General features: G+C 44.3%; 3 protein-coding genes across 4 annotated transcripts in view; 1 reads left to right on the forward strand and 2 right to left on the reverse strand.

The window, feature by feature from the left end:
• Window positions 1–10048: 10048 nt before the first annotated feature.
• Window positions 10049–55130, forward strand: col2a1b (collagen, type II, alpha 1b). Of its 2 annotated transcripts, XM_069677417.1 has the most exons (54): window positions 10049–10333; window positions 14134–14340; window positions 15574–15590; window positions 16269–16301; window positions 17089–17121; window positions 17375–17428; window positions 18868–18969; window positions 20245–20322; window positions 22043–22087; window positions 23182–23235; window positions 24743–24796; window positions 25645–25698; window positions 26867–26920; window positions 27016–27069; window positions 27190–27234; window positions 27326–27379; window positions 27844–27888; window positions 28005–28058; window positions 31175–31273; window positions 31433–31477; window positions 31569–31667; window positions 31797–31850; window positions 31981–32088; window positions 32236–32289; window positions 33305–33403; window positions 35119–35172; window positions 35905–36003; window positions 36208–36261; window positions 36799–36852; window positions 37207–37260; window positions 37817–37870; window positions 38106–38150; window positions 38237–38335; window positions 39399–39506; window positions 39625–39678; window positions 39825–39878; window positions 40019–40072; window positions 40359–40412; window positions 42577–42684; window positions 42954–43007; window positions 43140–43193; window positions 43976–44137; window positions 46496–46603; window positions 48651–48758; window positions 49029–49082; window positions 50268–50375; window positions 51801–51854; window positions 51995–52102; window positions 52227–52280; window positions 52370–52477; window positions 52960–53248; window positions 53451–53638; window positions 53800–54042; window positions 54267–55130. In XM_069677417.1, exons 1-54 carry the CDS (start codon window positions 10240–10242, stop codon window positions 54411–54413), a joined length of 4473 nt encoding a protein of 1490 aa, XP_069533518.1. In that variant the 5' UTR covers window positions 10049–10239; the 3' UTR covers window positions 54414–55130. The 2 variants fall into 2 exon arrangements, with proteins under 2 accessions (XP_069533518.1, XP_069533520.1); XM_069677419.1 differs by lacking the exon at window positions 14134–14340.
• A 4106-nt stretch (window positions 55131–59236) lies between these two features.
• Window positions 59237–60197, reverse strand: LOC138606469 (leucine-rich repeat-containing protein 3-like). The gene has a single exon (XM_069678937.1). The coding sequence runs from the start codon at window positions 60195–60197 to the stop codon at window positions 59340–59342; it is 858 nt and encodes a 285-aa protein (XP_069535038.1). The 3' UTR covers window positions 59237–59339.
• Window positions 60198–65845: 5648 nt separating this feature from the next.
• Window positions 65846–71252, reverse strand: part of myg1 (myg1 exonuclease) — a 23769-nt gene continuing 18362 nt past the window's right edge. The window contains exon 7 of the mRNA XM_069678581.1: window positions 65846–66331. Coding sequence (XP_069534682.1) covers window positions 66142–66331 — 190 coding nt within the window. The 3' untranslated portion in view covers window positions 65846–66141. The remainder of the gene's footprint in view (window positions 66332–71252) is intronic.

Here is a 71252-nt window from a genome sequence, read left to right on the forward strand (position 1 = left end):
CTTTATCAGAGCTCTGAAAGTGTAACGAGTCCTCCACCATCGACTCCCCGACCGTCACTGAGTTTGAAGCCCCGGTGAGTCGGCACGCAGGTCTTTCACCGAGCACCAAACTGCAAGGAGGCAGCTTGTCTCTTCGGCCGACCACTGCTCCACCTTTGTGGCGGCTGTGGCTCAGTGGTAGAGTCGGTCGTCTTTCAATCGGAAGGTCGGAGGTTCGATCCCCAGCTCCCTCAGGCTACATGTCGAAGTGTCCTTGGGCAAGACACCGAACCCCAAATTGCTCTTGGTGGCATAGCCAATGGGTATGAATGTGATATCTGATTGACAGTTGGGCACTTTACGTAGCAGCCTCTGCCATCAGTGTGTGAATGTGACATGTAGTGTCAAAGCAGCTTTGAGTGGTCGCAAAGACTAGAAAAGCGCTTTATAAGTACAGTCCATTTACTTTGTATCCATAACATTCCTTGTTTTGTGTAACTGAATGTAGAAAAACGGACACTCTCGTTTGGTTTGTCTCTTTGGTCACAGCGACCCCGCCCCTCGCCCCAGACGTAAGCGGTTCACAGTTCTAGACCAGCAAAGAGTTGGGGCCGCTCTAGAACCTGTTTTCCCGGCCGGGAGCCGGTTCATTTTCAGTCGAAACAAAAAAAATGGTTTTGCAATTGAGCACCGGCCCTGAAGCTGCCGTGGTGGAAAAGAGGTATATGAGAGCTATATCTCCACCACTCTTTTATCGATGGAGGTTCAGCAGAGAACCATGAGTGTAGTATAGTCTTCTTGGCAGCAGTATGATTTTCCTGAACGCCAATCTGGTTTCGTCCCTGAGAGCAGAGTCATCGTTGAATAAAGAAAACAAAGATTGTTTAGGAATTGGGAGTTTCTGGATTTTTTCCACCTTAGTCCAAAGGTTTGATACCGAAGTGCAGTCCCAGAAAACATGAAAGTAGTTACCAATAATATCGTGATTACATTTAGTGCTGGATTTGTTGATGAGATAAATATATTTGAGCAGATAATGTCCCAGTGGAGTTTCAGGTTTTGTGCTTCAAAGTCACGGTCCCAAGAGTTAGTCACCCCAAAGTTTAAACACATTTGGAGATTAAATTATACATTTTGGACACCGGTCCAGTAGAGGATTTTGGGGGGTTAATCCAAGCGTTCAATGGATAAGTGGATAAAAGTAATTCCCATGGAACTCCCTGGGCATGGACCTTAATTGCAGATAGAAAAACCAAGAAGACCCAGGAAGAGAATCACATTCCTTAAGCTGTTGAAATGAAAGTAATCCATCATACAGACTCCTCCAGAGGCCCAGCGTTCATCGCAGTATGGACCAGAGTTCCGTCATAGATTGTAAATATACCATATTGGAGAGCGGTCACAAAGCTTGACATTATAAACCATATATTTCTGGACATCTGACCAGATTTGCAGCAAAGTCCCTATAATTGGTCCAAACAATCTATGTGCTGATTTCAGTTTCATCCCACAGAACATTGCATCTGCTAATCTATAAGGTTTCACTAGAGCCTGCTCTATCTGACACCAAGGTGTAGCGGCTTCTTCTGCGCACCAAGTTGTCAACGCCTTCATCTGAAAGGACCAGAAGTATAATTTGAAATCAGGGAGCACCAGACCCCCGGCATTCTTACAGCGCTGAAGTGTGCGCAGACGAATGCGAGGTCTTTTTGTGTGCCACAACTTTCTGATTAGAAATCGCAAAAACCGCCACATCTGAAACCTTGTGCATTATGACGGGTAAAAAAAGTGACCAAGTAAGACCTCTTTGCACTCAGTAGGAGACCGAATATTTCATCAAGTCCTTCAGGGATTGAGGCAGAATAAGACATGTTCAGCCTCACACTTTGATAGCAAGGTGGAAAACTGATTTTACTATCCTTTGATAACCACTAAGAAAAGCAGCTCCATCACCTCTGACATACACGATTTACGCATTTGCTTTGGAGCTCATAACTTACATGCCGATGTTCGAACTCAATAAACCACAGTTTGTTTAATGGATGCAGTTTATTTAGCCAAGCTGGAAAACCAAAAGACAGCTAGTTCCCAGCCTTTTTTTTCATGCTCCATCAACAAACATCGCAGCTCAAGACTTAGATGACAAGACTGCACATTTCATTCCCTCTAATTAAGAGATGTTTGCTGATTCAGACATCATGTCATTTGTGTTAGGGTTTAGGGTTAGGTTAAGTTCACCAGACGGCACTCGAAGTCTGAAGCGTGTTCAAGTGTTTTGAAACGGATCCTTTGTGTGAGGTGTCTGCAGCGTAAGATCTGTTACTCCTCAGAGCTCCCTTCAAACAGATCAGACCACACTGTTGATGACCTGTTCATTCATTAATAAACAGAGCAACTGAAGTTTGATTTGCCTTAATCCACATATTCCTTGCTGCTGCTTTAAATACACACTTCTGCACTAAATCAGCTGAAAACAGTCCCAACAAATGCATCAGAAAAGTACAGTGGCCAGCGGTTCTAAAAACACTGCTCCAAACAACGATTTGATCTTTTTACTTTTTACAATTGTTGATAAAAAGGTTTAAACTACAAAGGTCAGAAAATTGTGAGTCCACACATTTCACTAGTGGACAAACAAGACACTTTAAGAGTCACCTTTGACCTTTGGACATCAAACTGTCCAAAAGATCAAAAAGATGTGAAGTTAAAGTGGTAATCTCAAAGATCTCAGTTTCGTTCTCTTTGGCGCCACCTGTGGAGATAAACGGTAACTGCAGGAGCACACTTCCCAGATATCCACACAGTGCTGCATGTGTGACGTCCACGGTCGGCTCCGGTTGTAACTCTTGATTTTCCTGGCTGACGGTCGCTTTCCTTTTCAGACTGTTTGCTTCATCTGAGCGTCGAGTTTGTTTCTTCTTCTTTGGATTTTCACTTCTTGTTGAAGTTGTATCTGTAGTCATCCATCTTTTCTTTGTTTGTTCAGCCATAGCAGATTACTGTTTACTGCAACACTTGCAGAGAGCGGAAAAGCAGCCGCTTAGCTCCGCCTACCCTCTCTGGCAGACCAACCACTGCTGGCTGATGGAAAACGCGTCACTAACTGGGCGCCGCCACAGGCACGCAGCCCATAATAATACTATATACTGCAAATGCAAAGGCTTTCATCAGTGGGCCACAGGCTCAGTCACCATGTGTTACCTCATTCAGAGAGAGAGAGAGACTTACAGACATTTATTTACATGAACATCTTCCAGATTATGACTTTATGTTTAAATAAATCAGTTTCTGATCACATGAGTGACTCAAAGCATTTAATTTGAGTTGCAGCTCTGAATGAAATGATATACTTGTAACCTGCTTTTAAAGATTTAGGACCTCAATAGGGCAGAGTGAGTCTGTGACTGAGTACCACAGACTGATTAGGAAAGTATTGAGAGACGTATTCCCAACATTAACATTTCAGAGGAGTACTATTCTGGAATTTTCCAAGACTGGATTTTTTAAAACTTTGTGGGAGGACGATGGGAGTAGTGTCGGTAGTAAATTCTGGCTATCCCCATTTGGCCCCGTTGTAGAAACCAGGCTATTGGAAGTAATGTTATTGTGGCTATAGGTTTTCTGCCCAGCTGGTGATGTCATAGCTTTTGTTATTTCAGTGGTGATCCCACAAGGCCTCCGTTAAAGCTGTCCCTGCCGTGTGCACCTTTCTCTCTCTCTCCTTCCCACTCTCTGCGTCCCACCCTCTCCTCCTCTTTCAGCTGACCCCTCCCTCACTCCTGCATTCCATCTTCTCCACCTACCTTACCTCTCACCCCGCCCCTCCTCTCTCTCTTTCTACTTTTCTTCCCATACTCTCTGATTATCTTCCCAGGCAGACTTCATTCCTAAACTACAGACCTATATTCAAACTCTTCGCATCATTTTCTGCCTCTTCAGGTCTTCAGTCTGAACTGTCAGAAGCACAGCAGTCTGCAGCTCCTGCAGCTGTCATTTGTCACCACATCCTAAATTCACAGATAAAAGTATATGAAATAAATGAGTGATTGTTGCAAGAAAAGTCCCTGATATAAAACTATTAAAAGATCTTATGTGGAATTTTCAGGAGGCTTGTTGTCATTAATGAGCGTCCTGGGCATCAGCCAAAACAGCACTGGGACACAGGCTCCAAGAGACTGAACGTGATGCTGGGCAATCACGTTCATTAAACACCTGAGCTTTATATTGTTGCAATATTTATTGTTGACTAAAATCACAACTGTTTAATTGCATACGTTCGTACAATAAATCACGTAAGCTAGTTAAGTATCATATAGTATTTACATCAGCAAGCAACCAAGCTAGGATTATCCAGCTAGCTTTAACGTAGCTATGCTGCGTGGGTCTGGTGTTGATGCTTCATAACAATAACAATAACAATAACAATAACTTTATTGATCCCCAAAGGGAAATTTATTAATGTTAGCTGAATAAAAATAATTAAAATTCAAGCTAGCTAAGTTACCAACCAGTTCAGCCCTGTGAGTGTGGATGAATTAGCTGGAGCTATACGCCCAAGACAGTACTCTACTACCTTAGCAATTTGTTAGCAAGCTAACATGAGCTAAAAAACCTGAATGTATGTCCCCTTATGTATTAAATGTTGACCCATTTTCCTGTTTTTGTACTTTGTGTCTGACTCAGTGGACAGCGTAGGTTGTGTGGTGGCGTTAGCTAGTGTCGCACACTGTTGGCAGGCTAAAGAGAGGCAAGGAATTCTTAGCATAAATGTCTCATAATGTCACAACACAAACAAATGTGTGTAATGTACTTTAAAGAGTACCCGTTAAACATATGGGGCAGTTTTTAAAAAGTGAAACAAAGCTTTTCCCTGTCCTCCTGATGACAGGAATAATCTCTGGGGCTCTGCTGCTAGCAGGACACACATTCAATACCTCAAGTGCCAGAGTATATTTTCTCATCCCTCCTGAAGCATCGGGGGAGTCTGTCACCCTTAACCCCTCACCCTGTTGGAAGGGGACGCGTCTGTCAGTTCAGCACAGAGACGCTTTGAACGAGTAATCACACTCCAGCCGCAGGACGCTGCAGCTCGTCTCTTGTTCAGGCAGAATTGAGGTTTGCAGGTCTGAAACAAAGAATAGTCTTGTCTTGACTCATTGACAGCAAACATTAATACTTTAACCATGCATGCAGTCTGGCAGACATGGAGAAGAAGAGCGCTAAATATCCAACCTCTTCTAGGGTCTTATTTTAAAGGGAATCATGTTCAAAGTCTTCAGTGGGCTGCTTTCCATAGAGATGACATACACTTCACAATGTCTCCATGTACCTTAAAGCAGCATGCAGTCATGTCGAGCAACTGTGTTTTATTGGTTTCACAACTGTTGACACATTTTCAGTCCACAACGCTCAGAGAGAAGTTACAACCAGCAATGAGCCAATAAGAAACTGCAGCTGATTTCAGGTCTGCAGCCTATAAATAGATAATTGATGGCTGAGTGATCCAAAGTCTTTGATCCCTGGGTTGTGTGAGGTTTATAGGCGCGCCACGGGGTCACAAAAAGAAAACAATTATAATTTTCTTGGAGCTTTGCTATACATAGTTAGACATGCACTTTTTGTGAAGGAAAAAGGCTGAAACTTTACAAAATGACATGTTGTTCATGTTTCATGTTCGCTTGTGGAGTAGGAAAACATGAAAACAGAACTTTGAAGGCTAATTATGCAAAAACACCACATTTACATGGTTTTTATGAGTGACTCAAAACTAAAGACCAAAATTAGCCGTGACTCAGCTTCACTTTTTACCACATTTGACTCACACGGTTCAACTACCAAGTCAAGTTGTTTTGGGCTGAAAAACTGATGTTCCAACACTGATGCTGCTGCATTGATGTCTACTAGCAAGTTTAAGTGATTAGCATGTTAGCAGGCGTTTACAACTGGGTATCCACTGATCAGCAATCACTCATTACTCCATCAGGACTCAATAAATGACCCTTAAAAACAAACATGCAGTATGATTCCCTGACCCGCTGCACGACCAGTCAGAGCAGCACAGAATAGTGCTGCACACTCAGGACCCACCAGCTGCTCCCGCGTCCAATAAAGTGTGGGGGGTCGAAGGTCAAAGCTCACAGGTCACAACCTGCAGATGGGCGAGGACTCTGCACTGATGATGCCACCAAACTGTCCCCCTGCTATTTCTATTTAGCTGGAGTTGTAGCTACAGAGTACAAGTGGGCCTTCATGGCATATCCATGAGCACTCAGTTAGCTGCTGTGATTTATAAGTCCGCATCACGTGACCGGGTTACAGCGAGGACACAAATATGGGCTTCATCCAGAGGTCTGATGGGAAGATCAAGGCTTTCTTGTGTGGCTGTGTGTTTTCTCTGTGAACAGGAATGATCCTCTCATATTAAAGAGAATATAGTAGAGGCTTAAATCTCGAGTAGAAACATTTACTCAAGTGGCCAAATCAGTTTTTTATGCCACTTTTACCTCTTTCCCACCCAGCAGCTTCAGGGCCGGTTCCGGGCCGGTGCTCAATTGCAAAACCATTTTTTTGTGTTTCGGCTGAAAATGAACCGGCTCCCAGCCGGGAAAACAGGTTCCAGAGCGGCCCCAACTCTTTGCTGGTCTCGAACCGTGAACCGCTTACGTCAGGGGCGAGGGGCGGGGTCACTCTGACCAAAGAGACAAACCAAAAGAGAGTGTCCGTTTTTCTACATTCAGCTACACAAAACAAGGAATGTTATGGATACAAAGGCGAAGCAGTGGTCGGCCGAGGAGACAAGCTGCCTCTTTGCAGTTTGATGCTCGGTCAAAGGAATCAATCAATCCAATTTTATTTGTATAGCGCCAAATCATAACCAGAGTTATCTCGAGACAGAGCAGGTCTAGACCGACTCTTTGTTCTGTTATTTATACAGAGGCCCAACATGAATCACCATGAGTAGCACTTAGCAACATTCGGCTCATTGGCAGAAAAACTTCCTTTAACAGGCAGAAACCTCGAGCAGAACCAGACTCATGTTGAACAGCCATCTAAAGAGACTGGATGGGCCGAACATGGGATAGAAGGAGATAAATAATGACAATAACAATATTGATCGCTTTGACACAAAGAGAACAGGTTTGTTAGACTGTGTAGTTTTGTCACTCGTCCCTTCTTACGTGAAGTTATCACCATGTTCGCCACATATGTAGAAGTACACAGCAGGTTTCAGTCTGCCAGTATCTGAAGAAGGTTTCATGAGCAGATGTTGCATTGGGTACGCCGGCGGGCAGGTAATGTCCAACATCACAGCCGGAGATGGTCACTTTGTTTTGCCCCAGCAACTCCCCGTCACTGACGGCATCCAGAAGAGAACTCTGGCGTCGTGTACACTCCCTGGAAAACGTAGTAAGAGATTACTGATTTGCTTAATAGACACCAGTTTAATCGATGCTAAATAACAAGCTAAATCCAGCTAGCGGGCTAGCAGAGAGGCTAACAACATCTTAGGTTCAGTCTTATTAAGATTAGAAATGGGTGGATCATTACCTTTCTTCTCACAAGAAGTCATCGTCCATCGTCCAGCACGAGCACCGGCCCTGAACTAGAACCGGGTTCACGTCGGTGGAAAACGGGTTTTTGGTGCAGTGGACACAAGCAATAAACACAACCCTGACGTACAACCATTTTGGAGCAGCAAGATTGTTTACACACCCACATGCAACAATACCATTTGCAGTCATGGTTTTATTGATGAATGTCCAATACTGACTCTCTTTGACTCTGCTTTTGGTCTCTACCAACTCCAGAGACAAATATCTGGCCACTAAGGAGCTAAACTTTAGCAGTTCCCCGATGTTGTCCAGCTAGCATAAACATCTAGTGAGCTTATGAGATAATGCAACAGTGACACTGAAACTAAAGCACATCATGCTCGTGTTCAGCTGATGTCCTTCAAAAGGTGCACAGTATCTGCAATGAACAAAGTGCTCCTTTTTTATTACTGAGAGTACAACCCTGGAGAGGCTCAGCGAAGCAGCCCTCCACTGTATGTAAACCTGATGCACATTTACCAAACAGACTGCACATGATGAAATGGTAAATGGACCGGACTTCTGATGTCACATTCACACACACACTCACACACCGATGGCAGACGCCAATCAGAGCTATGCTCATTCATACCTGATGGCTCTGCCCGGGAGCAATCCGGGGGCCAGTGTATTACCCAAGGACACTTCGACATGTGACTGTAGCAGTCAGGGATCGAACCCCCGAACCTTCCTACCGAGAGATGACTGACTCTACCACTGAGCCACAGCCGCCCCTAAACCTTTAACTGGCCTTCCTGCCAGTACATCCACTGATATTGAGTCTTCCACTATAGCTGCAACAGAATTGTATTTTAGTCATCAATTAGGGATTCTTGTTTAATTATCAAATATCTCCATACATTTTATTTACTCAGCGTGACATCAGATGATCGTATCCCCAGAGCTGCAAAGCACAAAACCAACACAGAAACAGGCTTAACTTAGCTCATTAGTGTGGTGACGGTAACATGTTGTGGTGTGTACTATCACTGTGTTTATTCTGTCCCTGTTATCACGAGAAAACCAGCGTTGTTATCTCGTGATAACTACATAAATAAGTTGACATCACGAGAAAACGATCGGAAATTACTCACTACTATCACGGGACAATGGAGTAAACAAAATTGTCCGCTTAGGGCTTCCGTACAGATGACAAAAACGCAGCACATCCAAACATAAAGTTGGAACCAACAAATTGTTTCAAGAAAAAGTTATTTTAATTGTTTCTGAAGCGTGACACGGCCTAGACGTCTTTTTCTGTTCCTGTCAGATCACTGAGCTCCTCGACTGCTTCCCTTTAAATGTTCCCCGTGTGTCACACACAAGCCCCGGAGAGAGAGCTTCTGTGGAGATCACCTGAGCTGTGGAACTCGCTGCCCCCGACACCAACCTGCAGGCTCTCTGGGTGTCTTTAAAGAAGGCTCAATATTAGTCTGTCCTACTCAGCTGTTACTGATTTTATTGACTCCTAATATCTTATATATAAAAGTATATATATGTTTGTGTGTGTAGTATATATGTATTCATTTTATCTTTTCATTGCATTTGAATAATCTTTTATTATTATATATTCATGTCCTGTTTTTTGGCCTCCTGCTGTCACTTCTCTGTCTGCTCTTTGGTGAAGCTTCGGCCTGCATGCTTCATGTGTGAAAGGTGCTGTTTCAATAAAGCTGAGTTGAGTTGTTAATTGATCATCAAAATAGTTCTCGATCAAGTTCCATCAATTAAAGAACTTTATCACTGCAGCTCTGAACTCCACTGTGCAGGCTGTCATTAAATATCATGACTCAGTATTAATGAATAAACAAACTGAGCATTGATGCTCCTAATGTCTGTTATTGGGTTTAGGTTCATCAAGTAATGAGTCATGAGTAATGCATGACTTTCATATAAAAGTATTTAAAGGTGATTTTGACACATTCATCATGAAGTTCATCTCCTGCACTCTTTAAGGTCAGCGGGACTTTTTGCATTCTTTTGGGTCCCTGTGTCTAAAGCTTCTCTGTGGCACTTAGTGTCATTAATAATGTTTGTATTTTCACATCTCAAATCAGCATTTGTGTAGTGGAATATTCGTCTTATTTTCTGACCAAGCCACTAACCTATAGTTTCCTTTCCATCAGGGTTTCATAGCAGTCCTGCACAGACCTCCACGACAAAATGAAGCAGCCTCTTCAATTAGCGTAACGAAGCACTTCTGACATCGCTATGCTTTCGATGAACAAGGCGGGGTGAGAAGGGGAAGAAAGGGGGAGGGCACCGAACTTTGGCTGAAGAAAGTTTGCGTTTTTTTGGGTTCAGTAGCAGCACGTGTTGAGAGGAGTGGTCTGGGATGGAATAATGTAACCTGGGAGACAGAAAGGGAGGGAAGCGGGTCTCAGATTTCAGCCTGACAGGGGGTAAGGGGCCGGGCTCATATTTGGGAATATACGAAGATTCATTGAAGGAAGCAGGGACATAAAACTACAGCGTCAGGCCCGAAGCGGTCGGTGCTGAGTTTGTGCTGCAGGTCCGGGTCCTGCCGCTGGATTCCCTCATCGGTTTCTTTTTCTGGGAAGGGTGATTTTCGAATGGTTCGGCTTTTGTAACTGGGGATTCACACACTGAGACAAGCCAACGTTACCTTGTTTATCCCTATAGGGCCCTGCATGTCTAATATTTAGACATGTTCAGCTTTATGGATTCCAGGACTCTACTGCTACTTGTAGCAGCCCAAGTGTGTCTATTAGCCGTGGTGAGATGCCAGGAGGAGGACGACCGTAAGTGACACTTTTTTTTGCACTTTACTAATGAATTAAAGTTGCCACAAGGTGCATAAAAAAGGATCTTATTCCAATCAGACGACTGAAGTAGGTTTACTTTAAGCGCAGCACCTGGACTTTGAACAGTTAAGCGCTTGTTTTGGTGCTTGGAGTGATTTGGATTTTCCCTCGCACCTTTACGCGCAGAAAGTTCAGAAAGTTTGGATTCTCTGCTGCATTAAAAGTTATTTCACTGATGACTGATGCGGACTTTTGTCTACCAAGAGTTGTAATGTAACTGTATCTTCAAAGTGCGGTAAAAGTCTCTTCATGTTGTGGGCGTGCGTAAAAGTGGTGCACTGCATGGAGAGATGTGGCAGGTTTACGCAAAAAGGGAGAGCAGAGAGAGCACAGAGAGAGCGCAGGAGTTGTGTGCTTGCTTATGATGAGTTAGTTTTTATAAACGTTACTGTTTTTTTAAGATTGTTTCCTGATGAACTTTTTACTGAGGGAGAAAGTTCGGAAAGCGAAAACCATCAAGATTCAGATTCTGACCCCTTTCAGTGGAGCCCAGCGCCTTGTCCCCTTCCTCCCCCTTCTTTCTCAGGTCAAGCTGCTGGACACCTGTGGGTGCTTTAGGGGCCTTGACAGGCTCTTCTTTTAGCTGCAGATTCACTTAATATAGGGGGGGGGGGCAATAAGTGAAAGGTGGCCAGGCTCAAGGGCCTGTGGTGAGAAGTGTTCACATTCCTTTGCTGTCAGAGGGCATCCAGACAAATCCTGGCTTGCTGAGGCGGAAAGGTGGACGAATAACCAAAAGTGTTTTAAAGTGATTCTTGTAATACTCGCTCTGTGACGAATCACACGGCCCTGGTGTCATTGTTCATACCTGCAGACTTTCTGCTCTCTCTCTCTGCTGCTTTTTTCATGAAATTGGAGCATTCATCATGGTTATTGATTTTAGTATCCACACGAGACATTTGAGATTGAAGGCTCGCCAGCAGATCGGGGCCAGAAATAATGTTCCATATGATTTCAGCATTTCCATCTGCTTAAAAGATTAGCCATAAGCTGTGACAGTCAGCCCAGAGAGAGACAGAGCCAAGGTGCAAGAGAGAGGTGATTGGAAAAATATAAAACTGGGGGACTTTGTTATTGTTATCCGGAGAGGTGCAGTATGTTACTGAGCCTTTAAAGGCAAAGAAAAGGTGTATTTTCTAGAAGAATGAGAAAAAAGAGGGAAACGTACGCCAAAGCAATTGAAAGTCTCAGGTTACCCTTTCAGACGAATAGGCCCCTGGATATAATGCGAGCCCTTCTTTCCTCAGCATTTTTTCTGGGAGACGCTGAAGTGGCAGAGAGGTCTGATTGTGACCTCAGCACAGCCCCCAGTCACTCAGAAGGGACAGGGGTCGAGTATAAGGCCACTGACTGACCCTTCATGTGGGCCTAAAAGCTAATCAAACGGGGTTAAAAGAAGGATAGAGACCTGAGGTCTGCTGTCCTCAGAGTACACCTGGGTTCACTTTACAATATTCATTCTTCATTTTACTCCCCTGAAAAGCAGCGTGGCTGCCAACGCACAAGAGAGGAGACTAACAAATCACCCTCAGTGAAGGAAAGCCAGCTTTCTATCAGCCCTGCAGCACACACAGAACCCCTTGTCCCAGAGTATCATGAGAATCTTTCATATCTGAGGCAGTGACAGGACAGGTGCAGTCCTCTGACAAGCCTGTAAGACTAAATGTCAAACCTGCAGAGGTCTGTGCGTGAAAGCTGACCGTTTTCTTTTCTCCCGTGTGTTTGAATTGGCATCTGATGCAGCCGTGGCTTCCAGATGGGGGGTTTAAAATGCGCCCCGTGTTTATACAAGGCAGTAGTTTGTGAATTGCCCGCTCTGTCCCCTCTCCAGAAAGAGCTCATTCATTGCTGCTGAGGTCCGTTAACTTCCTCGACTTAAGCAGCGCTCAAAGGTAAATATAGCTACTGTACTTACTCCCACTCTGCACTCCGGACCCTGAGGCCTTCTCTTGCTGTGTTAACCACTTTCACCCCTCAGGTGCAGTTCAGCAGCTTCAATCAGAGCTTTTCTTTCAGCTGCTGTTGACTTTTCACTGAGCTGCCTGGAAAATGAAGGAATATGGCTAATTACTGAGTTGATTGTTAAAAGCAGGTACAGTACCTGTATTGAAACACGGCCCACCTCCATCACGTTCAGCTCTGCTCTGTTTGCAGAGCTGTGGTCTGAAAAAGCCAAACATTCTTCATGTTCTGAATGCAAAGTCTGTCCTGTGCCGTAAATGAGGGTGTCTCCCGCAGTGTAAACTCGCCCTATATTTAACTTGTCGAGGAATTTCGCCACATGGGCTCCAGCCCCTGTGAAGTTATCGGAGGTTTCCTGCAGGTGTTGCTCATCTTCACTCTGATTCTGTGATGTGACACTGCCACCCGGTGGCTATGTGAGAGGTTGCATGCTGGAGTAGCTCCTCAGAAACTGCTCTCATCGATGGTTAACATAAATAGCAAGTTTACTGTGGTGTGTTTTTGTTGTTTGCTTCTTAAGATTACTTTCTGACATTTTGGTTGTTATTCGAGTCGTGTGGCAAAAAGAAAAAGGGTGGAGAGGAGAGCAGTGTGACCTTCAACGCGCAAAGGCCAGATTCAGACTGGCCTACATAGACTGGGTTTATGTAGGCCAGACTATGGAGCTGCAACAATTAGTTGATTTTTACACTAGCTAAATTGCAAAAGGATATTTTGGGCACTGGTTTAACTGAAAGACTGAGAAGACACCCCATATAAAGAGGCTCCAGTCCTCGATGCAGCGACCGCAGGTTCAACTCCCGCTCTCGGCCTTTTGCTGCATGTCACCGCCCACTGTCCTCGCCCCACATCTCCTGTCTGCAGCGGTCCTGTCTAGTAAATGGCAAAAAATCATCTTAAAAAAGTAATTTGGTCGCTATTTTTATAAACTCTTGAAAACATTTGATGGTTCTGTCCTCTAAAATGTGAGAATTTTAAGTCATTTTGTCATGTTTTATAGTAAACTGAGTCTTTGGGATTTAAGATGAGATAAGATAAGATGATCCTTCATTGATCCCCAGGTGGGAAGTTCAGGTGTTGCAGCAGTACAGTATAAAAATCAGAATGTATCGATAAATAAGAATAAAGAAAGCTATTTGAATACATTGGGCGTGTGGGATATATTGTTTTAGATGGTTGTTTTGGCTTTTTGCCCTTATTGATCGGACAGCTGAAGAGAGGCAGGAAACTGGGGGGTGTGGAGGGGGGGGGGGTTACATGCACCAAATGATGGACAGGCCGGGAGTCGAACCTGCGATCAGCGCGTCGAGGACTGCAGCCTCTGTACTTGAGGCGCCTGCTTTTTTTATTATTATTTATTTATTTATATTTATTATATTTTTATTTTTTAAGATATTCACTTGCAGAAAGATCAGATGTTTTTCTCTGTCGCTCTCGCTGAAGAAGAGAAATCAGTCAGAGTTTGAGCTCGCTCTGCCATCTACCCAACAACATCAATGAAATGCTTTGCTTCAGGTTTCTTATGCAGGTTGAAGTTTTACATGTGTATGGTATTAACAGCTTAGCGTACCTGTTCATGCACTGCATGTGTGCTTCCATGTGAAATGTCGTCTCTCTCTCACATGTCAGGTGAAAAGTAAATACAGCAGTTCAAATTGTTTATAGTAACACATTGTACTGACTGTTATGTACCTGATGTATAATCTCCTTTTTCCTCCCACCATCCACCTGCCCGGCCTCGGTGTGTGTGTCCCTAACTATGGCCGCACACACAGAGGACACCTTTAGCTGTGTACAGGACGGACAGCGCTATAGCGACAAGGACGTGTGGAAACCAGAGCCCTGTCGCATCTGTGTGTGCGACACTGGGACCGTCCTGTGTGATGAAATTGTCTGCGAGGAGCTTAAAGACTGCCCCAAACCTGAAATCCCATTCGGAGAGTGTTGCCCCATCTGCGCTGCTGACCAGTCTCCACCCATTGGTCGTAATTTATTTATCTCACACCTCTCATAAATAAATTACTCTACGAGATCAGGTCGTTTACTTTGGGGAGAAAATCAACAGTTTGGTATAAATCAAAGGTTGCAGGTGCAGCTTAACCTCTTTAATGCATTCAATCAGTAAATACATGAAAACCTTTGATTTGATGCTATTTTCAGCCCCCAAAGCAAACACATGATCAGAAATCAAAGACAAACAGTGACACATCTGAGCACATTTCAGTGAAATGCTTCCTCACCGTTATTTTTCCATGGCTGGCTCACCTTGGCCCCATATTGTTTGAATCGTCTCTCTTTCTCTGAGCATAATGAAAACATGTGGGAGTCATTAAGGAAATACCTCAGTCAGGCAGACACGGCCTCGCGTTTCTGCTCCATATCCTCTCTGTGGATTTCTGCAGATCTGATGGAGAGAAAAAGTGCAACACTCTGCTGAGACTGTGCAGCACGACGCTTCCTGATAAAGACGGAGCTTTGAGAGCAGCTGAGGAGCATCGATGAAATCAGAAGTGTCACTGTTTGTTGCAATGCATGCCTGTGGGTTAAAATGCTTCATAAAAATACTGATCTTCTGTTCAAGGCTAAATTAAGTGCAATATGTAACATGTAGAGCATCATCTGCAGTTATCTAGTTACCAGGGCTGGCTATCAAACCGCTATACCATCTTATATTGATCGAAACCTGACCAGAACATTAAGTATAGAAAACAATGCAGATGCCAAGGCTTTCATCAGTGGGCCATAGGCTCAGTCACCATTGTGTCGTGTAGCAGTCAGGGTTCGAACCCCCAACCTTATGATTCAGAGCCTCTACCACTGAGCCACAGACGCCATTGGAGAAGCTCCTTCTCTATCAAAGCTATAAAAACACAACAGTTCACTTGTCATTGATACCCAGCCCTATACCTTAAAGTCTACAGATAACTAACAGTTGTTATTACAAAGCTTTACAACACAAAGCCGCTTCGCTTCTGCTCTGAGCTTCAAGATGGTCAATCAACAACTCTGTGTCATGATGGGCTCTTTGGGTACCACAGACGTTAGGATGGTGGTGGTCTTCAGAGGACTCTAATTTAGGGAAGAACCGTTGGCAACCAGCACATAGAGACTCTGTGGTTTCTGGGGAATATAATGTAAACGTGATGTGTCTGTGTGTAATGCATTCACTAACTGTGATCTGTTTGTCCCCTTTAACCCACCTGACCACATCACAGGAGCACCTGGAGCCAAGGTGAGACACCTCAGGATACACTCTGTCTGTGTGTGTGTGTGTGTGTGTGTGTGTGTGTGCGTGCGTGTGTGTGAAGATATGTCTGTGTGTGTGTTATCATTCAGTGTGTGTGTGTGTGTGTGTGTGTGAAGATATGTCTGTGTGTGTTATCATTCAGTGTGTGTGTGTTATCATTCAGTGTGTGTGTGTGTGTGTGTGTGTGTGAAGATACGTCTGTGTGTGTGTTATCATTCAGTGTGTGTGTGTTATCATTACGTGTGTGTGTGTGTGTGTGTGAAGATATGTCTGTGTGTGTGTTATCATTCAGTGTGTGTGCGGCTCTCGAGCACCTGCACTTCAATGTGCATCAGTCCCAGTGTGACAGCAGAGCAGGCCCTGTTGTTAATGTCTTGAGGTCACGGTTCGATGCCAGATGGATGGAGGTTACTTCCCACTCGACACTGAATACCATCTTTATGTGTCTGATGAAGCTGTCGGGGGATTTATTAGCAATATTTACCTGTTTACCAATGTCCTTAAGATGGCTTACCTCCGGTCTCACGTGCTTCTCAGATGGTCTCTGAGGGCAGGTTTATATACCTGACAGATGTGTGTGTGTGTGTGTGTGTGCGTGTGTGTACGTGTGTTTGTAATTGTCACCCTTATTCCTGTTTTTATGCTTTATCTTTTCAACACCAGGGTCAGAAAGGTGAACCCGGAGACATTACCGATGTAAGTTTGCACCACACGGGGCTGTAACGTTTTCACTGATTTCATTGGAAAATATTTGCCTGTAACTTGTTGAGTGTAAACTCTCCACAGCGTACACGTTAGCCAAGTAGTGCAAAGTATGAAGAGCGTTTACTTTAGTAAAATCGCATCAATACTGCAATATTAACACACAGCATGCAAGTTAAAGTCTGCACAGGCCACGTGGGTCTTCTTCTATTGCATATTACACTATATATTATAACCACTGATGCATTCATGTGCAAATAGGACTTGTCAAATACAGTTGCACAGTTGAATGGATCCAGATGCGTCATAGTTTATAAGCTTTCATATGTTCTGTGTGAAATGTAGTTGAGTAGAAGAATCAAGTGCTTGAGTTCTGCTCTCTGTGTGTGTGAAGAGTTATTATTATAATAAATAATGCCTCCATACTGTCCTCCACAAACATCCTCACAGGCCAGCAGAGAGAGAAACCTCCCCGCTGCTGCACCTGGAAATGCTTTACCCCTCTAAAGGGACACAAGGCAGGAAATACGAAGGCATTGTTTACTGTATGTTTCTTATAACGCTTGGCCCCGAGAGATTAGCAATTAACAAGCCCGCTCTGATGGGGGAGAGATAATGTTTCCCTCGCCGCGAGTGCAACGCGGCCTAAACATCTCGTGTGTGAAGACATCTGGTGGCTGTACGCTTTCAGAGAGGGCCTCAATGAAAGGAGTATTCATAGGCTGCGTTTACATGACTACTTTAATAAAGATTACTGACATGGTTTCCCTTTCTTGTGCAGGTTGTAGGACCAAGAGGACCAGGTGGCCCAATGGTATGCAAGCATTTCTGCATTCTACAATTTTCCTTCACTTTTCTGTTTCAGTCTTTTAGCTGTCTCTTCATATTTAGAGAACTTTAGACGTCATTTAGTCGTAAAGGTGTTAAATGTGCTCCCAGCTGCAGTGGCTGCAGATGGAAACTGATATGACATAACAGTAGCAGAGTTCACAAGCTCCAGCTGCTTCTTCAGCTGACTAAGAAAACACCTGAGGTTACTGACTCCTTCACCGTCTCCTTCTCACCAGGGCCCACCAGGAGAGCAGGGACCCCGAGGAGCCAGAGGAGATAAGGGAGAGAAGGTCAGTCTGAAAAAGAAAGATCCCCACACCCTCCACCCTCGTCTTCTTCACACCAAAAATCAGCCGCACACTCGGCTCCTTTAAGAAGCACAGTCTGTGCTATTGAACCCGATAGCTCGCGGGCGGAGGTGGGTGGGTGTCTGTTAAAGGCTGCAGGTTTGCAGAATGGTCGCCTTTCATGGAGCGTCTCAGTCTAACTGGTCATGTGTCGTTCCCATTAGGCCGTGTGGTGGGCTTAGGTCTGGGTTGTTTAACAGATGTGGGACTGTGGGAGACTCATAATGTAAACGTCTGATTTCCCACACTGACAAACGGAGGCCACAGAGAGGAGCGGCGTGGCTGCTCTCGCTTTGATCAGCGCATTAATGTAGCAACACTTGGATGTGATAATGGCTGCAGGCGACGAGTTAACTGTGTAGTCATCTTGTTTATTCAGATTAGCGCACAAGGTGCATAAAGTTTTGGCTAGCAGAGGTAAAGCAGCGGTGGAGGTGTTGAGCACATTCTTTGTTCAGATCCCCTCGCAGGGTAATTTGTCACTACATGCACAGAGGTATGCCAGGTAGTCTGATTCTGATAAATCATCAGCGAGCTCTAAAACCTCTACGTTTGTGTCGCTCATTTGGCCGTGGTTTAAGTATTAAAGCTCTTTTTTAAGTTTTTTAACCTCTAGTTTTCTGGAGACAAATGTCAGTGCTGAATGATCAAAATCAGGTGTGGAGTTTCTGCTCGTGTGGACCCGTCAGTGCCGTCTGGGGAGGTTCAGCAGAGCTTCAAGCGTCTGTCAGCTGTTCTGATAAATGAAGTCCATTTGTGGATCGTCTGCCAGCAGCTGTGTAATGATTTATCCAAAGTACGACCGAGCTCGAGCACTGACAAAACGCCTGAAACTCTATTATTATTATTTTTGATACTTTGCTGTGTTAAAACACCGAGTCATCAAAAAGATGTTTATTGAAGGATGTTTCTTTCATTCGTGTTTCATATCAAATTTATGTTCCTTGTGGTCAAAAGGCAAATTGCAGATGGAATAATGTCAAAATAAGCCGCATATGTGAGTCGAGCTAAAGTGATTTATAGATCAGTATTAAGGTCGATTAACAGGAAATTAATTAATCAATCGCATGACAAAAAGAATTATGGAAAGGTTCAAGAGAAACCCGGCCTTCTCAAATCTGAATATTTGCAGTTTTTTGGTGGTTTACTGGTTTCAGACAGTTTGATGGTAAAAAGTAAATAAAGGAAAACTTTGTGTTTTCTTCCAGTTTGTGGACAAACTGAGGCACAGACTTGCTTCATTCTTAAGAGGTCGCAGAATTTGGTCCTTTACTTTTTAAAAGAAGATTGATCATTCAAAATAAGTCAGTGCGAATGACCTTTGACCTCCACATAATATTCTCGCCCTTTTAATTGATTGTTTTATTCTTGCTGTATTTCAGGGAGGCTCTGGTCCCCGCGGCAGAGATGGTGAGCCTGGCACCCCCGGAAACCCTGGCCCCCCTGGACCTCCAGGACCTAATGGACCCCCTGGCCTTGGCGGAGTAAGTGTCCCATGACAAGTAGGGCTTTAGCATTCACGGCAGACACAGGAGCTGACAGGCTGACGCAGGGCCAAGAATGGGTTCAGTCTGACTGGAATAAGCAGAAAGAATGGTTAAAATGGAGCGAGGAAAGAATCCAGGAGCACAAAAGATGTGGGAACTCTTTGGGAGGAGGCAGAGAGACGGCAGCGGGTAGACGCAGAGAGAGAGAGAATAGGTGGAATGCCTCTCATTCTTTGGAGGAGAAAAGGAGGGAGGAGGCGGTGGAAGGGCAGGAGGTAGGATGATAGACTTAGGGAGGGGACAAGGAGCTTTTTTGGGTGAGGGGGTGACAAGGGGACTCATTGTGAAGGGGAGAGATGAAAAGTGTTCACATGCCCTCTGTCTCTGCTCTGTCTGCATCAGGAGTCACGTAATGAGCTGCTGACAAACTATCAAAGGCCATCCTCTGTCACAGCATCCTCCAAACACGACACACCACTGACAAAACTATGTGGTACTCTTTCATGGACACTGTTGCAATATGAAGCGCAGAGACAGATAGCAGGATTGAAAGCCTCTGATACTTCCTGGTATGTATCAGGTATCGCCAAGTACGCAAGTCAATGCACTGATCTGATACCATCATTTATTCGCCCCTCGGAAATGGACTTGTGTCTTCTTCTTATGAGCCTGCAAAGCAACAAAAAAAAATATGGCTGCTACGAGCAAATACTGTTTTAGGCAACAAAGACGAGTGCCTTGCTAGCATAACGTGTAAGGTTAGCCAAAGGTAGCAAGACGTTAGCAATCTGCAATTTCAAATCACACATTAAAGGCTGAATATTTTTCAATTAAAAAGGTAGAATTATTTAAAAAACCCTCTAAAATAAATCTATTATAAGTCAGAAATCAGTGGTGCTCTTTTGCAGACTCATGACATCAGGAGAGGCTGCGAGCCAAAGTGACGTTAACGTTAGCTTAGTTAGCTTCTCGGTGCTTAGCCTGTTTTAAGAGTAGGATTCCTTCAGTGAACTGAGCCAGGCTTTAAGACAAAGATAGCATCATATGACATCCATACTGGGCTAGTAGTAGCTAGTAGCCTAGCCTGCGGTTGTTACTTTAAAATAAATACTCAAGTCTAGAGATGGGAGTCGGTAGAAGCAAGAAAAAAGTTGGATTTCTTTCTTCTTCTGTACAGATGCTTCACCCTACAGTCCATGTAATGTCTTGCCTTAATGCCACTGAGATGAATCTCATGTAACCCAACGTCTTACTGCTCTCTTTCTTTTTCAGAATTTTGCTGCTCAGATGGCCGGTGGTTTCGACGAGAAGTCTGGCGGCGCACAGATGGGTGTGATGCAAGGACCAATGGTGAGCGAGCGATTCTGAGAGCTGCTGCTACTGCCATGTTCAATTCTTTTAAAGTAACCTGCATATAAACAGGCGAGGATGCAGTGTAAAGGGATTATTAGCAAGAAGAAATGAAGACATGGTTATCAAGTATGCAAGGTATGAGATGGACGCAACATCTACATCACGGTTGTTAACTGGGAGAGGAGATACCCAATAAGGATTGAAATCATGAAGAAGTGAAGGAAACAAGGAAGAGGACCCATTCAAGAAGCGATTTGTTGCATCATCCATGTTTCATCTCTTCTTTTCTAAATGGCTGGGGAAGAAAATTAAGAGATAAGAAGTCAGGCCCACAGTGATGAAGAAAAGAACGTCCTGGGTCCTGATGGAAAATAAACACCTCCCGTGGAGCACAGAGGGGGCGTTTTAATAATTGAGGAAACAAACATTGATTGTCAGCCGCTGAAAAACTGCTGCTGCACTTGGTTAGCTGGCATGGCAGCCGGCCTGAGACGGAGCGAGGAGCACACTGGGAGCTATTTTGGTTTCAGAGAGCCGCAGAGAAGCTTGGCAGCGTGTCAGCGCAGCAGAGGTTTCAGACACCAGGAGGAGGGGGAGAGGAAGGGAGGGAGGGCAGTCGATCAGATCCTCACAGCTAGCAGCAGTTTTTGTGGCTGCGCTCCTTCTGACTGTCCTTCCACAGGTCTGTCTCGCTGTAATGCTGGATCCTTTTTGAAGCTACTTTATGTTGGCGTTTTCCAGCCTGCTGTGGAAGAGAGCAGTGAAAGAACAGACTTTTAACCCGTCATACACGTCCTCAGAACCTCCCCAAACCTGTATCCGTACACCTACATATCAAACACTGCGCCTGCTCATGCACACACACACACACACACACACACACACACGTGTCCTGCAGAAATAGAGCCCCATTGATCTGAGTTTGTAGCTGCTGTGGTGAAGGCTTCCCCTCCCGCTGAAAGGTGACTTTCATTCGTTTCTGAGGACCACTGTGGCGTTTGCTGTGGCTGCCACCCTCGTTTTTTTAAAGCAGAACTAAAGTGTGTGTTTATAAAAGGAAGCCTACTCAAGGGAATATGTTTTAATCCAAGAGGAAAGCTGTCAAACAGTCTGAATCAAATGAGGATTTGGCTCCTAACTTGCAGTGAATGTGACTTTCTCCTGTTGAGAAGTGATGGATGAAGTTCAGGCAGAAGTTACTTTGGCGTGTGACTCCGGCCAGCAGCTCGCGCAGAGCAGACTCACGCTCAGTCAGAGAGACTTCGGTTGAAGAAGTCTCACCTGCTGTCTTGACGCTTTAAACGGAGGGAGTACAGCACTACGGAGTCTGACCTTTGAACTTTAAGGGCTCACAGAGAGTGGGAAAAGAGCTGAGGGAAGGAGGAGGGGGCTGACGGTGAAAAGAGCAGGATAGAGAGCAGAAGAAGGTCTGAATGCCATGGAGGAATTTCAAGCGATTTATGGATTTGACAAGTAGAGCCGTTGAGTTTAGTGAAGCTTTAGGGCAAGACAGGTGGTATTTTATTTTTTGTGAAGGTTCTGACACAATTTAAGAGGACAAAAAGAAGTCCCTTCCCTTCAAACGCCAAAGTAAGACGTGTAAAATGTAAATCCATCATGTCCTTCTCGGTTTATGTGTTTGGTGTATATCAGCAGAGGATGTGATTATATGCTGTTATCCTGATGTTGTGTCTCTTGTCTCTTCTCTTCCCCTCAGGGCCCCATGGGTCCCAGAGGACCACCTGGCCCCACCGGATCACCTGTAAGTACCTCCTGCCCGCCCCAGACAGCACACACGCCGGGTGCACCTGCACACTAAAGATCCTGTGTTCAACCACAGACAGGATCCTCTCAGGCTAAATCTCATAATTGTAAAGTGCATGATGCCACACTGTCTGCTTCCCCCGAGTTCATTTCATAACAACAATGACCCCAAAATGACCCCCGACACCAACAAGGCGAACATAGCACCAGCTGACAGAGACAAATGTTTACACACAGCTCTGTTAGAGTGCCAGTGTCCGGGGGAAGCTCTCGGGGGATAGTTACGTCTCCCAGCTGCAGGCTGCAGGGCTTTTTCCGAACGCCACGACCTGAACACGCTGCAGAACACCTGACAATTTAGCTTCCTCAGAGACTACTGGGCTTACACTCCTGCACACACACACAGACCCCACCTTTTTCTGCTTTTACCTGCAACAAAGCTCCACCTGTACATGTCTGAGTCCTCCCAGACCTTGGAGTAAAGCTGTTCAGAGGGAGGCAATGCCAGCCAGCGTGCCTCGACTTGATCGTTAAATCATCCCAGCCCAAATTTGGAGATACCTTTTTTCCTCCTTAAACACCTTCGAGTGCTTTTAGATTAAACTCAAACAAACTCAAACAAGGCAGACTTTGTCCACATTTAGGACATGACATGTGAAGGGAATCAGCAGTGACATTCTGAGAAGCTGCAGTCTGTAACACAAACACACACAGATACACGACACTACCCAAACACTGGATAACACACGTTTACTTATTGTGGGTGTAGTTTTACTCAGTGCTCATTCAGGAGCATGTGTGCCATTTAACTGCCTATAGAAGCAGTATGACCGCTATCATGGTGCTGACAGAACCAGTCTGAGACAGCCGGTCTCTGTTGTTTCTGTCGTTGGATCTGCTGAGTGATGGTGAATAAATATGATATCAGAGTTTCAGCTGACACGTCTCAGTCGTTGACTTTGTCCAACACACAAAGTGAAACGAAGCTTTGACAAACTTGATCGGGATTTTTTGTGCCATTGTTTTTAAGAAATGACTTCAATGTTCATGTATCACTAAGTGTGTTATCTCCTCCTCCTTTCCACATCCCAGGGCCCACAAGGTTTCCAAGGCAACCCAGGAGAGGCTGGAGAGCCCGGACAGTCTGTAAGTGTGGCACAGAGAAGCCATCCGTCCCCCAGCCCGCTCTGCATGTTGCTCTATACTCGATAAACCTCGATAACTGTCAGTGCCACCGTATTTTATTCGTCTCTCACTTCCTCATGTGGAAACTTGGGCCGCCGTCTCCTCGCTGCAGCTGAACCACATTTCCAAACCCTTTCTAACCTTTCTCTGCTCGCCGCTAACTTCTGCTTCCTCCCGTATTTACCCAGTTCCTTCAGTTTCAACACAAACAACCCTCTTCAGTGAAGTCTGTGTGAAACGAAGCAGGATGCCGTAGTGGCCTTCTGCTGTTGTAATCTCTTGTCGAGTGCAGTTTTCAGGCCTGCTGTTGATTTCTCGTCCTTTCTTTGCCCATCTTCTCACTGACGGCTTCCCAAGCTCTCCTGCTATGTTATATCTGTCCTTAGATTATTTCCTACCAGACGAGACCCTACCCCCTTTACAAAACTTTGCTTACTTGTTCCTAAAATTCGTACTTTTAGTTTTCTCCCTCTTTGCTCCCCCAAGTTTAGCCTCTCTCTCACGCCTCCTCGCCCCCCCCCCCCCCCCCCCCCCCCCCCCCCGCTTTACCTCTAACAAAGCTTCCAGAAATCAGACTGCCCCCCCTCCCCCGTCCGACCCGATCCCTCAGCAGGTAGACCGTGCAGGGTCTCCCCACCGCTGTGTTAATCTGCTCCTGTGGAGTTCAGATATGCAGCCTCCTCTCCTCTTTTAAAAGTGTTCCAGCACATCATTATGTGCGATTAGAATCAAGCTGCCTTCCAGAGGATAAGTCGACAGTTTCAGGGTCACAGTGCTGGCAGTGTTTGTGAAGAGCAGAGATAGTTTCAGCCTATGAGAGCGCAGAGGGTCAAAGAGGCCGGGGTTTCCCTTCACAGTAACAAACAACCAGATGCCTTTAATTGGATCATTTACGTTATATTGTCCTAATATATAACATCCCTCATACTTTTCATGTCAGTGTTTCATTCAACATTAGCACTTTTTTGTCCCACCTGTTGAGTAAAGACAGACTAACACGGAGAAAAGGTTAAAGGTCATTTAGAAGTTACAGAGCCTGACCTTTGTAAGCACAACGCTGAGGAAGAAAGTGGCTCAAAGAAAGAGAGGAAGATGGAAACATCTGCACGTCAGGCCAAGGAGGCAGTCGAAGTCTTTGCTCCATCTTTGTGGCCGATAAACGTCCCTCTGATTCTGATCTCGTCTCACTGAAAGATGTCAGTAACACTTACAATAAAGAAACTCCTTTAAGTGCTTTAATACGAAGAGCTGCTCACATTAATTAGACAGTAGATTTAATGTGTTTCAGATCAGCAAGACAGTATCATGATGATTAATGTGGGACACAGCTGCTCATGTAGTAAAGCATCTGAATGTGACAGAGTCCAAGTGAATCCTTTGTCTGACTCAGCGTGTCTCTGTGTGCTGCTGCCCCCTGTTGGTCATTAAAGGAACCTCTGTCTCACCTTTGTTTTCTCTTCACTAATAGGGCCCCATGGGTCCCCGTGGCCCCTCTGGACCCCCTGGAAAACCTGGAGATGATGTAAGTGTAAATCTGTTAATAACAACACCAGGCTGCCAGACGGAGCAGCTGAGGCGCTGTCCTCACGTCACCTGCTAAACCTTCTGTAAACCACCAGGAGGACAGATTCATTTCCACACGTTCATACACTTCTTTAAATCCATATTGATTTTACTGGACTCTTTCTCTACATAGAGTGTAAACTTAACCGACTGACACATGTGAACAGAACAGTGTACAGTGTTAGTGTAGAACCATCAACACTAAGCTGCCATAGAAATGTGCCAGTGTATTTTACAACGTACTGTTTGGACTTTGGACTCCATGGACTTCAAAGTCGAGGCTAACAGAGCACAATGCTAACACTACAGTGAGAGATTTAACATGTCTGCCACTACTGCTACACACGATGGCTTTAAATGATATGTTCCTCAGTGGACTTCATCTCTCAGAGATAGAAACAACCCGGCGGAAATTACAAGTGTGTTGTGCAGCTGGTTTCAGAAACACTCATGACATGCTAACGCAGGGACCTTTCAAATATCTCAAAGTAACTGACATCAGAAGAGAAACTCAGTTAGACAGCGTATCATGTTATTCAGATGAAGACTAAATATATGAAATATTTCATCTTGCTTTTTCTGTCTACCTGAAATTCTACAAAAGCAGACCCATCTGTTGCCCAAGACACAGGGAGGAAACACATTTACATGTAATTCCCTCTTTTAGCCACATGATGGCAGCAGACATGACATGTCACCATGTGTCCACTAGGAGTGCTCACACTCCAATCAACTGCATTTACTACACGGCAAACTATTTCAAAAAGGAATAATGAAGTTGATGAATCTGAAATGTTTCTGTTTTAGGGCGAGGCGGGCAAACCTGGCAAAGGTGGCGAGCGCGGACCGGCCGGACCTCAGGTGAGACTTCTCAGGCGGTTGGTTTGATCTTTGATTTGCTGAACGCTTTGCTCCATGGGAGACTCACTAGACGTAATCATGAACAGTAAGAGTGATGCTTTCACATCTTAAACACAATAACCATAGCTGACAGTAATGATGGATTACTGTAAGACTCAGTGTTACGAGTGATCACTGCAGAGTGGAAACAACATTGGGCCTCATTTACGAACAGTGCGTAGGCACGAATCTGTGCTTGAACTGTGCGTACGCACGTTTGACGCACAAATCTTGGATTCATCAATTTGTTCTTACCTAAATTTCTTTGTACTCTGCGAACACATTTAGAACTCCCTCAGACCATGTGTACGCACAAATGAAAGAAATGTCCTCGGAAATGTTAACACACACCCTTTAACTAAATGCATACTATATTAAAACCTCATTTATTGAAAAAAAAGGCTTTAATAGACAACAATAATTTAATTTACTAATGTATGGACCAAACGTAAATGCCGTGTCATCCTCATAATTTATTGTCATATAATTAAATCTTCAATTATAGCAGTTGAGTTAGTTTATTAAGTTTACAATAGAGTAGACCATATGAAAATGTTCATATTGAAATGTAACACTTTTGTTACAATCGTTTCTATTTCTGCTGATGTGAAATTTTCCTTTTGAGGCCATCTTTCACGTTCTGTCAGCTTCTCCGTAACACCGCTCTCTTCATGCGGCACCAAACAGATGTCCTTATATGGAGAAATAGAGGCGTGGCAGTTTGCTGATTGCAGATCGCGGACACAATTTAGAATGGTTCTGATTTACTAACATACGCACGGTGGTGAGAACAAAATTGGCCGGTACGCACGTGTCATAAATCCGACTGTGATTTTGCGCAAGTACTTATTTTTTGCGGAGAGTAAGAACATTTCTGCGCAGATATTAGTGAATGAGGCCCATTGTCATTGTAGATGGAGTCATTTATCGTCTGGATGCATTGGTTTCGGTCTGACGAGCCATGTGGCTGATATTAGTTGGAGCCAAAACTGGACTTAACTTTGATTGTAAATATTCAAACCTGACGGAAACACTAGCGTTAAAACTTGATTAAAACCTTTAAATGAGTGGGGAAAGTCTGTCGTGGTGTAATCTCCGTTATGTCATTACGTCTCCTCCTCCATCACAGGGAGCTCGAGGTTTCCCAGGAACTCCTGGCCTGCCTGGCATCAAGGGACACAGAGTGAGTGTGTTTGTTGTCTACATTCACAGGAAGGTGTTCAGGTGTTTTTATTATTGTTTCCTGACTGTGCTCCACCTGTCTGCTCTTTCATTTAGGGTTACTCAGGTCTTGATGGTGCAAAGGGAGAGACTGGAGCTGTTGGGTCTAAGGTAGGATATTATGAGCTGTTCCTATGTGAATAAGTTCATTAATCAGTTTACAGCTGTGCACACGCTTACGTAAGGTGGTCTTGTAATAGTCTTCTAAGAATATTTTGTTCCTCTCTTTAGGGTGAGGCTGGTGCTCCCGGAGAGAATGGTGCCCCTGGACCAATGGTGTGTATTTCAGTACAACAGAAGACAACATGCACAAATCCGCATCTTCTCTCATGAATAATGGTGAACCTGTTTCTCTCCACCTACACAGGGCCCTCGCGGTCTGCCTGGGGAGAGAGGCCGTCCTGGACCCAGTGGAGTTGCTGTGAGTGGCATCCATCTTTCTACAGTGTAACGTGTGATTGACCACAGATGGACTAGATGCTTTACAGAGTTACTGCTGATATATTTAGATTGTAGTAATCGCTTTATTGCCAATGAATGTGGTTATGGTGCCTGAAATATGGTCTGAAATGAAGAGGATAAGAATGTGCTGAAAAGTGAACAACATAGAGGAAATTCATGTGAAACAACAACAACATAGAGGTTTGCACAAATCTGCGTAAAAGTAACTGGAGAGTTCAAATTCCTATTTTAAAAGCAGCTGCTTTGACTGCACCAAACAGGGGCAGCAACATACAGCAGCGTGATTCAGAGGAGTTAACCTCATTGTGTCAGGCGTAGCTTTAATAACCAGTTTATATTAAAGCAGTTGTGTCTTGTTATTAATGAAGAGATAGGACCAAACCCTTCTGGTGTCATGTGCTGATATTTGTGTCGTTTGTTCAGGGAGCTCGTGGAAATGATGGCCTGCCCGGTCCTGCTGGTCCCCCAGTAAGTATCATATCAATCCTAATAAATGTACCTTTAACATTATACTGTCATTTTTATCATTTGGTTTGAGTAAGAAACGTGTCAGTGAATAACAGCTGAGCTTTCTCTCTCTGTAGGGCCCTGTCGGTCCCTCTGGAGCTCCAGGCTTCCCCGGCTCTCCTGGTTCAAAGGTAAGTCACAAGTTACCTTATATAACGCCCACTTCATCTTTTTCTTCACCTCTGCTGTCTTTAGTTTGTGAGGTTAAGTGACAGTGTCTGTGTCTGCTGCATCTTCACGATAAGAAAACTTAAAAGGTCACAAGCTCGTGTGTTTTCTGCAGTCTGTTAAATAACTCTTGAAATCAGCTGATATCTCAGAAAATGGCGGCACACAGCTCGGGGAGCATTTTGTTGAAATGATTTAGTGAAATCAGAGAAGGCTGCTCTGCACTGAAAAGTGCTTGAAGCTCCATCTGTGTGGAAAATTAGGGAGGAGGGGGTTTAAAGTGTTATTCTCCCTCTCGCTGCCTCTTTCTTATTCTCTGCCTCTGCTTTGCGTCTGATTTATTCCTGGTGCATGGCAGACAGACTCAGCTCTGTGCTCGAGGGCCCAGCACTGCTGGTGGTTTGCTTTCTTCTTCAAGCCCCTCGATAGTTTGGGAAATCTGTGACGAGTATCTTTTTACAAAATCCAGGAGTTTCCCTTGAAGTCATCAAGGCAGACGAGGTTCAAGATGTGACAATATGTGTCTGTATGTGTGGGTTTATGAATCGTATCAGCTTACATCATAAACACTGTGTTTTTGTAAGACTTTAAAATATTCTAGGAAGCGTCCCATGGAGAGGAGGACTGTTAAAACTCTCACATGGTGTTTTTATGCTGATGTACCTTCATGAGGCTACACGAGAGCTCATGAAATGCAGCCCCGTTTTACTCTTTCCTCTCGTAAGAAAGCTTTAAAAGGGACTCGATACTAACACAATAAAAAGCTAGCAAGACAAAAGCAACACAATTAATTGAATGTCTTCTCAATAAACAGTGCTCCTGATGTGAAATCATCCCACCAATACAGCTTTTCCCCAGCTGCAAGTGAGCCTCTGCAGAGTGTTATTAAGCAGCAGCGAAGCTATGGCCTCCACCATGCTGTGAATTGTTTCCACAACTTGAGAAGCTGTTCCTCGTTCAGCTGCCCTTCTGGCCTTCACTTCAGAGCCGGTGAAACGTTGGCCTGCCCTCGATATCGGGCTCAGGGAGAAGAAAGATTCAACACACTGCATCAGCATTTTCACTTTCAAACTCTATGATGTCACACTATGAGTCTGCAAAGCTGCAGCAATAGCAGGAATTTCATTCACCAACATGCAGGAAAAGCTGCAGCAGTGTGTCTGGCTCCTGTTCAACAGTTCCTCTGCAGCACAAGGTCTGCTAAACATTATGATCCTGGCTTTGGATGGCATGTTTCATGTTTATGATGGTTTAATAATATGAAATGTATCAATTCATTTTATCCAGCCAACTCATATGTTTATATGTCAATACTGTACGGACAGAAGTTTGCATCTCTGCCCTGAAGGCATCAGGAGAGGACTTAGTGAACACCCAGCCCTTCACCTGATATTCATCAGCAGGCATCAAATCAGATAATTATTCATTATTAAAGAGCGGCAAACTGTTATTGTGAAATGCAGAAGGTGACAGTGACATGTAAGATTAAGGTACGCTATGAATGTAGCAGCATAAACCATAGAACAGCACTATGTAGATATTATTAGTGTATGATTAATAATAAGGTACACTGCACCGTCGTTTTTAGGTGAACTGTACCTCTAGATATGACGTCTGTGAAAAAATGTTTGTTTGGCCATCTTATTATAATGTGAAAGTCACCATGTAGTCTCCTGTCACACCACTATAATATAGTATAATATATATAGTATAGTATAGTATAATATAATAACAAGGACATGCAAGTCAACAGTGATGTGATATGTATAGACCCAAAACCAGGACGGTTCACCATGCACATAGCCAACAGCAGCTGAGAGACAGGTGAGCTCAGCAACCACAATGAATAAAATAAATACATACATACTAATATCATATTATTACATGGCAGCCATATTGCATCAGAAATCAGAAACCAGCAGCAGAGGAAGAGTAGAAAAAGAATGACAGCATCTTCTTTCAGAAGCACACAGACTTTAAGAGCCAATAAACATACACGCCGAGCTAACACGCAACTTTAGCCGAGTTGCATCGTCCAGAAGCTGTCAACAGTCGTGAAAACTCAGGAACCGCAACTTCCTGTAGTGTTGGGGATATGTGTGTCCCTTACCTTAACAGCTTGGTGCGGCATTGGAAGGAGACAGCAAATGTGAAAGTTGTGAACGGAGTTGTGGTTGCGGCATCTTGATAGACGAGGCTAACACCTTGCTTGCTTATTGAATGCTACACACAGGTGTAGCGGCGGGAGCATGACTGCTTAAAGCAGTCAGCCTGAAAAAAGGAGAAACAGTAGGTTATGAGGCAGGATGAAAGAGCGACACACGGGATAGTTTAAACTTTGTAAATAACCCGCCTTTGGTCAAGGAGCGTGTTGGATGTGTGTTTCACTGTGTAACCGTGAAGCTAACAGCGCTACAAAGTAATCAAAATATTAGTTGCCTAGCAACGTCGGCCTCTGACTTCCGGGTTTAGTACATTCTGACATTCATTTATCAGAGTTTAAGTTTGTTGTTTTGTTTGAAACTTGTTTGAACTTTCACATCTTTCTGCTTTACTGTCTACAGTTGTCCTGTTAAGTGTATCGTTGTTGATTGTTATGTCTATTTATTTCCCATAAGGTTGATCTTAAAGAAGTGCGCTCTCTGCTGTATGAAAAGTATTTTTGTGTTCTCTGTTTAGACTTTAGACTTCAGCCCGAAGCTGTTCTTCTGTCTTTCTGTTTTTGAATGTAATCAGATGAGCGGCTCTTTCCAACCCTTTTTTAAAGTACTGATTTTTACGTTTTTAGATCTTTTCCAACTTCCGGGTTGTGTAGGTTGTGTATTAGTGTCTTAACAGACAAAGCCTCCAGTCTATTGTGTGCTAGTGAATTCATTTTATTTTTGAGAGCCTTGTGATGTGATCTTCTTTCCTCTGACATGCTCTCGTGTATGTTCACTGTCAGCATCTAACAGCCTATTGGGAAAGAATTACTTTTTAACATATGACGACATTGATAACCACTGGCAGAAAGTCCCAGGATCTTTGCACACATATTAAACTGTATCATCCCCGTGTCTTCTCCTGTGTTGTGAACCAGGGAGAAGCAGGTCCCACTGGCGCCCGTGGACCTGAGGGTGCTCAGGGGCCCCGTGGAGAATCTGGCACTCCTGGATCACCCGGACCTTCTGGTGCTTCTGTAAGTGTTGCTGTAAACGCGTATATATGGAAAATGTGTTATATTAACTATAGCGAAGCATTACTGACTGGTTGCACAGTTTCTTAGACCAAGAACGATAACCGAATCAGGACCAGTAATCGCAGAGTATTAACCTGTTTTGTCTCTTGTCTTAAACAGGGTAACCCTGGTACTGATGGTATCCCCGGATCCAAAGGATCAGCTGTAAGTATTTAAACACTGCCGCTCACTTATTGTCTAATTACCTTACTTTACATGTCTTATATGTCATGTCTCTCTCTTTCTCTCTCTGTAGGGTGCTCCTGGCATTGCTGGTGCTCCTGGTTTCCCTGGACCTCGTGGGCCTCCCGGGCCTCAGGGAGCAACTGGACCCCTCGGGCCCAAAGGAACATCTGTATGTACTCACTGGTTCCTTCATTAACATTAACAGAGAAAGCCCATTTTAATTGTCCTTTGAAAATCAGCATGCCGCAGACCATGTGATAACAAGCTGCTCGCTTTTGTCTTATCTGTTGTTGTTTAGGGAGACCCAGGTATTCCAGGGTTCAAAGGAGAGGCTGGACCCAAAGGAGAAATTGTGAGTATCCCCCAAAACATACAAACCCAGAGACATTTTATCTCTGGTTACATTAGCTAGTTTTCATTTCTTTTCTCTGTTTGCTGAAGTTTCCTGTAATAACTTTCTGTGTCACTGATGTCTTCTCCAGGGACCAGCTGGTCTTCAGGGAGCTCATGGCCCACAGGGAGAGGAAGGAAAGAGAGGACCCCGGGGTGAGCCTGGTGCTGCTGGACCACTTGGACCTCCTGGAGAGAGAGTGAGTATTTTATATGTTAAGTTAATGTATGCTGCTTGGAAACACTCTGACTGTTTCAATGCATATTTGCAGATAATACTGGTAACATAAAGTAAATTGTCCACTCTGAGATCACAACAGTGACTCTGCTATTGTGTGTCTCTGCAGGGAGCCCCCGGTAACCGTGGTTTCCCTGGTCAAGATGGTCTAGCTGGTCCCAAGGTGAGTAACATCACAGTTACACTCTTGTTTTAGAAATGGTTTCGTTGTTGCTGTTGGAGCTGAAAATCTGCTCTGAAAGAGAAAATAAACACGGATGCTTGAGGGAATTCATGCAGCCTCAATAGTGTGAAAGTGGCCATTAAATCATTCCATCTGCTGCCTGTCACATCCAACACATAGCTTGTAACAATAACCCTGGCAAATGTTCTCACTGGTTTTCTACTTGTTTTTGCTGCAGAGAAACAGGTCGTTAAATCAGCATGAAACTGTAAAATCAGACGAACACTTGAAATGATCAGACTCTCTCTGTTTGGGCCACATAAAGCAGAGCAGAGAGTCAGCACCCTGGTCTTCAAAAGGCCTGTTCAGGGTTTCATGCAAGAAAGTTAAATTACAGAGCAAATACAAAAAGATAAGTAGATAAAGCAAGTCACAATTATTTGGCAAAAGTATTTTATGGACTCACTTGAGTCCCTCGAGGACGTCTCTGGAGGGTAGCTTTCCACCTCATTACCTTATAATACTCCTTCAAATCGGTCTGGTGTACAGTCTGGATATGATGGGTTTGGACAGCATCATAAGTGGAATGTCTCTTCATGATCAACACTGACATCAAATCAGCAACTTTACTGACAAGTTAATGAAGTGCAAAATAAATCACATTTTTATTAAAGAGTAAGAAATGATCAGCAGCTTCTTCTCATTTATAGGCAGTAGTGAAACGTGTAACTCCACCATGTGACCACAAGATGGCAGCATAGTTCAGAAACCTCAGTGACCTACATGTCCCGTATCAACAGAGCCAGCATCTCATGTAGCATTATCTCAGCACAATCTCATTCGCACCAAATGAATCTGTCAGACTTTAATCTTCCATCTCCAGCAGGTCAATGAAACTCCTCCACACGATTAGAAGAGGAACTTATTTCCTCTGAGCTTTGAGAATTGAAGCCTCACCTTCTTACTGATTACCTGAGTGACCAAAAACTGTTTTATTCTCTCTCTCATATCACAGGGAGCCCCTGGTGAGCGTGGACCCTCTGGTGCCAGCGGTCCCAAGGGTGCCAATGGTGACCCTGGCCGTCCCGGAGAGTCTGGTCTGCCCGGTGCCAGAGTAAGAACTTCTATTACCTTTAAAAGCACACAGAAATGTGCCGTATGATGGGTAGGGACGGATCGATGATCTTTGGCTGGATTCTAATAAATATTTCCTTTTTAAATTCACTTTGTGGGGGATAATGTAAAGTGAGCAGGTTGTTATAACGGAATGGAACCCCGACACGGTGAGCAGGACCCCGATGTTTTGTAGATCTCTCTGTCGTAGCCGTCAGTTTTCACGTCTTTAACCTTTATTGCTTCTCTCCGTTGTTTCAGTCTCTTTTCCTTTTTTCCTCTCTAAATAGAATGACGTCAAATTTACCGGACTTGTTTCGGCGGACTGAGATGATTTCAGTTAGTCCTCTGGATTGTGTGATTAGAGCCGAATCCCTAGCAACCGTCTGTTCTTCATAGCAACGGTCTGTTATCGAGAAACAGCAGACCTCAGAATGCTGTGGTTAACCAATCAGAATCAAGTATTGAACACAGCCATGCTGTAATTGGCTTTGTTAACTTGTCAGTGTTATAGAATTCATACAGTGCCAGGTGCCCTCGGTTTTTAAGAAGGGTTCTCATTAGAATTGAAGATCTGTATTGACCTTTTACAAAGGTAGAAATAGGATAAAAGAAAAATACACACGTGGTGGTACTTTAACAAAGTATTATCTAGCTGAAGATCTGGATCGGCCCGAATTAGTAGCTGTAATTGAATCCTCAGCTGCAGCCATATTTGCTGCGCTGTGACTATACATTATTTAGAGAATTAAAATGGCTTTTAAATATTCATTTAGTAAGAAAGAATATGTTCTCAACTTATGGAAAACTCTTGGTTGCTGCAGGATTGCACTTTTATAAAGGTTGGAGACTTAAATGAGCTTCAGAATAAAACGTCCCAGTGTGTGAAGGTTCCTAACAAACGCTCGTCACTTCGCAGCCCTGATTTAACAAACACATTTTAAAGAAAAGGATTGAAAATGATTTTTTTTGTTGTCAAACCTTGTGCCTAAATTACCCACAATGCAACTCCACTCCCAACAGTGGAGTTGCATTGTGGATACTTACAGGCTGTATATACTGTAAGAAGGCTGCATCCTTTCTCATGGCCAGCAGGGGGCGACTGCTCAGCCTGCAAAAAGAAGTCTGATTGTACGGGACCAGAAGAGAAAATGACATTCATCATCTCCAGTTGCTTGCAGTGTTTGGATCAGACTTTGTGCAGATCCCTCTGGAGCCACAAAAAGCTTCCACCTTTTCACATCTACAGTAGAACCGCCCGAGACCTGTAAACAGACTTTGATGTTTAATAGAGGTTTTCCTTTAAATCTCCAAACCCAAGCTGAGGTAACCCTGAGCCTCGACAAAGCTCCTGAAGAAGCCCAGAAAACAAGGTGTGAAGGCCCCTCCATGAGGAGGAAGATGACCTTTACGTTCAATCAGTGGAGTTACCACTATGTGAACAAAACTTTGGAGATGCACTATTTGTGCTTCTTCTTGGGGTGATTTAATTTCTGTAGTGAACCCAATAACATCAGTAACCTGAGGTGTGCTCGCATTCATGTTTTACTTCTTAGTCATTTCCGTCAGTGGGTGTTGAACTGTTGCTTGCTGCTCACAAGGCCAATCAGAGGTGTAGATTCAATCCCCCAACATGCATTATGTTCCCATCTCACTCTGTCCTGGCTCTGCACAGAGGCGTCTCATGACTCGATTTCTCTTCTCCTCCTCTGACAGGGTCTGACTGGACGACCTGGTGACGCTGGTCCTCAAGGCAAAGTCGGACCTTCTGTAAGTGCACTTTTTCACGTTGTTCCTGTGCCTTTGTAAAGCAATACAAATAATCCCACAGCATGCATCCTTACCCGACATGAGGGGCTGTTTTAATAAAACACGTGCAACAAGCAGGGAGTCCTTTTATAAAATGTGCCCCCGCCCTGTAATGGCTCATAAGTGGTTTCATCAAATTGAATCGCAGGAGGTTTATCCTGCCATCATCCACCAGGCTCATCCCCGCTGCTGTTTGTGCTGCAGATAGGAAAAGTCGCACACGCATGTTTGAGTTAAGAGCCCTGGCAACTTCACTGGGACCTGAGATCTAGATTAGAAAGTTCTAGAAGAGGGTTTACCCTACGTACCCCCCCAGGATTTCAGTGGATGGTCGCACATTTGTCCGTTGATATATACGGTTTACTGACAGACATCTGGTCAGACTGATACAGATTTATTTGATCTCTGATTTCTTTGCTTCCTGCAAGAGAGGAAATTCATTCCAGTGGAGTGTTTGCTGTATATCCTTGGGCCATGTCAGACATGTCTCTGCTAGTCCCTAGTAGAAATCTGCAGCTCTGAACACATCAGCTTTTTATTCAGCATTTAGTGTCAAAAAAAACAAGTGAGAGTTTATCCCTCACTGTTACACCCACCTGTTTACTCTACACTTGTTACTAAACTAGCTGGATCGCTGATTCTTAGTCGTGGTCCTTTGTAGCGTTTTATAAAAGTGCTCTATGACCTGATCAGGGAGCTGCTGGTGAGGACGGTCGCCCAGGACCCCCCGGCCCGCAGGGAGCCCGTGGACAGCCTGGTGTGATGGGATTCCCTGGACCCAAGGGAGCGACTGTGAGTGAAATGATTTTCGACTGACGAAGCTTTTTTCTCTTTGTTGTATTTGTCCCTAAATTAAGAATAGAAAACAACACAGACTGAAGTGTTTAAGGCCACTTGATCCGCACTGTCGCAGCATCCTCTCGCCTCTGAAGATAGAGGCAGAGCCAGACGAGGGCCTTGTGACTTACGGCCGCATTGTCTCTTTCTTCTTCTTAGGGTGAGCCGGGCAAGTCTGGTGAGAAGGGACTGGGCGGAGCTCCTGGTCTGAGAGTAAGTTATTCCCCTTTTCTGCCTTTAAAAACTGGAATCATCCACATGAATCTAACATGAACTGTAGTGTCAACATGCAAAGATAGTGGAGCTGATATCACCGTGGCTCTTTTATATGAATGATTATACTTATTCAAACGTTTTCTATTTGTTTTTAGTCCCATTCATTTAAAATGTTTCTGAATCTTCAACAACGAGGAAGCAGTTTGTGAAGATAAACAGAGAGCTGCAGGTGGTGCAGGCGGTGCAGGCGGTGCAGGCGGTGTTTTCAGCGCTCAGTGTACATGATTACGATAATCTTCAGAGACAAACAGATGAAATGTCACCTTTTCCGCAGGTTGTTCTGTGTTCTCTGCTGACTGTGACTCATCTACTGTTACTCGTGCGGTTCAGCTTCCACATGAGAAGCATGTTGAAAAGCTCAATTATATCCATCAGATGTCTATCTCTGTAATAGCATCACCTTTGGCTTAACTGTTGATATCTATCTCTTTGTCCTGCGTCTTCCCCCTCTCTCCTCCCCCTCCCTCTCCTCAGGGTCTGCCTGGCAAAGATGGAGAAACCGGCCCTGCAGGACCTCCCGGCCCCGGCGTACGTATATCTTTATCCTCCACATCCCCTCTCATATAGCTTCCACACTGATATTATCTTCCCCTTTTCTCAGGCTGCACTTAGAACCAACCGTCAGTATGTCCTTTACCCTGCCTCCATGATAGCTCGGTCTGGTGTCTGGACGTTCACAGCACCGCCGACTGCGCTGTGACGTTTGTGTTTCAGTCACAGAACAAAGTGAAGCTGGAAATATAAACCTGTTTCCTCGTATCTGAGATGCATCAATGGCTCATTAAGCAACATTTTCACACAGTTTAAAACGTCAGGAACATTGTAACGCGTCGTTCGTGATAAAAGATGATTGTGATTATAAATTATGAATGATCTGTTCAGGGTCCTGCTGGAGAGAGAGGAGAGCAAGGTCAACCCGGTCCCTCAGGTTTCCAGGTGAGTCTGAGCTCAAGTCTTTACCTGAAATCACCTGAAAGTGTTTGTACCAATGCAGCTGTTATCTAACGATGGCACCAACAGTTACACTGCCGGATGAGTCCGTCAGTCCATGGTCGTCCACGTTCCTGATTACCAATCTTTGTAGTCTGATTCATATTCTGTAAACTCCACAACAACAACCTGCTGGTTCATTGCTGTACATGCAAAGATCAGCACCATGGATATCCAATCACAGTTGATGGTTCATGTAGTCAGTGCATGCTACACTGGTAACGCTGAGGTGTGCCAGCAGAGGTGAGCTGTAGCTGCAGCCTCTGCCTCGGGGCTGTGCACCTGGCTACAGTAAATACGTTACGTAACATCCTCAGTCGTCGTATCTTTTGTGCCACTTTCACTTATCAGTCGTTTTGTAACTTTTCCAACAAAAGCAAAGCGGAGAGTAGAAATCCGAGCTGAAACGGCCTGTGGCACCAACACCATCAAAAACATCTGATGTCGTCATCGGCCGAGTTAAAGAGCAACAAAAAAATGTGTTTTTCTTTCCTTGGTTCAGGGTCTACCTGGACCTCCTGGCCCCCCTGGTGAGGGAGGCAAACCTGGAGACCAGGTGAGGACACTTTGATAGTTCCTTATACCCAGCCTCCATGGCGGTAGAGTATTCCTAATACTGTGTACTGTGTATGTAAGTAATGTCCCCTTTAATATACTGTATGTGTTCATGCAGTTCATCCATACTTTGTAACATCATATGTAACCCAGTCTATCTTATCAGAGCCCGTACCTGAAGTCCTCGCTGTGGTAGTTTCAGTCAAACATGGCTGATTGGTCTTTTCTCTTTTCAGGGAGTTCCTGGAGAGGCAGGAGCTGCTGGTGCTACCGGACCCAGAGTAAGTGAACAGTCTGTGTTTGACGTCACCACCAGTTGATTACGTATCAGACGTGTTGCTGATTATCGCTGTTTCACTGTCACCAGGGAGAGCGCGGTTTCCCCGGAGAGAGAGGAGCTGCCGGCCCTCAGGGTCTGCAGGGACCTCGCGGTCTGCCTGGAACTCCTGGAACCGACGGACCGAAGGTGAGTCCAACGTCTGAAACCACGAAGAGACCGATTTCAGAATGACTGACGGTGTTTTACCACCACCGGCATTTATGCCTCTGTACACAACACGGTGTATTATTTAATCATCATTATCAGTCACCAACATTTTCCAGACACTGCAGCAATTATTGACAGCTACACCAGAAGAAGAGCTTAAAGCGTCTGCAGCTCTCACTTCTGTTTTTTCACCTGGTCAGATTTTAATCCCACTTCATAGTTTTCCTCCCCTGCAGGTCAGACAGGAGCTGATAGAGAGGCTGAGGATTATAGAGCTGTCATGAGTGACAGGGTGATGGTGATGGAGCACTGATGAGCTGACAGTTTGCAGAAGTTTAAGATCAGTTCTGAGAAATATTGGTGCTGGAAACAAATTACACGTCTGCCCCCTTCGGAAAAATATCATTTGAATGTCTTCACACCGACGTGGAGGCTGCGTTTACCCCGTGGTTACAGCTTAATGACTGGAGATAGGCAGCAGACTTGGTGCCGGTGCGTCTGATCTGCGGTCTGAGGCGGCAGCAGAAAGTGCTGCTGATAAGCCTGACAACTTGTGACCAGGAGTCGGCCCGGTGGAGCCACTTAAAAAACATCAGAAAGCGGCTGCGTTTCCAGCCCATTATCTTTGATATGTGGAGTAGAAATGATAAAACTCCTCTGACAGGTGGACCCACGATCAGAAGGAACACGTGCAACCTGAGATACGTTTAATAACTGTTTTATGACTTATTGGTTGATTGCTTTTGTCTGCAGAAGTTTATTTCAGTCCTGCCAGGTGAATAATGCTGCTCTGATCTGCTTTGGTGTAGTTCCTCGGTAACCTTGAACAGAGCATGCCCAGAGAGAGATGAGCTTTGATCTCTTTAGTTCAGGAGATGCATTCTGACGGTGTGTGTCAGCGTAACATACAACAACAGAGCAGGTTCAGAGAGCTCTCACAGCGTGCAGTTATTCCAGTTTACACTAAGAGAACCTTTTCTGTCTGTGACTCTCTCTGTGTCTCTGTATAACCTCCTCTTCATTCATTTCTGCTCCGTAACAGGGAGCCATCGGACCTGCCGGTGCCGGCGGCACTCAGGGACCCCCTGGCCTGCAGGGCATGCCTGGAGAGAGAGGAGCTGCTGGCATTCCCGGACCCAAAGGAGACAGGGTAAGCCCCGATGGGAACAAAGTCTTACTGAATATTTTTCTTCTCACGGATAATTCTCCCTATTCCATTTTCATGCCCGAAGCTCTGTCAGGTGACTCACCTTTTTTATTCCTCATAGGGCGACCTTGGAGAGAAAGGACCTGAAGGTGCTTCTGGTAAAGACGGTGCTCGAGTGAGTGACTGACGTTTTGTTTTCACCGGTTTGGAACATGGCAGAATCTCTGCTCACGTGTTCAAAGATTTAGAAATCTGTGAGTTTGTCATTTTTTCAGGCCAAATTTCAGAATAAAAGTCTGTAAACTGTCCGTCCTGTCACAGGGTCTCACTGGTCCCATCGGTCCTCCTGGTCCTGGTGGTCCCAACGGCGAGAAGGTGAGTGTTACATCAGTGATGTGTTGCACAGCTATCGTTAGGACATCATGTTGTGGTTTTCATCAAATGGCTTTTTGTCTCTCTGTACGCTCTGTTTATAGATCGGTGTGTGTTGCTGATGTTATTGTGTTTTCTTACAGGGTGAGTCTGGTCCTGCTGGTCCCTCTGGAGCTCCTGGTACCCGCGGTGCTCCTGTAAGTGTTTCACCATCATTATTTCATTCCTCAAACTGGATTTCAGTCCACATAGAAAAAGGGAGAGATGTCAATCTGGCACACGTACAGTACCACCAGACATTGTTTTGTTAGGCTGAAGGAGAATCATTTCTTCTGTGCAACACTTCAGCATTATGAAGCATCATTTCATGAGATTAATGACAAGGTAAAATAGTAGCTGCCAGAAGTCGAACTTTCTCTCGTGTTGAGTCACATCGCGGCATCATGTAGTCTCTAAGTGTTGTTGCTTCTCTTCCATCCTCAGGGCGACAGGGGTGAGACTGGACCTCCTGGGCCCGCTGGATTTGCTGGACCTCCTGTAAGTACCAAAACAACACGGACAAGCTTTCAGGGCCAGAGACTGAATGTCAGGACATGTCGCTTACGACCCTGGAGTCATGTTTTAGGTCGAGACATGAGGGCAAAGTTAAGAAGGTTACAGCTGTTAACATCGAAGCCTTAGCTATACCGTCCTATTTGTGGTTAGGGTTATTTCTTTACTTGTCATAAATGTTTACGCTCACTTTTTTACTTTGACAAATATACAAAAAGAGTTTAAATCAGCAAGAAAAATAAATAACTAATATCATTAAAACTGTTGGGCTCTTTAAATACGGCTAAATAACAATACGTTTAATATAAAGTTAAACACTATGTATATATAGGTATAACATATAACCTTAACCAACTTCTCCATAATCAAATCAAGTTACAGTAAACTGTATTTAGTTTTTCCCTGATGACAGACCGCCACGTGACACAGCCTCTCTGTAAACGTCCTTTGTGGTGCTGCGATCTAGAAACGCTCTGATATCTAATCATCTCTGCGTCTGTGTAACGCCTCTGTGATTTGTCTTTGTTGTCATTTTGTTGACATGCGTCTCGTCTCCTCTGTGTGTTATTCTGTGGAGAAATTAACGTGTAGACAGGCTGAAGTCTTTGTATCACTCATCCATTTATTTCCTCTCAAACACTCCAAGCAGCCATCAAATAAATGTTTTTAATAAGCTGCTTCCTCACAAACGGTTTCCAATCAATATTTCTGTGACAACACGATGTATCATAGTTTTTCTGTCCTCTCCAGGTCGCTCTATGATTAATTATTGAGTTTATGTCAGGATGAATAACACTACAAGGTGTCTAAATCATTTTGGGCTCACAGCTCACAGACACACACAAACATCACAGGTTATCACCACACACACTGCAGACGGACATGGACACTGCATGAAGCAGCAGCAGCTGTGTGTGTGTGTGTGTGTGTGTGTGTGTGTGTGTGTTCACTGACTGTAACTGGCTGTTAAAGTGGTCACAGTGTCAGTCAGGTTTGATCACGACAGAAAGTCCAAGAAAATTAATCACAAAGCTCGTTCAATGTTAGTCTGTGTGACTTTCTAATGAGACATCAGCCACTGTGGCCACAAGTGACAGTTACATAATGATAGTGATGCAGAGTCCCGGCGTGGGTGAACTGACGCAGTAACAACAGTTAGAGAATATGGACGGACCTTTCAAGCAAAAATACTATTCGATATTCACCGGGAACTTTTGGACTATTGTCCGAAGATGCTTTCTTCTTCTTTTGTTATTTAATGGCAGTTAGCAAACAGCTTTCAGATGCACTACAGCCACCGTCTGGTGGTAGTACCGCGTTACAACCGCACGCCAACAATGGAAAAAATCAGTTTTTAGGATGAGATAATAATCGCTTGAATCGCTTCGAATTTTAATAAATTAATGACTATTCGAGTATTCAAAATTCATGACCCATACCTGTTAATAAGCTGTGTCTATGTAGAGTCTGCTAAAGTTAGCCACCATAATGTTCTATCTTCTAACCGAACGAGTTTCATTGAGCATATTTGTGTTTTATATTTTTAGTATATAGTTTTAGTTTAGTTTTATATTAATATATATATATAGGAATAATATGTTTGTTTGTTTTTTCATTTTAAAAGTTATATGGTGTCTTTGAAGGTTCCATATTGTCTTTACATCCCAGAGTTCATATCTAAGTGTCTCATACATATAAAGGAACGTGTTGTAATCATCTCATATGATTACATCAGCTCATATTTACATGTATTATTATACATATATCACTATATATATATATATATGTTCTCCATCTCAACAAGGTTTGGAGTCATGACAGAAAAAAATAGGTCGATATGTAAAAGCAGCTGAGGAGTAGAACTAAAAAAAACCTACATTTCCCAGAATCCAACTTAATTGCATCTGTGGATATATGTTGACACTCCAACTTGTAGTTTTTAATAACGACTGTCTGTTATAAATCTGCATCCTACAGACATAATACTTTTGTTTTACAGTAAACCTGAGCTGTGTGTATAGATATGCTGGACCGCCCCTTTAATGATGTTTATTAAGGGAACTATCATCCTCCAGACACAAATAAAAACATGCTGCCGTACCAAATGGCATTTTTCACACATGAACCTGTTTGTGTGTTTTTCTTTCAGGGAGCTGACGGTCAGCCGGGGACCAAAGGAGAGCAGGGAGAGTCGGGGCAGAAGGGCGACGCTGGAGCCCCCGGACCCCAAGGACCCTCTGGGGCCCCTGGACCTGCTGTGGGTGTCTCTTTAAAAATAGTTAAAGCCTCAGACTGACAGGCTGACTTGTTCACACATGAAACAATAGCAGCTGATTGACAGTCCCTTTGATTGACAGCAGTCACACGCACACTCACACACACACACACACACACACACACACACACACACACACACACACGCACACACACTGAACCCAACCGATTCAAACTACATTGACAACTGAAAGTTTTATATGAGTCAGTTCATATTTCCGTTGCCATAATGTTCCACGTGTTCTGTTCCAGGGTCCGACAGGTGTTTTTGGACCGAAAGGTGCTCGTGGTGCTCAGGGACCTCCTGTAAGTGACCTTTTGACCCTTAACTAGCTGTATCTTTACAAGTGTGCCATTATTGATGACCCTTAACTAGCTGTATCTTTACAAGTGTGCCATTATTGATGACCCTTAACTAGCTGTATCTTCCTCTCTTAGGGTGCCACTGGTTTCCCTGGAGCTGCTGGCAGAGTCGGACCCCCTGGTCCCAACGTAAGTTTACAATAATACCAACTTCAGTGTATTTTAACTTTGGCTGCTAGAATAAACAAACTAAATCAACTTTCTCTTATAAGCTGAGAGTTACTGTCCCCATACTACCAGTCCTGGAAATTCCTCTGACACTACCGAAAACACGGTATCATCGCGGTATCATGATATTGCTTAATTAGTGGCCTACACTACAGTAATATAAATATACATGTGTATATATAATAGCTACCACTAGCAACATATGTGAGTGTGAGCTAACAGAAGCTAGCAGAGAGTGTATCATAAGTTCAGCGTTCAGTGTTTTCTAACAACAATGTGTACCAAAAGTCAGGTGTCGTATTTGAATCGGTACCTGTAAGGAAACCACGACATCAGAACATCGCTACCAAATATTGAGTTGGGAAAGAAAGAAGCTTTTACAGCTGTGGAGGCTCAACAATGATCTCTAGATGTCACCTCTCTTACTGTCACCTCGGAAGCCTTTTTAATTTGCACCTGCCTGCACCAGCACAACAGTCAGTCTGTCACTGCGCAGCTGCTGCACTTTGTTGGAATATTTTTACAGACCTGCGAAAAGGAAGTGCAACATATTGTGAAAAACAAGTGTGATCCTGTAAGACTGCGAAAATGAGATATGTGTTATTAAAGGTTCTTTAAAGAAGCAGCCGCCCAGGGGCTCACGCTCTGACCCCACAGGCTGTGTACGCACCACGTGTGCTGTGTTGTAAAGTATTACACCTTTGACATTTGATGCATTTCATTTCCTCATCATCCTCCTCTAGGGTAATCCCGGACCTGCTGGTCCCGCCGGCCCTCCTGGTAAAGATGGACCCAAGGGTGTGAGGGGAGACGGTGGACCCCCAGGCAGGCAGGGTGACGCTGGGCTCCGCGGTCCTGCTGGGGCTTCTGGAGAGAAGGGAGACGCTGGAGAAGACGGTCCTCCTGTGAGTTCATCAGTCTTTAATCATATTCCTCCTTACAACGCTCAAAGCACTTCTGGGCTTTTACATAATATGTAGCTCACTGACCTTGTGACGCTTGAAATACCACTCCAGTCCCTTTAGCCCCCACAGATTTAGCCACCCTCTCTCCCTCTCTCTAGACTGCACGTCTCCTTGAGCAGAGCCGAGGTGAACACAGGTGTCCATTAGAGAGAGAAGAAGATGATTAAATGTGTTTGTTTTCCACATTTCTGTCGACTTTTAGGTAGCTCTGTCAGCCCAAAGAGCCAATTTTGGCAGTAATGGACAGCAGCTGAGCACACTCTCCATTAATACACAGAGCTGTCAGTGTCCATCACCCACTGTAATAGCAGACCGAGACATATGACAGCACAGGGCAGCACAGACCAGTGACAGACTGATGACAGGACCCCAGGCTTTTACCTCGCCTCCTCTCACGCCCCCCCCACAACACATGACGAGTCCTGTGAAGATAATGACACATCACGGAAGATTGCATTCTCAAAGTGAAGATAGCCGCTGTGTAGAGACCCCTCCCGTCTGTAGATTACATGTATGAAGGCCTGAACGATGTATCAACACATCAAAGCCTGATGTCAGCTGATTGCTGGGTCTGAGGCATCGCTGAGAGTCGGGGGTTTGTTGTGAGCGAGAGGTTGAAGAGATTTCAGAGTCGACGCAGAGGACGTGTGGCAGAGTGGACGGTGCTGGCGAGGATGAAGTAGAGCAGAGGGGTGATGGAGGGATCGATGTTGGTTTGTGTCGCTGAAATTGGGAGCTGTGAAATCTCGGGCGGAGCAAATGACACACGATATAAATCAAGTAAAGAAACAGAATGAACGACACAAAGTTACACAAAGGGAAGAACACAACAAATATATTGTAGCATTCCCAGCTGGAGCAGTGATCACACTCTCCTGATGGATCTGTGAAACTTTCACTTTCCGTTACCCGTGCCGTAATTACACAAAGCGCACCGTAAGAGCTTGTGCACCTTCCCGCTGGTTTGCAGAGTTGTTTGGTAAGATGATGAGGATGATCTTCTACGAACACGTTCACAGCCGCACACACACCATGTGCATTATATTTCCGGTTTGGTGGCAGGTAAGCAAAAAACCCACCTTCAAAATAAAAGCCCCCAAAACCGTTTGACAAATAACAGAGAAAAAATAGAAACCGTTAAACCTTACATAGTGAAAATCAACGATTACACATAACCATTAAATTCACCTTTGCCCTGTCCAAGTATACAGATAGTTTTTTATACATATCATTTCTCGCTCCATTTAAAAACTAAAATACACCAAACTATTTCAAAAGATTAAACATGCACTCCGGGCCAGTAGGTGGCGATACAGTCTACTGCAACAATACATCAAAAAACTAAGCAGAACCATCTGAGCATGTGCAGTGAGCTTATTAGGTGGTAGTGATGTATGTTATTTGACAACTTGTAATTAGATCTTTGTACCAAACGTCAACAAACTTATCTGCTATTGTTGTTCAAGCTCATGACCCAGAGATTTGGTGATGTCATTGTTTTCCAAAAGGTCCATTTTTGCATATCTGCAAAAACACTATCGGAGATTTGAAAAAATGTCCACCAAACAATGCTTTTTAAAATACTTCTCCGTTTTTAGTAATATTAAAACTGAGTGGACAGAAGGCCGTAAGAAAGTGGCCCCGCAGGACGATCTGCTGGTTGGTGACCTAAGTGGGACGAGGAAACTCCCTGACCTCACTGCCCCCGGCTTAGGAGCAGTCTGATATATATATATGACATATAAAGCCATAAATGATGTTTTATCACTTCAGCTTTCATACAGATTATGTAAGCAGAGTATGACGTGTTGATCAGTGACCTTTAGAGGGGCAGGGCTGGATGTGTCTCAGTCAGCTCTTTCTCTATGTTTCTAGTCTTTTTGCTAAGCTAAGCTAACTGGAGGTCCATTGTAGCTCCATACTTACTGGACAGACATTATAGTGACCTGGCTGCTGGTTAGAATGCAGTTCCTTTAAGATGTGCTTTCCTTCTTTCTTTAACTCAAAGGCCATGGCCAAAGGGATGTGTCATCTGTTATATATATATACTGGATATCGTATCCATATTAAAATGATAAAGAGATAATGTTGTTATATAAAAGACACCACAATACAGGTCGCTATAGAACAGTCCACCAGAGAGACGATCTGAAGTATCAGTATGGGAACAGGTGTCCAAAGTCCAGTAGGATTTGTGGTATTGTTGTTAATTGTAAAATGTAAAATGAAAACAAAGACAAAATGATTTGTTACATTTCTCAAACATTCACATTGTTTTCCATCTCTTCCCCGTGTCAGGGTCCCCTCGGCCCTTCAGGTCCTCAGGGTCTGGCTGGTTCTCGTGGCATCGTCGGTCTGCCCGGACAGCGTGGTGAGAGAGGTTTCCCCGGTCTGCCGGGACCTTCTGTAAGTACTGTTCACTTCATCAAACCGTTATCTTTAAGCTTACAGTTCTTTTGATTATATATCTTATTATCTTTTGTAGTAATCTTATGATTAAAATGAACGTGTTTATGCCACAAATAATTGGTGAATTGTTCAGTTTATGAAACGTCAAAATATAGTGAGCAATGCAGAATATTGATGAACAATTAATCAATCAATTTACAAACAAAAAGTCAAACACTTCCAGGATGTATCTTCCCTTTAGACGCTATGTTTCTGTTGGAGTATTTCCTGCTCTTATTTGTGGACAGAAGAAGACATTTAATAGATTATAGATTAGCTTTTCTTTTCATAAGGTGCCATGCATTGCTCTCTCTCAGCCACAGTGACACTTTATTGATCAAACAGTTGACTAATGACTCCAGAAAATAATGATCAGATGAATTATTATTATAATAATAATTGTAAGTTGTAGCCCAGCACAGTAATATGATACTTAAAATGAATAAGAACAGCAAGTCATTAAAGCAGACGAACCAAAAAAAACATCGATGGTCAAAACGAGTGTTTTCACTGCTGCCTCGACATCCTGTCTGTTTATAACACAAGAGGACGTTAACTAAATACGTTTTAATGAATGTAAACTCTAAGAACACTAACGTGCTGTCACTCAGTACAAGAGAGAGCGGACCGGCTCTGGACTGTCTGTCTGCTGTGGCCTAATTGGATCACAGTCAAATCTGGTCTCACACGAGCCAGGACTTTTCTCTTTTCCATTTAACGTTCAGTGTGACGTGTGACAAGACGGCTCCGCTGCTTAGAGCTCACAATATTTGATAAGTGACACGAGCCATGTCCCTTGCTTTCAGCATCTCACTGGGCATGTCCTTACCATCAATTATTCATCAGGACGCATGAAAGAGATGCCAAGACAGACGCAGTGATGCCAAACTCAGACAGGAATGTTAAAAGCAGAGGATGTGAGGCTTCTGTATTTTCTTCAGGTTTTTGTCCCTTTGAAGGCAGCGGGGGCTTTGACCAGCTTTGAACAAGAACCAAACCTTTGGGCGAATTTAGCGTGCCACTTTCTTTATCCGTTCAAAAACATGCAAGTTAGAAATTCAGTTTTAAGTTAAAGCAGTCTTCAATGACTTTTTTTTTTAGCTCACCCATTGTCATCTTTCTTGGTCGTATATAATGTGACATTTTTAGTAGGCTGTGTAACTATACATATTTTCCTCATAAACCTTTCCAACACCTGACTGGTCAAACAGACCGTTCCCATGGCTGTGAATTCTTGGATCCAGTTAACTGGAAAAAACCTGGATATTTCTCAGACATCTATGTCCCAGTAAAAAGTTAGGAGAGTAAAAGATAGAAAAGGCAGCGTTTTTACAGAATGATACTGGAAGTCAAGATGTTGTCAACAATATCAGTGTGCAGCGTTTACTAAATGTATTCTAAACTATTGACCAAAACTCTCTGTAGCCTTCTTAAAATGAGCTAAGCTAGCTGTTATAGCTTACATTAAAATGAGCTAAGCCAGCTGTTATAGTTTACATTAAAATGAGCTAAGCTAGCTGTTATAGCTAGCTGTTATAGCTTACATTAAAATGAGCTAAGCTAGCTGTTATAGCTTACATTAAAATGAGCTAAGCTAGCTGTTATAGTTTACATTAAAATGAGCTAAGCTAGCTGTTATAGCTTACATTAAAATGAGCTAAGCTAGCTGTTATAGCTTACATTAAAATGAGCTAAGCTAGCTGTGTTTACTTTAACGTTAGACTTCTTTCGGCGGATTGATATGATTACAGTGAGTCCTTTAGAGCCGAATCCCCAGCAGCCTGTTTCTCATAGCAACAGTCTGTTATCAAGAAATAGCAGACCTCAGAATGCCGTGATTAACCAATCAAAATCCAGTATTTAACAGCCGTGTAATAATAGCTGTTACAAACCAGCTGATGAGTCACATGATGACATACAGTATATCTCGGGGTATTTCATGATGTCTTATAGATGAACATTTAGTTGAAGTGAAGTACTGAGCCCTCTCCTCCTCTCCTCTCAGGGTGAGCCCGGAAAGCAGGGAGCTCCTGGTGGCGGTGGAGACCGTGGACCCCCCGGGCCTGTTGGACCCCCTGGACTCACTGGACCTGCAGGAGAGCCTGGCAGAGAGGTCAGAGAAGGGCAATGCACCACACACTGCAGTTAGTCCAGTAACTGTTTGTATCACATGACGGAAATGGCAGAATGTTAGTGTGGAGGCCGAGTCAGATGAAATGCACTGCTCTCTGCGTCATGTTCACATTTGCATTATGTTCACACCTGCTGCTTGTGCGTTGTGTTGGACCGTGCTTTATTATGCAGCTGATCAGTATTCAACATGACATCTGGCTCAGTGGAGGTGGAAACCATTAACGCCTAATATTGTTCTGTCATCTGATAGGGTAACGCTGGATCTGATGGACCTCCTGGTAGAGACGGTGCTACTGGAATCAAGGTGAGAAAGACGCCATCAGGCGACATTACGACACACTCGATCAAAACTGGCTCCTTGACAGTCTGTTAACAGCATAGGGATTATAGTGCTCTTCTTCTGAATATGGTGAGTGCAGTAAGTACAGTACAGTATAAGTGCAGTATCAACAGGTATACATCAAACCTACTGCAACCGGATTGGCCACACTGTTTAATTCAAAGCACAGCCTGTATTAGGGGTGGGAAGAGCAGCGTACCTCACAATACGGTACGGTACGATACGATACGATACGATACGTGGCCCACGATAACGATAACATCTTGATATCGCCGCTCCTGATCCAGCGGCGTGCCGCTCCTGATCCAGAGCTTACAGTAAAACTACACCAGGTGTAATCAACACATGCAGCCTAACATCTATAGCGGTCATAACTATGTTCTTATCTGCTATCAATTACTCTGACTGGCTACGGTAGCTAGGCTAACCGTAACCTTATGAGCTGAGATTAGCTTTGCTACAAGCTCACTGGTTACATCGCCAAGGATACGGCGATGAAATTACTTTTCTGTCATCACGGAGGGAGTGATCAACCTTTCTTTCTCTACACATGAAAGAGGAATCAGAGAAACGTTGACATTCCGTTATTTACATGTTGCGCTTGTGTTGTCAATCAAGACAAAAATGTATTTACAGCAGTAAATGTCATAAAGCCAGACCACTGTACATTTTCATATGCCCTTTCACTTTGGAGCGCCACCTGCCTTTGGAAGACGAGTGGCACATCACTGAGCGGATCGGCATGCCGCTGGCCCCCTGGTGGCATGCCATCGGCAACGGCACATACCACTGAACTACTGGCACGCACAGCGGCACATGCCGTGGCACGCCAGCGGCCACTTTTCGATCTCGGTGCTGCTGGTCAGGACGACGATATTTTGCCATGTGGAGGTTTTCCATTCAGTGTATAACTTCAGGATTCCCAAACAGGATGAATGGATGACAGTGATGCGTAACGTCTGTCGCTTGTTATGTCAACCAGGCAACGTCTTAATTAAGTGATTATTATACATTTGCATTCACACAGTTTCTATGTGACATCTTCCACAAAACGGGAACACAGAGCAGACTTACGGCAGGCAGCAGTGATGCTCCTGTACTGTACATGCTGAGCTCTCCTACATGACTGCTCTGCTCTCTGTGCTGCAGGGAGATCGTGGAAACACCGGCCCTGCTGGTGCTCCTGGTGCCCCTGGTGCTCCTGGTGCTTCAGGCCCAGTTGGTCCCACCGGCAAACAGGGAGACCGAGGAGAGTCTGTGAGTAGTGGCTTCATCAACACAAGCCAAACAATGATGTTAGTGTTGAGATTTGTTTCAGATATAAAGTCTGTTTCTAGTGTTCATCCATGTTTACTTCTTTGACTTGAGTGTATTCAGTGTGTTCAGCAGATGTTCTCTACTATCTAACAAGAATTACAGCTTAGCTGAGTCTTACTCCAAAGGTGTCTGTGATGTTACAGTGGACTCATGAGAGGTTACATTACTGAGTTAAAGTGGTGCAGACCCACGCTGACGTCTGTGACTGAGGCCTAAAGTAAAGCTAAACTAAAGCTAAACTAAAGTTAAAGTAAAGCTAAACTAAAGCTAAAGTAAAGTTAAAGTAAAGCTAAACTAAAGCTAAAGTAAAGTTAAAGTAAAGCTAAACTAAAGCTAAAGTAAAGTTAAAGTAAAGCTAAACTAAAGTTAAAGTAAAGCTAAAGTAAAGCTAAACTAAAGCTAAAGTAAAGCTAAACTAAAGTTAAAGTAAAGCTAAAGTAAAGCTAAACTAAAGTTAAAGTAAAGCTAAACTAAAGCTAAACTAAAGTTAAAGTAAAGCTAAAGTAAAGCTAAACTAAAGCTAAACTAAAGTTAAAGTAAAGCTAAAGTAAAGCTAAACTAAAGCTAAACTAAAGTTAAAGTAAAGCTAAACTAAAGTTAAAGTAAAGCTAAACTAAAGCTAAACTAAAGTTAAAGTAAAGCTAAACTAAAGTTAAACTAAAGTTAAAGTAAAGCTAAACTAAAGCTAAAGTAAAGTTAAAGTAAAGCTAAACTAAAGTTAAACTAAAGTTAAAGTAAAGCTAAACTAAAGCTAAACTAAAGTTAAAGTAAAGCTAAAGTAAAGCTAAACTAAAGTTAAAGTAAAGCTAAAGTAAAGCTAAACTAAAGCTAAACTAAAGTTAAAGTAAAGCTAAAGTAAAGCTAAACTAAAGTTAAAGTAAAGCTAAAGTAAAGCTAAACTAAAGCTAAACTAAAGTTAAAGTAAAGCTAAAGTAAAGCTAAACTAAAGTTAAAGTAAAGTTAAAGTAAAGTTAAAGTAAAGCTAAACTAAAGTTAAAGTAAAGCTAAACTAAAGTTAAAGTAAAGCTAAAGTAAAGCTAAACTAAAGTTAAAGTAAAGCTAAAGTAAAGCTAAACTAAAGTTAAAGTAAAGCTAAAGTAAAGCTAAAGTAAAGCTAAACTAAAGTTAAAGTAAAGCTAAAGTAAAGTTAAAGTAAAGCTAAACTAAAGTTAAAGTAAAGCTAAAGTAAAGCTAAACTAAAGTTAAAGTAAAGCTAAACTAAAGTTAAAGTAAAGCTAAAGTAAAGCTACGACAGCGAGCAGCTGGACTTTATATATATTTATGTCGACAGGAAACAGGACAGGACTGTTCAGAGCAGATTTATGTCCACAGTCTCGTCATCACCTGTTTTCATTTAATGCACAGGGTGCACAAGGACCTTCTGGACCTCCAGGACCCGCTGGAGCCAGAGGAATGCCTGTATGTGACTTTCAACACACACACACACACACACACACACACACACCTGCACCTGCTTACCTTACACACCTTTTTTAGGGCCTGCACACAAACACTGAAATATGAGATCAATGATGAGGCTGTTGTGCACTTGTTCACAGGGACCCCAAGGACCCCGCGGTGATAAGGGTGAGGCTGGAGAGGCCGGAGAGCGAGGACAGAAGGGTCACAGAGGCTTCACAGGTCTGCAGGGTCTGCCCGGACCTCCAGTGAGTATCTATTCTATCTGGTCCACTTGTTTGGATGGGATGTAAAACAGTTGCTGCTAAAAGGTCTCGACTGTAACTCGGTGACCCCTGAAGACTCCCTGACATGTAAACATCTTGTGTTCAGGGTCAAGCTGGAGACCAGGGTGCGACTGGACCTGCTGGACCTTCTGGACAAAGAGTGAGTGCTAATTCTACCAAAGTCAAAAGGACTTGGACCTAACGGGCAGCGTCCCTGGTGTTTAAGTATTCCTCCTTCTGTTTCTATAGGGACCCCCTGGACCCGTCGGCCCTGCTGGGAAGGACGGATCAAACGGTCTGCCAGGACCCATCGGACCCCCCGGCCCCCGTGGTCGCAGTGGAGAGACCGGCCCCTCTGTGAGTACCCACGAGAACTTTCTTTGTGTGTTATTCTTACTGAGATCATAACAGGCTTAAAAATAGGACTCGCCTGTAAATGTGACACAATGTGTTGCACATATGCTGCAGGCATGTGACTCATTACATATTCAGGAAGTCATCACACCCTCTGAAGGGTGAAGGATCCTTGAAAAAGGAGCCACAATGTGCAAAAATCACACCCCGTGACGACATGACGTGCATGAGGTGTAAGTCACGCTGCTGGCTGTGAACGACTCGGTGCTCCTTCAGCTCGTATCCATATCCCTGTGATGTGACCTGCTGTAATACTCACTCACTCCTCTTTATATTCAGTGTAAACTGATTGCAGAAGATTGCAGAACAGCTGGCAGCATCTCCAGCAGGATGAGGGTTGACTTCCAATGACTAGGAAATGACATGGTGTCTACATGTTGTGCAGTGCCACATCTGACCCCCCATCTTTCTTCTTTCCCTCTCAGGGTCCCCCAGGAAACCCCGGACCCCCCGGTCCTCCTGGTCCCCCTGGCCCTGGCATCGATATGTCCGCCTTCGCTGGTCTGGGTCAGACTGAGAAGTCCCCCGATCCTCTCAGGTACATGAGAGCCGACCAGGCTTCCGGAAACCTCCGTCAGCACGACGCCGAGGTCGACGCCACTCTGAAATCTCTCAACAACCAGATTGAGAACATCCGCAGCCCCGAGGGATCCAAGAAGAACCCGGCTCGCACCTGCAGAGACCTGAAGCTCTGTCACCCTGACTGGAAGAGCGGTGAGTGACACAGAGGGGAATTGGAAAAATGAGGGTGACAACACGACAGAGTGGAAAGACGATAGGTGTCATCTGATGTCTGCAGTTCAAGTTTAGGTTAAGCCTAGTTTGTGTTATCTGAGAGGGTTTGGATGAGGCTGATTCAGAGTCTTCTTGAGGTTAATATGCACTCAAAGCAGGATGTCATTTATTTGTCCTGCAGGAGAGTACTGGATTGACCCCAACCAGGGCTGCACCATCGATGCAATCAAGGTCTTCTGCAACATGGAGACCGGAGAGTCCTGTGTCCTCCCCAAGCCTGCCAGCATCCCACGCAAGAACTGGTGGTCCAGCAAGAGCAAGGACCGCAAACACGTCTGGTTCGGAGAGACGATGAATGGAGGATATCACGTGAGTGGCACCAAGTTTTTCATCTTTCTCTGCAACCATATGTGCTGAAACAAACAAAACCCGAAACAGCCTTACCTGTCAGTCAGCCCTGACTACATATATATACACTGTTGTTCTCTGTTACTCACTGTATTCTCTCTCTTCCCTGCATCCTAATGCAGTTCAGCTACGGTGATGACAGCCTTGCACCCAACACCGCTGCCATCCAGATGACTTTCCTGAGACTGTTGTCCACCGAGGCCTCTCAGAACCTCACCTACCACTGTAAGAACAGCGTGGCCTACATGGACGCCTCGACAGGCAACCTGAAGAAGGCCGTGCTGCTGCAGGGCTCCAACGACGTGGAGATCAGAGCCGAGGGCAACAGCCGCTTCACTTACAGCGTGCTGGACGACAGCTGCACGGTAAGACTGGACTGATTCAAATGGGCACAATATGTTGTGAAAATATACATGCATGGACTTGATGGGTGGATGCATGATGAAACTCAAAGTTCAAAATTTTAATTGGCACTACATTCACTTTCCCTTCATGACTGATGTTAAGCACCATCTCTTAACTCTCCTCCCCTTGGCCGTTTTGGAGAAGGTCATAGGTCATTTAACAGCTGTTTTTTCCCTCTCCACAGAAACACACGGGACAATGGGGCAAGACAGTGTTTGAATACAGATCGCAGAAGACCTCTCGTCTGCCCATTGTGGACATTGCCCCCATGGATATTGGTGGAGCAGACCAGGAGTTCGGAGTGGAAGTCGGAGCAGTCTGCTTCTTGTAAAGAACGAGGGATCCAAAAGAAGAGAAAGAAAGAAGTGGGAATCTGAAAAATAGAATAAGAGAGGAGCACACTTCAGATAAAGGAGGAGAGAAAGAGTGAAAAAGAAAAATCAAGACACTTTTTTTAAAATGGGACTTTTTTTCTAAGTAAAAAGTGCTTTTTTTTCCAAGTCGAACTCCGTAGGATATCTGCACTGAATGGCACCAGCAACTGTCATCTGTGATTCATCCAGCATTGCCTCTAGACAGCCCCCACCTCTTCAACCCTTCCCCCCCTCTTTATGGACACCCAGCATACCCCAAAAAGCCCCCACTTCTCACAGGGTGAACAGCGACCACCCCACCTACCCCACCCCACGAACAACAAGGAGGAAGTAGGAGGAGAGTACGGGAACATACCAGGGAACTAGAGAGAGAAAAATGTGTCGGTGTTATTTATTTATTGTTTAGGTTTGGGTCCCCGGTGTGGTAGGACTGATTGTTGCTAAGTAATAAAAAGCCCACTTACACATATTTAAAAAAAGACCTCATCCACCAGCTTCCTCTTACTTCCTCTTTTCTAATCACCCCATCTCTCCTGTACTGTATCCACTAAAGCAAACATATCTCTCTGAAACCAAAAATCTAGCTGACGTAGAAAGTGCAGGTGTTCCTATTTCTACCACCACAGTGTGTATCAAAAAGTTACTGTGTATTATAATAAAGGTCAATGGTGCTATTGTTGTAAAACAGTCTGTATTTTTTAACGACCAGATACTCGTATGTAGTGACCTGTATATATGTATATATATGTATATGTGTGTATACATATATATACAGTTCGTCAGAGAGCATTTCGCCCTGAGATTTCAGGGTGACAAATGTCCCCGCCTCGCCCCACCCTCCTTCCTCAACCCTAAAACGTGCCCACGATGAGTTTCACAATCAAGGCATGTCAAATTTGGACTCAGTACTGAAAATCATTTTTGTTGTATTTTGATATTTTAAAGCTACCTCACGCAAAAAAGTCACACATCACTCTAAGGCCTTTCCCCTGAATCCTCCCCATATTTTAGGTGATTATCAATACGGCCATTAGCTCGGTCCTTTAAGCCCAGTCTGCTGCCCCCAATTTTCTATGACCTTTGACCCCCATCCCTCTCTACTTCCTCCCATCAGTCCCTCCCCTCACACAGTGCGTGCCCTCTGCCTTGGCGTACACACACTCTCTCACTCACACACACACACACACAAAGAGATACAGGGTGTGTTTGATTTTGTTGCTCCAGTTCTACAGCCAGCGCAGAGGGTTCGTTTGTGTGAGGTTGTGTATATTTCTTATTATTAATAATAGTATTATTATTAATAATAATAGCATTATTATATTATTATTATGATCATGACTTGTTTTTGTTACGTTTTAATTAATGTAAATTGGAAATAAAAGACAAAACCAAGTAACAGGCTGAAGTTGCTTTTTATTCAAACCCTGTTTTGTTCTCATGTTGAAATATTTGGGGCAATGGTTTGATTCTTCCCCGAGGAACGTCCTTAAAAACAACATCTCACTTTGCCCTGCTTCCACCGTGTGCTTTTCTGGTGACATATTTCCAGGGGGAGTAACTCCTCAGATTTTTTGAAGATGCTGATTTGAGGAGAAACAAAGAAAACGTTGAAGGAGGAAGTGGTGAAAGTCATGGACCTTCTTAAGAAATGCATGGTTGAGTAGAAATAGGAAACACTGCCGACCATGATCAATATCTTCTTGTACTTCTATTGCTTTTCTTCATCTTTTGCCTTTTTCAACCTGCAGCAGCAATAAAAGGTAGAAACATTTCTGTGACAAAGTAGAGCCATGTGTCTTTTATTTATTTTACATATTTGTTTTGTCATTATTGGCTTAGTGGTTTCCAATCTCTGACTTTATCCTCTGTTTGAATCATTCTTGGTATACAACCAGGAGAGAAACAATTCACTGGGACAGAATCTCCAATAAAAAAGAACTCCACAAAGAGAGGGCATGCTTGGTTCTTCACTTCTGGGTTCAAAGCATGTTAGCTTAACTAGCGAAACAGGGTTTATGGTTTTATAATGGTATGCAGGTGGGAAGCTGAACTCTGGCACATTAACACTAGATGGATGATTTGTGACAAACAGGTAACATACAGGGAATATTTCACAATTTAAAGTCACAACAATGCTACACAAGGGAAACCACAGACAGATCTTTTTTGAAAATCACAGAACAAAAGTCCAACTTCTGTTTCCGATTCTTTGGCCTGTGGTCCTACCAACCAAGACCAGGTTTTTACATGGACCAGTCACAATATTCATATTTTTCCACTGAAAGTTAAAATGATTCTATTCCTAATTCACAGTATGTCTTCATCCTGAACACCGCAAACTTTAACCAGTCTATCTCTGCAAACAACAAAGCAGTCACACCACATTTATTACGTTACAGTACACAGAAAGTTCTATTCTAAGTTCTGCCTCCGCTTTTACCACTTTCCTAATTGTTGATAAAACGGGGTTTATTCCATCTATGAACACTGAAAGGTTGTTTCTGTACACGTTATCTGTCACTGATTAAAGACACCGGACACGAGTAACACAAAGTATACAGCAAATGGCTCTGAGAGGTCGTAGTCAGACACAGATGAGCTTGTAGCTTAATGCTAACGTCAGCATGCTAACATGCTCACAATTACAATGCTAACATGCTTTTAACAGCTGAAACATGACCATCAACCATGTTAGCTAGCATGTTAACATTGGCTAATTAGCACTAAACAATCAGAACAGCGAAGGCTAAAGACAATGTTGTTTTGGGTAAATGTGCAGAACAAACTGTAGCTTTGACCTGATGATCGGGCTTTAAGGACAAATTAAGGGATTTAATAACTTTTACACTTCATCTGGAGTCACATTTATGTCTGTACCAGACTCTTTTCTTCTTTGCACTAGAGCCACATTGCTAGCATGGCTGAAAACACCCTCTTAAACATGGCTGCCATTTTTGTCTGACATCAACCCAAGGGTGGGTAGCTCACACACTGTTATCAAAAGGATACCGTCACACCTTTACGTTCCAGGTCCCTAAACATAGAAAGAAGATAATTTGCTGTTATCATTTTACAGCTTGGATTGAGCATCAAACTGAAAAAAGCTAGCTAAAATCTGAAGAGGTGGGGCGATGTAAAGCATTAGCTACCGTTACACAACTGCTAACATTAGCTTTCAACCACAAGCATTCAAGGGGTGAATTCTTAGCTTTACATTAGCGTTAGCCAATTTGGACTTTTCTATTAAACTGTTGAACAGCTAATGTTAGCGTTCAGTCACTTCATAGCTAACATTACAGTTTAATAGTATTACATAATACAATAGAAAACAACCCATTAGCTACTGTGAGTTAATAGCTAACGGTAGCATTCAAGGCGTAAATTCCTAGCTAACATTACCGTTAGCAAAGATTTTACACCTTGAATGCTAATGTTATCTAATGGTTGCTAATGGGTTGTTTAATCCTGAAAGAAGGCCTCTGGACAAATCCCCGAGTCGTACGACTTGTGTTTCCTACCCTGAGCGTCGCATCAGGGGAAAAATCTGCCGTGCCAATATGTGAAAGGTTGCTCCCCTCTTTAATCTGTGACGTATCTCTGTGTGTCAATCACTTAACATTAATCGAGTAATATTTTCCCGTTTTTTCATTTTTGGCCTTAAAGAGTTTGAATTTACAACAGTGAAGAACAGCATATAATTATACTTCACGCCGACAAAACAGGAAACAGATTACAATGCATTGAGGTTAATTAAAAAAAGGGCTGTTAATCCAGTCTTGTTATGCAGAACGCTGAACTAGAGCAACTGCTGTTAACACGTCACAAATGGCATTTATCGTCACATTACAGGCGTTACAAGTACAAACTGGGAAAATGAATTTCATCTATTAAATGTTTGGCTTATTTTTACAGTGGCTTGAAAAAAATCAATTATGAAACAGCCTATGTGAAATATGGCGGCAGAACGACTCTGAAAAGCAGAACTACTAAAATTAAGAGATTAATTAAAGCTAAAATAAGCTTTTCTCAGGATAAATCGTTGCATTCATTTAATTCATAACAACAATTCAAGATCTAAATCTGGCTCATCGGAGCAGTGAGGGCTGAACGCACAATAAGCTGCCAAAATACACAAAAACATCAGCTCGAATTCACAACAAAAACGTTCACCTCCAGCTCTAATGGCTTCCTGAGAAGATTTGTAGTTCTCCACTGGCACCAGAAACAACGTGGGAAAAGCTTAAGACAGTGTTTTCAGAGTAAACCTGGCTGTAACAATGCACACACACACACACACACACACACACACACACACATGAGACAAGCAATTAGACGAGGACATGCGTGTGACTCTCTCTTTTGACCTCATAAACACACTCCAGCTGATTGGAGCCTTTTAAGTGTTCATTAAGGGTCAGTTGGTCAAAGACGTCTAATTAGGGCTTAATGAAAGATAAAACAGGGCCCAGCGTGAGGCATGATGGGAGAAGAAACGCACAGGACGGAGCGACTACACAGGGAACAGGAAGGTTATCAAGTTCAAATAGTTTTCTCCATCCTCTGCTGCACTTTCCTGTTTTTCAGTTCTGCTCTTTTCTTTAGGTGAACATGTCAGAATGAATCAGCCAACAGTCACTTTGCATGTCCCATTATATAAAGAGGAATGCACAGTAAGGAAATATCACTGGGAGGGGGCTCAGTAGAAACATATGTAAAGAAAGGTTGTAATCACTGAAACACAGCTGTAAAAGGTTCATTTCCTCTTTATCAGCATCTTCCACAGTCGGCTTACGGTTAATCCACACATTTTGAAGTCTAGCTGTCGCTCTACATCAAAACAGGATTGGATTATAAGTCACTTTAAATTACATTAAAGCAGGAGTTCAGAAACCAGTGCTTAACGTGTCTGTCTCCGTGGGGGTCTTGCGTGGGCTGGGCAGACTCTTTAGGTACTCCAAATGCCTGCGTGCCTCGGCCTGGTTCTGCCTCACGTAGTACACCACATACACAATCACCATGAAGAACCACACGAACATTGTCACCAGCATGGCTACATCAGTAGTTTTCCTCTGCAGGCTGCAGAAATTCACCCCAGAATCCAACAGTTTGACGAGAGGTTGACCTGCATGTTCACCCTGCGACCCCGGGTCCTCCCACCTGCTCCCCTCGCCCAACCCCCGCACGGAGCTCTCACAGACGATCCCGTTGACTGTCTCGGGCTCCAGGTTCAGAGTCTCCATCAGCTCCTGGAGGGCGCAGTCACAGTGCCAGGGGTTGTGGTAGAGGCGTGTCTTTGCACGTGTGGCGCCAAACTCCTCCCTGCTGGCCTGCCTCAGCTGGTTGTGTGAGAGATCCAGCAGGCGCAGCTCGGGGCCCAGATGCCGAAGGGCCCCTGAGGCCAGCGAGTCGATGCGGTTGTGGGACAGGTACAGGTCCCGCAGGTGGACAAGGTCGCTGAAGGCACTCTCGGGGATGCTCCGGATGTAGTTGCGTTCCAGGTGGAGGGAGACGGTGTCAGGCGGGATCCCCTCTGGGATCTCCCGCAGCCCGGCGTCTGAGCACAACACCGTGGCCGTGTCCCAGGCGCAGTGGCAGCTTTCCGGACACTGCAGGTACGCTTGGCCCCACAGGGCGGAGAAAAAGAGTGAGACGCACAGCCATGAAGGAAGATCCACTCCTCTACCTCTCTGTCTTCCTCCAATGCTGCTGGTACGTCTCTCCTCACACCAGCCTGCGTACATGGCCTCACCATAGCCCCCCAACACACACAGGGTCCCTAGCAGACACACCAGGCACAGCAGGAGATCTGAAAGAGAGGAAAAGGGTCAGTATGGAAAAGAGGAGTCTGTTTTTCTGTATACAAACTAGTGAAATCAAAGTGAACGCTGACAGAAGAGATTATGATGTTCAGGAGGAGGAGGAGAGAAAGGTCAGCAGGTAAAGCGATCGAAATGAGCTTAAGCCGCTCTATCTGATGAAAACTGTGCAGAGACAGTGTCATGCTGAGTACATGTCAGAGGAGCAGTGATCGAGTAACTCTTGTATTTGTGCATTAAAAGGACATAAATCATGACACATGATTATCTGAAGTCCTCCCATCCTCTTTCTCCTGCTCTGCCTTTCGACCAGACCAGAAGGAAAGCATCACATTACACTCATCGATACATGTTCATCTCATTTATCCCTCTATTTATTTTCCCATGATGCCATTGCCCCTTAATCATAATCCACGGAAGGAGGAGAAGGGAGGAGGGGGGTTAGAAAGACGGGTGGGATCGATGGTCAGAGTATTGTCTGCTACACTATTAACGGGCTGAGCATCAATCCTGCCTGTGTCCCACAGTGTCGATCAGTGACCGAGCTGGCGAGGAGACGGCAGCCGGAGTGTTTGCATCTGATCAAAGATAATCTGGCTCACTGTAAATCCAACATGTGTGGAGAATACAATACATGTGTAAAGAGCTCTCATAGCCTCATCTGCCTGTCTATATGTGGGTCTATAAATTGTGTCATTTCAGTGTACGGACAGTCCACCAGGTGTCTTTACAACAAGTACAGCATGTTTCTGCAACAGCACTGAAAGCACAATACAAATGCTTGAATTGGATTAAATCCCCTTGAATATAAAGCCCGCTCCCTTCCTCTTTAAATGCAATCAGAGCTGTTTTTCACCTCTGTCCTCCTGCACAGACAGCTCACGCTAACACTGGCCTAGATTTGCTTGATCGGTCTGACTGACAGCCCTGTGATGTCCATCAAATAGCCCCAGAATAAGCAGAGGTGAGTGTTTACTGCCCCCCTCATTAACCCTCCTGTTAGTAAATGCAGATGAATGCAAATCCCTGATTAACAGAAATGATCCCCTGCTGAATAATTATGGATGGGTCGGACAGAGAAGGAGGCTGCCAAAGCTAACACAGATGGCTCTGTTGTTACAGCTGATTATTGTAGTTTCCAGTTAACATTTTCATACCCCTCCATATTTCTTATAGAAGTAGAAATTACGACAGGACTGCCGAGTTCATGTCGAGGACCATCCTTTGGTTTTATGAGATTAACCTGCACTGAAGTCAAGACATGTCCGAAGAAATCTCATTTAGACGCTAAATTACATTATTGTGGGTGAAACAGGTCAACCGGACTATCAAACGGTTCTTATGTTTCAGCTCCAGGCAAGCAAAGAAACGTTTGAAGCAGTTTAATGCATCGCTTTAGCAACTTTTGAGCCATAAAAAACAAACTCTTTCTGTCTAGCACGTGCTAATAAAAAGTTAAAGAAATTTAAAAGAAATACCAACAATTACAACCGACTATAGCGATATTAAAAGTTTCTTAAAGACATTATATGAAGAATATAAGCTAGTTTATACACAGACGTAACTATTGGCTTAAAAAAAGACAACTTACCTGTTCAATTTCGTGTTAAAGTTTGAGATCGAAAAAGCGGAAAAAGACGTTTAAAAAAAAAATCTGTTTTAAGTTTTTCTTCGGCTGTTTCCCGCCGGCACACCGGATATCTTCATCTTCGGTGGAAAAAGCCTACATGTGTAAGAAACTATGTGCGGAGCATCTGTAGTGGGTCCGCTGTTTGTCGCCTGCAGACAGCTCCATCCCTGACTGTCGTAGCAGAGGGTAGTTATAGCAACGAGTAATGTGACGTTCGTGAACGACCCGATTCTTTTGAACGGCTCGTTTGGTGCGAGCGACGGGAGCCGAGTCGTAGGTGAGGCGAGAGCCGTTCTTTGTATAGTTTCACTGCCCGCCTGAGATCCACTCCCCTTCATGCCGAATCACCACAGGCAGCTTTCTTCCAACTGCAGCTCAGCTATGCTCGGTCTCGTGCAGCCGAGTCATGTCGCCACAACATGGTGCCGGCGGCGAGCAACGTTATAACCCTCGGCCAAGTTTGTTGTTGACATTTCTGTTGTCATACAGAGTGTATCGTAAATCACTGGCAGATCAATGATCAATTGTTCCTACATTATTCTGCTGTTTCCTTTTACATTTCAAAAGTACAGAATTTTAATTATGCGTGTGTGTTGACACGGGAGAATACCATGCAGGCCCGTTCACGAGTCCGACCACTCTCTCACCTTGGATCTTGGCTCCATTCCTTTCCGAGAGCCGTTCAGAGCCAAAAGATCCGGCTCCCTTTAAAGAGCCGTAATCCCCAACACTAATAGCAACAAAGATGTGGGGCAAAATCTCTCTCTCTCTCTCTCTCCCTCGTGTGAGTGTGTGTGTGTGTGTAAGTGACAAACATGTGAGGAGGTGTGCCACCGTCTTTTTTTCTTGTCCCCACCTCAGATGGCATCAGCGTCCGATTTCTGAGAACACGCTGGTTTCCCTCATGAGATATTAACTTTGTTACCTATAGGTGTAATTAGATTCTTACAGCCATGTCTTCCTGGAAAAGCTCAAAGATGGCCAGGTAGAGGGAAAGAACACACTGTAAATAAACACAGATTTTACACCTGGACTGTACAGAAACAGGACAACAGACCGATTGAGGCGAAAGAAAACATTAAAAGGGAAGGTGCGCCTCCTTTAATCCTTTATGTCTCTTTTCCTAGGCTTAATATTAGAGGTCAATTGGAAAAAGACTTGATCCATCACTGTGCAAAGACCTTAAACTACACAACACTGTATGTTAAGCTATAAACGAGGAGGAATCCGCAGAAGATAAATCCTCAACAAACATTTACAAGCGCAGCAGAGATTGGACATAAGGCAACCTTGAGGTCAAAAAGGGTCAACCGTCTCAGTATAAATAGTGAAAACACAAACAAATAGCGCCGTATGTAAGGACATGTTCTTCACAGAGGCTCAGTGTGAGGACGAGCGTCCTGCTCCTTCTTCACTTTGTGCTGTAAGCACAGAGAATATCAGCCCATCCACAAAGGAGCCCTCGAGGGGAAGGACGGCTCTGACAGCCGTGATGGCACCTCGTCTCCCCCCCCCTGCCTCGCCAGCCTGTCCTGCTTCTATCACTCTGCCAAAAGACAATGACATTTCCACTTCTGACAGATATGATACAGAAAGCTCTGAGTAATATGTATTTTTCTTCCAGGGTTACAGCTGAGTTTCTACCAATGTTTTGCCCTTGCTGGGTGATTGTCTCTGTTGTTACGAGAGACGGGGCTTTGTTTGCTCTTCGACAGAAATCATGGGACAAAAGGGCTCGCATAATGAGAACGAGGAATCAAAAAAAGTAGTGCAAACTGTCTTTTCTGCAGGTCCCTGAGCTGAGAGAAAACAGTCGACGACAGGTGAGAAGTTCAATTTGCAGCAAGAAACAGGAAAAAAAGCGAGCTGAGGGAGGAGGTTATATAAAGTCTGTTTGGGATGTTCTCAGAGGGAGTGTTTTCTAAAACACGTACAGGCCTGGTTAAAGATGACAATGTTGACAATGTGAACTCAGGTGGAAAACCTGCAGTTTGGCATCATCTGTTTGGCTTGGCTGAAATCCTCCGAGGGGGGAAACTGGATGAACCGTAAACAAATTTGCAAACCGATAGAGGCAGTGGAAAAGATCTGACAGCCGGTGGCAGAAAAATCTGCTCCTGCACGACACTGAGTGCACACATGGTTATGATTTCGTCTATAAACTGTGACATGAAAAGAAAACGGGAGGACACAGCCACAGAATACATGTCCTGGCTGCTCGTCGAGTATATCTGATAGAGTGGGACGGAGAGAGAGATATAAAGCAGCCGAGCATTTCTTGTAACCAGCCCGTCATTCTCTGGGGATTGAATCCGCTAACAACAGGTCAGGATGGGGGCAGGTGTTGTGCTGAGGCTCTCAGTAGCCTTTTTTCCAAAGCAAAGCCGACTGGGACCTGGCAGGGCTGGAGTCGACTAAAAAAATGCTTACGGCCGAGGACCAACACAACGGTTTGCTATGGTGTTAGAAAACCATCCCTGCTGACAAAACAAAGTATTAAAGAAATGTTGCTTTGTTGGTAATTTATGTGACAGGAAACGCAGCGCTGGAAGGTTCGTCTGGTTCTGTAGGAGGAAAACACAGAGCATAAAAAGCTAAAAGAGAAGAGAGGGGCTTCTGAGGACGCGCTGAATTTTAAAATACACTCGGAGCTTCTTGTGATTTCCTGAGCTCAGCAATCAGCCAAGTGCACTTGATGGTGAATAAGCCTGAAATTGCGCATGCAAGGGTAAAGTGGTTCAAACTCAAATCAATACATATTAGGCTGCAATTCAGTTTTTTCCCTTCTTTCAGGTTAATGTCAAAGTGTCTGCAATTACAGCGCTGTGGTGAGCACACAGCTCCTGCCTGTCTAATGAGGGAGATCTTCTGCAGCTCCCAAAACAACACAGCAGTGTTCGGCAGCGATCACAACGAGGAGCATGTGACTGTAAAAGGCTGTCACAGATGTGTATAGATTGGATTCAAACCTTGGCTCGGCCCCAGCACAATAGAGAGCAGGTGATAACACTTTAACGTGTGTGTGACAAAGACAGCACAGAAAATAAGATGCAAGAAGAAGAGCATCTGTTAAAAGGCATACAAGTAGCTGATGTACACCTGAAGCTAAATAAAGATCAGAGCCGTATCATTATGAGCATGTTTCATCTGTGTTACAGTCCTGAAAATGATCCGTGTTTCTGGAAAGGATCAACTCAGAGCATGAAAAGAGTTAAAAGTAAAAGTGAAACAAAGTCGGCAAAGAGAAGGTGAAAGGATGTCGTCACTGAAGGGTTAACAGTCCATCGAACACGACCAATGAGGAACGAGGAAGAAGAAAAGAAGCAGACTACACCGCATGGAGTATTTGCGATGGCACAGTGACACTGATGGAAATAAAACGCCCAGCAGAGGGATTACAGAGCGATATGTTAGGCAGGGCAGGAGCAGCAGAAGGGCAGGCCTCTGGAGACGCAGCAAGGGAGGAGCAACAGGTAGAGAAGTATTCATGAGAAAACTCAAAGCACATCCCCCGACTTTTATTACGGGGAAATTGGGTGTGCGGCTCGTCCCACTGCCGGTTAGCTCGTCACGACACCGGCTGCCAAAAGGAGCGCCTCTTTGTGCCGTTTGGAAATTTAATTCCTCGGAATTAATCAGGCCTCATTATTGGCGCTTTGATCTCTGAGCCAGAGGAAGTAGCGCGCGCGTCTCTTTGTAGTGCAACAGGTAATGTCAGCATGCTGGAAATGAAAGGATGAACCAGGGTCCAGGTGTCTATATAAACCGACCCCTAGAAAGGCAGGGCTGTGGTATTCACAGGCTTTGAAGGTGTGGGACTTGCTTAGTAAGATTGTGTGCACTTTATTCCCCTGACAGTGAAAAGCAGAGATATCAGCTTTAACGCTGGATTCAAGCTAATGCTGAGCGTTCACAAGAGACCACAATAAAGTCTAAACAGTCTTTTATTGCAAATATAACGAAACAGAGGCACATGTACAAAAACAGGAAGAGAGGAGACTGACAGGAGTCGACATTCGGATTCAGAGAGTTGGAATATGGGTATTCAGGGAACTGGTCCAAGGTTATCAGGCTGCCATTAGCATCCCAAACCTTGCACAGCACAACATAACAACATTAGCCCTGGCTGGGATCAACAAGCTGCAAGCTAGAAAACTAAACAGTAATCCTTGCTCTCCTCTCTAAAGACCGACCCCGAGAACAAAGTGTGCCGTTGGCCGTCCTGTCCTCTCCGAGCCTTCAGCTGCTTCCGTTAGCGGGGGACTGGGCGGCGGCCTGCAGGGTCCTCCGAGCCATCTCCAGGGCTCCTTCCTGCTTCTTGTTCCCGCCAATAAAGCCCGAGGCGTGGACGAAGATGCAGTCTTTGATCCCGCTGAGCTCCGACAGCGCCTCATCGCGAACTCCGCGCCATTCCTCGAGCAGGGACAGCCTGACACAGGAAAGACAGAAGGGCAGGTTGGCTTACAGATGGATGCTACGTGGTCAGCTGCTCACTTCCTGCTGGTACAGAACACGCTCTGCTAAGCATGTCTGCACAACCACAAAGCAATAGTTAGCAGTAATTATGATACCAGTTCTGGACTTATGATTCATGTCAACTTAATATCAATACAAGAACTGAACAAAGCTGTTAATTGACAATTATCAGGAAATTAATCAGCAATTTTGATCATTAGTCAATCGTCTGAGTCACTTTTAGAGCAAAAGCACAGAACATGATCCAATGAGAAGATGTGACTGCGTTTCTTTACGGCTTCGGGGCCTGACCTCATCGTAAATAAAATGAGGCGTGTGGAAAATGTGATTATATTAAATTATATTAGAGAAAAATCATCTATAATGAAAACGAGCTGCAGCAGTAATGCAGAATAAATTAAGAAAATAACTCAAAAACAAACACAGTTAAGACGTCAGTTTAAAATCATCTGGAAGATGTTCATGTAAATAAATGTCTGTAAGTCTCTCTCTCTCTCTGAATGAGGTAACACATGGTGACTGAGCCTATGGCCCACTGATGAAAGCCTTTCATCTGCAGTATATAGTATTATTATGGGCTGGGTGTCTGTGGCGGCGCCCAGTTAGTGACGCGTTTTCCATCAGCCAGCAGTGGTTGGTCTGCCAGAGAGGGTAGGCGGAGCTAAGCGGCTGCTTTTCCGCTCTCTGCAAGTGTTGCGAGTAAACAGTAATCTACTATGGCTGAACAAACAAAGAAAAGATGGATGACTACAGATACAACTTCAACAAGAAGTGAAAATCCAAAGAAGAAGAAACAAACTCGACGCTCAGATGAAGCAAACAGTCTGAAAAGGAAAGCGACCGTCAGCCAGGAAAATCAAGAGTTACAACCGGAGCCGACCGTGGACGTCACACATGCAGCACTGTCTGGATATCTGGGAAGTGTGCTCCTGCAGTTACCGGTTATCACCACAGGTGGCGCCGAAGAAAACGAAACTGAGATCTTTGAGATTAAGACTTTAATGAAAATGACTTCCTGTTTTTATTTCACAATTTTTTGCACAAAGTCTTTTATTTCTCTCGTCTCCTCAGAGTTCCTGACCTAAAGGACCTGAGCTAAACTCCTGCCCTCCCAGGTAAACTGCAGCTACCCTCGCACGCTGCACAGCTATAATCAGCCCCCGCAGATAGCCCAATAACAGCCCCCTTCTTTCTTCCTCTGACAGATTGTCACAGCCGTTGGATAACCACAGGATGGGGACGGAGTCAACAGGCAATCTTACAAAGTGGAGCAAAGATTGGCTCTGCGAGACTTTACGAGCTGACCTCCACAGAGTGGCGCGTCGGATGAAACGTTCAGAGGCTGAAAATTCATAAAAATGTAGAATAGCTCATTTCCCACCCGCTGCAGTCAGTGTACACCTCTGTCTGCAGGCGGACACATCATTTAAAACACATTACCAGCTCTCTTGTGTGCATGGCTGTCTCTCTGGCCTTGATGGGGGTTATTATCTCCATTAAAGTGGCCGCTGTTCTTCTCAAAGTATTGATATTTTTAGCAATGCTTCATTCTGATCCGATTTAGTTCTGATTCCTCCCTCCCCTCTCGCCTTTCCACTGCTTCTTAAATAGACATCGAAACTGGTTAAATCTGCTAAAAGCTTCAGATTTCACTAAAACATGTCAAGGCGACCTCGGGCTGCTCGTCCTCTGTGTCACACGCTCGATAAATTATGGATCAGTACGAAGTAGCCTGTCAGAAGTAAAGTGACACGGCTGTTGAACATGAGTAAAGTGGTTTCTCTTGTTCCTTATTTTGGAGGGTTTATCTCCCCAACGTTCTGCTTCTCTCTGAATATTCAACACCATCCTGCTCAACATCGTCTACAGCTGTTACAGTCTGAGAGCGAGGAGCTTCACGAGTGCTAAAGAGAACCAGAACGTCAGACGATCGGACATGTGCACTGAAACGTGTACATCCCCCCGTCATTATCTCAAGTCTACCAGATCTTATCCTTATTAAGAGTGCCACGGAGAACCTGGGGAGGAAAGCAGGGCAAACCCCTAATCCCTGTTAAATGAATCAACCAATCGATAGCTCCACAGTATGGCTGGAAAACGAGCTGGAGAGGAAAGGTCAACAGGGCTGGTAATGAGGGAAGGAGTGGGAGGGGGATGACTGTTGTTATGACAGGAAGCTCCTATCCTCAAGATGACCGGCCTAAAAATAAGCTCACAACTAGCAAATTAACTGCACAAGACCTTTTCTATAGCATAACATGAGACTGGGAATTAGTGTCTAAGTAGAACAAAATGTTACTCATGATTAGATGTCCTGCTGACAGAGGGTCATTATAACATCCAACATCAGCTGCAGATGTTCAATCATCCTCATGTTTTGAGTCCTCTCTGACCACAGTCTGTTCCTTCCTTTCAACACAGGCCGTATCGGTTATTTAGCCAAACATCACGAGAGAGCCAAGAAGGAAGAGCGGACATCATTCAGCTCCTTATGAAGGGAAATTAGAGTTATTTTAGTTTGATCACTTCCTCCATTTCCATTTTCCTGAAGGGTTGAGGAGGCGCCGGAGGAGGAGGGCGACTTATTGAGGTTAGTTTAAGCTTGTGCGATTCTCACTCGTGAATGTGCAGTCCCTCCCAGTGAGTCTGTATTTCCACCTGTGCCATAAATGTGTAGATTTTGCCTGCGTTGTATCTATTTAGAAAAAAAGTTATTACTGCATCTTTTTTTGTTAATTTAATTTATTTTATTATATTTTATATGTTCCTTATAACTAATATTACTTGTACTTGTTTAACCGGAGTGACAACAAACGTTGAATCTTTTATTGACCCTATTTTTATTGAATGGATAAAAAACTAAATGCATCAAATAAGCAGAGAGAAAAGCCAGAGGACGGACAGACACACACAATTACATCGAGCACGTTCAGTGATGTATGTGATGATTCCTGGAGCAGAGAGGGGAGACGATAAAGAAATAAAGACAGAACATCAAATCAATGTGTGGGTGATAACAGCTCAGTCAGTCCTGGATCATCCACACCATCCGCTGGATAAGGAGTCCTTGCTGCTCCGCCCGGCCGCAGATACATGCTGCGGGTGTGCAGGACAAACAGACTGAGACCTTTGTCCCGACTGTTAGCCTGAGAAATAGCTTAAGGTACTTATTACGGTCACTGCCCTTTGACAGACGTGCTGCTGTGCTCTGTTGTCCCAAGCATTCTTCTTTTCTCCTTCTGATTTATTTAGATTGTATGGTGACGGTTTGTGCTAAAACCAACGGCCCCTCGAGGATACACTGATTTAGTTTTTCACTTTGGGACTGTTTACTGGACACGTCACCTCCTTTCTGAATTTGTGATTTCACTATTTCCTGGCCAAAGAACAAGTGAATAATATAAAACTCATAATAAACTACCAACAAAAAATCATTATTTGCAGGCCTAAGCTGGAGGCCTAAGCTGGAGGCCTAGGCTGGAGGCCTAAGCTGGAGGCCCAGCAGCTCGCGTTGACAGCAGCCACTGAGTATTTCCAGAAATAGAGATGAGTCCCGGTTCAGCACAGTGCTGTCATTCTACAGTCTCATCCTGCACAAGGAGGCCTGTTTCCTCTCCTCTCTTCCTTTCCCCGCTCACATTTTCCTCAGCAATGTGATGCAGATAAAAATAGAAGCCCCCCTCCCCAGGTGCAGTAGCAGGGACACAGGTGATAACAACAACCCTTTCGCAGAGTCGGCACATGCCCACTGGGAGGAAGCAGGCCACCCAGAGAAAGAGCCATCTGGAGCTATGTTTTTCACACGCCATTGTTCTCATGTAGCGCCACGCCAACCGCCATGTTTGCATTAAATTCAATCTTTGAAGTGCGCCACCACCACAAACAGGTGTAGGTCTTTGAAGGTTAAACGCTGCTGCCTGATGAGGTTCTGCAGCCGAGTGGAAAAAGAAGTCGAGCAGAGGGAAGAGGCGAGGGAGGGAGGGAGGGGGGTGTGTGTGTGAAAGGTGAGACGGCGAGATATGGGCAGAGGGAGGATAAGGAGGGAGAAATAGGATTAATGGAAAGAGAGCAAGACAGATAGGAAAAAGGTGATGAAATGGAGGAGGGTGATTATAGGACAGACAGAATAAGAGCGAGTGGCAGAATAGAAACACTAATGGGTGAGTCAAGAGCGAGCGCACCTCATGGAAAAACCAGAGCAGCCACTGGTCAGATCAGGGCCAATCAAAAAGCTCTTCCAGCCTCTTCCGGTGTCTTTGAGTGACACATGTCAAAGGCAGGGTAACAGCACGACGCCACATACAGTCAGCGGTAACAAGACGCTCAACGAACATGGTGGTCAGGTGGATTCATGGCTAACAGAGCATCTGCTGTGATCGTGAGCGCTCGCGTCGTCAGGCCTAGACTAAGAAAGGGAAACGTGTGGAAGACGAGGGACAGAAACTGACTCAAGATCAGAATGACAAATGAATTAAAAAAAACATGTCTGATTGATTCTATGGAAACCATTGAATGTATTTAGCTAAACCGGGGGGGCCAACCCTGCTCCTGGACAGCTACCTTCTTTCTCCGCACTCCAACACACCTGATTCGAATGTTTCGCTCGTTAACAATCCCCTGAGACGCTTCAGTTGGTTGAGTGCGGAGAAACCTAAAACATGCAGGAAGGTAGCCCTCCAGCAGCAGGGTTACCCACCCCTGACCTAAACAGTACGTCTCACTGTTAGAGCAACATTAAAAGTGCAGCGTGGGTTCACACTTCACAGGATATCAATCCAGTGACATCGGCCTCACCTGGAACTGTTCTAATACTGCGTCACAGCTGCCTGAAGTTACTGCTGAGGTACACTGACTGTTTCCAAATCCTAAAAGGT

The sequence above is a fragment of the Semicossyphus pulcher genome, unplaced genomic scaffold (assembly GCF_022749685.1).
Source record: "Semicossyphus pulcher isolate SPU_LCO1_2020_fin unplaced genomic scaffold, fSemPul1.0.p SCAF_3, whole genome shotgun sequence".
In the NCBI taxonomy this organism is placed as follows: Eukaryota; Metazoa; Chordata; class Actinopteri; order Labriformes; family Labridae; genus Semicossyphus; species Semicossyphus pulcher.

Bases quoted from the DNA above. Each gene is read 5' to 3' on its own strand.
- col2a1b (XM_069677417.1), top strand. From the start codon at position 10,240: ATGTTCAGCTTTATGGATTCCAGGACTCTACTGCTACTTGTAGCAGCC. The intron at 16,302-17,088 runs GTAAGTTTGCAC...TTTCTTGTGCAG, and splicing joins AACCCGGAGACATTACCGAT to GTTGTAGGACCAAGAGGACC. The intron at 36,262-36,798 runs GTAAGTTATTCC...CCCTCTCCTCAG, and splicing joins GCGGAGCTCCTGGTCTGAGA to GGTCTGCCTGGCAAAGATGG.
- LOC138606469 (XM_069678937.1), bottom strand. From the start codon at position 60,197: ATGTACGCAGGCTGGTGTGAGGAGAGACGTACCAGCAGCATTGGAGGA.